The sequence below is a fragment of the Sciurus vulgaris genome, assembly GCF_902686455.1.
Source record: "Sciurus vulgaris genome assembly, chromosome: 16".
Classification (NCBI taxonomy): Eukaryota; Metazoa; Chordata; class Mammalia; order Rodentia; family Sciuridae; genus Sciurus; species Sciurus vulgaris.
In genome coordinates this window covers 74,237,309-74,309,397 of record NC_136477.1, presented here as the reverse complement: position 1 = coordinate 74,309,397, position 72,089 = coordinate 74,237,309, and the positions used below count along the sequence as shown (strand labels likewise).

At 38.2% G+C, this 72,089-nt stretch overlaps 1 long non-coding RNA gene across 1 annotated transcript; it reads left to right on the top strand.

Moving 5' to 3' along the window:
• The first annotated feature begins 19,791 nt into the window (after positions 1-19,791).
• Positions 19,792-34,967, top strand: LOC306646651. The gene is made up of 3 exons (XR_013759926.1): positions 19,792-20,264; positions 24,526-24,635; positions 34,728-34,967. It is a non-coding gene; the product is annotated as an uncharacterized lncRNA (long non-coding RNA).
• The last annotated feature ends 37,122 nt before the right edge of the window (positions 34,968-72,089 follow it).

Genomic DNA, 72,089 nt, shown 5'->3' with positions numbered 1-72,089 from the left:
CTTGTGGGGAATGGCGCTACTTTATCATACTCCTTACTAGGACATGCCCCTGATGGTTGGGCTGGTTACTCCCTCCATACTGGCGTATGTGGAACCTCATGGCAGGAGGACTAGGTGGGCTGGGTTGGGGAATGGAAGCAGAAACAGCTGAGTCCAAGTTGGAGGAGGAGGAGGGGTTAAGAGGGAAAGAAGAAGGAGGCATTCCAGTTTGCAGGAAGAGCATAGAAGTGCAAGAAAGAAGAGACTTGAAGATAAGGAATCCCTTTCCATCTGCCCACTCGCTTTCGGAAGCTGTGTGCCAATATCTTTGGTAGCCACCTTCCCACAGAGCGATTTTTCATCCCTGCACAGGCCAATTTGTGATCGGTAGCCATTCCTTCCCAAACTAACAGTTTAACATTTACCAGGAAGGCCATACAGGGAAGGGGGAGGTTAGAGCCAGTGAGTTCTTGTCCAGTATAATAAAATGGCCACTGGGAATATTTCCCACCATCCAGAGGCAGCAGCTCTTTGGGAGGAAACTTGGAGCCCCCTTTGGAAGGTCTGGAGAGAAGCAGGCCTTAAGGGTGGATAAGGTAGGGCAGAATCCCAATGGGGGACCCTCCCCTAAACTGATTTTCCTCTTCCTAAGAAGTTGTTCTACATGATCCCATGTGGACCAGTCAAACAAGTTTGCTTCAGGCAGCCAAGGGGCTGCCTTAGTGAGGGCCTTCCAGGTCTGAAGTGCCTGCTTATCTGAGAGTTCCAATCCTCTACTTCTAAAGAGAATCCTAAGGGAGTCAAGGGAGGGGTCACATTTGGAATTGGACTGAACCATATTCTATGGGAGTACACTCACCTAGAGTCTGATTGGCCTGTAGGCAACTTTGTGTTCCTCACACAGGGCACCAGTTGTTGCTCCTAGTCGGGCAACAAGGTCCAATGTACCTCCTCAGGGCCTGCCTGAGGAGAATACGGGGCCGAGAAGGATGATGAGTGATGGCGGCAAAGGAAACACACCAGAGCCAGAGGGTCTGTCAGTGCATGAGGCACAGCAGGAATCTCCTATTTATTTATTTTTATGTGGTGCTGAGGATTGAACCCAGGGCCTCACATGCTAGGCAAGTGCTCTACCACAGAGATACAACCCCAGCAACCCCAGCTAATTTTTATAATTTATTTAGAGAAAGGGTCTTGCCAAGTTTCTTAGTACCTCACTAAATTGCTAAGGCTGGCTTTGAACTCCTGCCTCAGCATCCTGAGCTGTATGTGTGAGCCACTGTGCTTGGCTCCTTGACAGTTCTTAATTGAGTTACTTATATTTTTATTGTTGAGTTTTAGAAATCATTTAAATATTGTGGATATTCATTTCTTTTTTAAAATTTACTTGTATTGTAAACTAATGGGATACATACTGTTTTTGTTTGTACATGGAATAACAGCATACCATTTGTGTAAACATACATTCACATAGGGTAATGAGGTTTGATTCATTCAGTTATTTTTTCCTTTCCCCCCACCCTTCCCACTGCTCTTTTTCTTCTATACAGTCCCTCCTTTCTCCATTCTTGCCCCCCACCCACCCACCATTATGTGTCATCACCGCTTATCAGTGAGATCATTCACACTTTAGATTTTTGAGATTGGCTTATCTCACTTAGCATGATATTCTCCAATTTCATCCATTTGCCTGCAAATACCATAATTTTATTATTCTTTATAGCTGAGTAATATTCCATTGTATATATACATATACACCACAGTTACTTTATCCATTAATCAATTGAAGGACATCTAGGTTTGTTCCATAGTCTGGCTATTATGAATTGAGCAGATATGAACATTGATGTGGCTGTATCTCCATAGTACGCTGATTTTAAGTCCTTTGGGTATAGGGCAAGGAGTGGGATAGCTGGGTCAAATGGTGGTTCCATTCCAAGTTTTCTGAGGAATTACCACACTGCTTTCCAGAGTGTCTGCACTAATTTGCAGCCCCACAAGCAATGTATGAGTGTACCTTTTTCCCCACATCCTCTCCAACACCTATTGTTGCTTGTATTCTTGATAATTGCCATTTAATTGGGGTGACATGGAATCTTAGTGTAGTTTTGATTTGCATTTCTCTTATTACTAAAGATGGTGAACTTTTTTTATGTTTGTTGATTGCTTGTAGATCTTCTGAGAAGCGTCTGTTCATATCCTTAGCCTATTTGTTGATTGAGTAATTTGTATTCTTTGTGAAGAGTTTTTGAGTTCTTTATATGTTCTGTAAATTAGTGGTCTAACTGAATTATGAGTGGCAAAGATATTCTCCAACTCTGTAGGCTCTCTCTTCACATTGCTGATAATTTCCTTTGCTGAGAGAAAGCTATTTAGTTTGAATCTATCCCAGTTATTGATTCTTGCTTTTATTTCTTGTGCTATGGGAGTCCTGTTAAGTAAGTCTGATCCTAAGCCAACAAGGTGGAAATTTGGACCTACTTTTTCTTTTGTAAGATGTAGGGTTTCTGGTCTGATTTCAAGGTCCTTGATCTATTGTGAGTTAATTTTTGTGCAGGGTGGGAGATAGCTATTTAGTTTCATTCTCTTTCATATGGATTTCCAGTTTTCCCAGCACCATTTGCTGAAGAGGCTCTTTTCTCCATTGCATATTTTTGGCTCCTTTGTCTAGTATGAGAAAATTGTATTTATTTGGGTTTGTGTTCATGTCCTCTATTCTGTATCATTGATCTACCTGTCTATATTGGTGCCAACACCATGCCATTTTTGTTACTATTGTTTGTAGTATAGTTGAATTTCTGGTATTGTGATATCCCCTTTCTGCTAAGGATTACTTTAGCTATTCTGGGTTTCTTTTTCTTCCAGATGAATTTCATGATTGCTTGCTCTATTTCTGTAAGGTATGTCATTGTAATTTTAATTGGAATTGCATTAAACCTGTATTGCAGTTTTGGTAGTATGGCCATTTTGAAAATATTAATTCTGCCTATCCAAGAACATGGGAGATCTTTCCATCTTCTAAGGTCTTCCTCAATTTCTTTCTTCAATGTTTTATAGTTTTCATTTTAGAGATCTTTTACCTCTTTGGTTAGATTGATTCCCAAGTATTTTATTTTATTTTTTTTGAAGGCTATTGCAAATGGAGTAGATTCCCTCATTTTCCTTTCAGCTATTTTGTTGCTTGCATATAAAAATGCTTTAGATTTATGCGTGTTGATTTTATAGCCTGCTATTTTTCTGTATTCATTGATGAGGTCTAGAAGTTTCTGGGGGAGGTTTTTGGATCCTCTAAATATAGAATCATGTCATCCGCAAATAGTGACAACTTAAGTTCCTCTTTTCCAAGTTGTATCCTTTTAATTTCTTTGGTCTGCCTAATTGCTCTGGCTAGAGTTTCAAGGACAATGTTGAATAGAAGTGGTGAAAGAGGACATCCCTCTTTTGTTCCCGTTTTTAAAGGGAATGTTTTCAGGTTTTCTCCATTAACAATGACGTTCACCATGGGCTTATCATAAATAGCCTTTACAATGTTCAGGTATGTTCCTACGATCCCTATTTTTTCTAGTGTTTTGAGCATGAAGGGGTGTTGTATTTTGTCAAACACTTTTTCTGCGTCAATTGAAATAACCATATGATTCTTATCCTTAAGTCTATTGACATGATGAATTACGTTTATTGATTTACGGATGTTAAAGGATGCTAGCATTCTATGGATGAACCAAACTTGATCGTGGTGCACAATTTTCTTAATATGTTTCTGGATAAGTTTTGCCAATATTTTGTTAAGGATCTCTGCATTTATATTCATCAAGGATATTTATTTAAAACTTTCTTTCCTTGATGTGTCTTTTCCTGGTTTGGGTATGAGGGTGATATTAGCTTCATAGAATGAGTTTGGTAGGGTACCCTCCTTTTCTATTTCCTGGAACACTTTGAGAAGTATTGGAATGAGTTCTTCTTTGAAGGTCTTGTAGAACTCGGCTGAGAATCCATCTGGTCCTGGGCTTTTCTTGGATGGTAGATTTTAAATGGCTTCTTCTATTTCATTTCTTGATATTGATCTGTTTAAATTGTATATGTCCTCCTGGTTCAGTTTGGGAGGAGCATGTGTCTCTAGAAATTTGTCAATGTCTTCAGTAGTTTCTGTCTTGTTGGTATACAGATTTTCAAAGTAGCTTGTCATTATGTTCTGTATCTCAGTGAAGTGTCATTATAATTTTTTTTCATCACGAATTTTAGTAATTGAGTTTTCTCTCTCCTTCTCTTTGTTAGTGTGGCTAAGATTTCATCTATTTTGTTTACTTTTTCAAAGAACCAACTTTTTGTTTTGTCAATTTTCTGAATTGTTTCTTTTATTTCAATTTCACGGATTTCAGCTCTAATTTTAATTATTTTCTAGTTTAATTATTTCCATAGTACTTCACTACTTTTTCTCTTATTCTGTTCTTCTTCCTCCAGGGCTTTCAGCTGTAATGTTAGGTCATTTCATTGTTGACTTTTTATTCTCTTCTGGAATGCACTCCATGCAATGAATTTTCCTCTTAGTACCACTTTCATTGCATCCCAGAAATTTTAATATGTTGTATCATCATTCTCATTGACTTCTAAGAATTTTTTTATCTCCTCCCTGATGTTTTTTGGTATCCATGTTTCATTCAATAGCATATTATTTAGTCTTCAGGTGTTGGAGTAATTTCTGTTTTTTATTTTGTCATTGATTTCTATTCTCAGTCCATTTTGATCTGATAGAACACAAGGCAGTATCTCTATTTTTTTGCATTCACTGAAGGCTGCTTTGTGGCATAACATATGGTCTATATTTGAGAAGGTTCCATGTGCTTCTGAGAGGAAAGTGAATCTGCTCATTGATGGATGGAATATTCTATGTATATCTATTAAATTATAGATTATTGATTATGTTATTGAGTTCTATGGTTTTATTGGTTGGTTTTTGTTTGGAAGATCTATCTAGTGGTGACAGTGATGCATTAAAGTCACCCAGAATTGTGTTGTGGTCTATGTGATTCCTGAAATTGAGAGGTATTTATTTAATATAAAGGGATGCACCAATGGTTGGGTCATAAATATTTACTATCATTATATCTTCCTGATTTATGGTTCCCTTAAGCAGTATAAAATGTCTTTCTTTATCCCTTCTGACTGACTTTGGCTTGAAGTCCACTTTATCTGATATAAGGATGGAAACCCCCGCTTTTTTACTGAGTCCATGTGCATGGTAGGTTTTTTTCCCATCCTTTCACCTTTAGCCTGTGGATTTCTTTTTCTAAGAGATGAGTCTCTTACAGGCAGCATATTATTTGGTCTTCCTTTTTAATCCGTTCTGCCAGTCTATGTCTTTTGATTCATGAGTTTAGGACATTAACATTCAGGGTTATTATTGAGAGAAGATTGTTATTCCCAGTCATTTGGCATATTTTTGGTTTTTAAGTTGGGTTGGTTTCTCCTTTGAGTGGTTTTTCTCTAAGGTATTTCCTCCTTTTGCTAACCTCCATTTTTTTTTTTTCATTTCCTCCTCATGGAATATTTTGTTGAGAACATTCTGTAGTGCAGGATTTATATTTGTAATTTTTTTTAACTTGTTTATCATGGAAGAATTTTATTTCATCTTCATATCTGAAGGTTAGTTTGGCTGGGAATAGGATTCCTTGGTTGGCAACCATGTTCTTTCAGAGCTTGAAATACATTGTTCCAGGCCCTTCTAGCTTTTAGATTCTGGGTTGAGAAGTTGGCTGCTATCTGTATTGGTCTCCCCCTATATGTAATCTGATGCTTTTCTCTCACGGCCTTCAAAATCCTATCTTTATTTTGAATGTTAGGCATTTTTATTATAATGTGACTTGGTGTGGATCTCTTGTGATTTTGTGCATTTGGTGTTCTGTAAGCCTCTTGTATTTGATTTTCATTTCATTTTTCAGGCTTGGGAAATTTTGTGATATTATTTCATTGAATAGGTTGTTCATTCCTTTGGTTTGTATTTCTGTGCATTCCTCAATCCCAATAATTCTTAAATTTGGTCTTTTCATGATGTCCCATGGTTCTTGGAGATTCTGTTCATGATTTCTTTCCACCTTCTCTGTTTGGGCAACTTTATTTTCAAGATTAAATATTTTGTCTTTATTGTCTTTGGTTCTGTCTTCCAAGTGATCTAGTCTTTTGGTGATGCTTTCCATTGAGTTTTTCATTTGGTTTATTGTTTTCTTCATTTCCAGGATTTCCTTTTTTTTTTTTTTTTTGAGAATCTCTATCTCTTTGTTGAAGTGATCTTTTGCTTCCTGCAGTTGCTCTTTCAGCTATTGGTATTATCATTCATTGCCTGCATTTGCTCTCTTAACTCATCCTTTGCTTCATGAATCATCTTAATCATGTGTAATTTGAAGTCCTTTTCTGACATTTCTTCTACCATACTGTCACTGGATTCTATTACTATAGAATCTAGTTATGTTTGGATCATTTTCTTCCCTTGTTTTTTCATTTTGTTCATGTATCTTTCCCTCTAACAGTGCAGATCTGGGGTATTGCAGATTTCCCCCTATAGGCTTATAGTGGCCCTATAGGTTTCCAAAACCCTTTCTTTATGGGGAGATCAATATTAGCAGTGCCCAATTCAGACACTATGCAATCCTAGACCAAATAGCCCCTATAATGTCAATAATAAAATTGTCATAATAAACAGAATGAGTTCAAATATTATCTTCAGTAAAACAAACAGATTTGCAATAAGGTCTGCAGTTTCAAATGAAGGACAAAGAGGATGCAGAGGGATGTAGAATGTGGCTGTTAATGGGATAAGAAAGGAATATACAAAAGTTGTAGATAATAGAAAGGGTGAGAATGTAATCAAAAGAAATTGGAAGTTAGCATGCAAAAAGGGGAGAAAGAGACTCTGAGGGAACAGGTAAATAAAAGGAAAAGAGAGCAAGAAAATAGAGAAATAAAAATTTAAATTTTTTCAATAAGGACAGAAAAGAAAATCTACAGTATAACAGTAATATAGTAATGAAACTTCCCAGAGTTCAGTAGCCTGATGCATGGGAGGTACCTGACAATGAGCTTCAAGCCTCCAGCAGGCATCTCAGGATGGGTTTTACCCCACCTAAAGATTGGAGCTATGTCTTCCAGGATTATCCAAGATGGCCACTCTGGCTTCAAATATTTTGGCAAAAGGGGAGCTGCAGCTCAGGGTGTGGCTGTGGTCAGCAGGAGGTCCTGGAGACAGGATGTGGTTGGTCAGGCAGGGATCCTGGAGGTCGGGTGTGTTTGGTGTGGTTGTGGGATCCTGGAGGCCAGTCGCAATCAGTTGGTATGGTGTCCTGGTGATAGGGCACAGTCAGTTGGTCTGGGGGTCCTGGTGGCATGGAGCAATCAGTTGATGTGAGGGCACCAGAGGCAGGGAGTGATGGTTGGGCTGAGGGATCCTGGAGATTGAGCTCAGTCAGTCTGGCCAGGGGTCCTACGAGCCCTGGCTGTTGTCTCAAAATGGTGGCAGCCACGTGTAATCAAACGTGAAGGTACTGTAACAGTGAACTTCTAGGCAAAAGCAAGCAGCTGGTGCTCCACTGGCAGTTGGCGATCTGTTTGCTGACTGTTGTCAGACAATCAGAAGGTGAACATTGTGCTTTGGGTGATGGATAGGTGTAAGCCAGGCGATGGACAGGCAAGAGGCAGGCAAATGGCGGATGACAGGTGCCTGACAGTGAGCAATCTGCACTCAAAAACTTCATTGATACGCTGGCAGACTGCAGGTGATCACAGCAGATAAGTGGGGTAAAAAGCAGAGGATTGATAAGCAGCAAAAACTGCCTTACCAAGAAACAGATATCCTCTGCTTGAAAACAGAGTTATGGAGCAATAAGAAATGCAGCCTCCCTGTAGTCCGCCATCTTGGATCCCCCTTCTTTACCATTTTTTTTTGCCATGTTGTGATGGTGCCCAGGACATCACACATGCTAGAGAACTGCATTACCTCTGAAATACATCCTCAACTCTAGTACATTTATTTGTCAGTATATTTTATAATTTTTGTGCTTTTATTTCTCTCTTTTCATGCCTTTCTTCTGGGTTCACTTCCTTTTGAGCATAAGCATGTACCAGTAATAAATGTTTTTTGTTTTTTATCTGAAAACATCTTTTATTCTGTTCTGTCTTTACTGCTGAAGAGTATAGTACAGGTGGGAAAAGAATCCCAGAAAAGGTTCTTTTTCCTCCTTCTTGGGACAGCATCTCTTTATGTTCCCCAGGTTGACCTTGAACTCCTGGGCTCAAGTAATCATTCTACCTCAGCTTCCCAAGTAGTTGGGATTTAAGGCACAAGAAAGAAAATTTAAGAAACATTTCTTTTTTGTGCATCCCCCATTTAATAATTAGACCTATTGTGTGGTTATTTGAAAAAATGTTCATCCTCCTCCAGAATGAATTTTGCTTGTTTTGTTCTCTCTTGTATCCTCAGTCCTAGAACAATACCAGACACACAGTTTCTAATTCATTATTATCATACAAAATCATTATCAATGGTTCAATGAACTTAAGATGGTTTTGGTATATCTTTGCTTCACTTTCATCTTCTGCCATTTCCTGTATTACCTAATTCAGTAAACAGCATTCTACTGCATATTTAATTCTGAAATTTAACCAAGAATTTAATTCTCATTTCTTGATTATTCCCGAAACCCAAAAAACAATGTCTTTGTGTACATTGTCATTCATGATAGAATTGCGATGTCAATACTGACAACAGGGGAAGGCCTTGAAGAGATAGCTCTGTGCACAAGTCACCTTATAAGAGAAACTACCACACAGACAGCTCACCACTTATATAAAACTGCTGGCCTGACATGCTGTCTTGCAAGCCCAATTCTATCAAATATTTAGCTTTTCCTCTAAGATTAGATTTAGCTATTTTGGCTTTAATAATTAATGGTTAATAATTATAGCCATTCAACAATCAGCACTCACTATGTCTCAAATAACTCCAAAAGTGCCAATAATTTTTTTTATAAATTTACACTCTCAGTGCATTTTTCCAATTAAACCCCAACTATTCCTTTGTTCCTTGGGTATATCAGAAGCCACCCTGTCCTGGAACTAGATGTTGTAGGTTGAAATCATATTCTTTGTTATTTCCCAAATTAAACCTTCTTATTATTTTTTATTTCCAAAATTAAACCTTGCATAAATATTCATTTCTTTTCCCCACACCTTTGCCATCTTTAAAGATAGCATTCTAATAAAATTAAGTATGCTTTTCTACCTGGTTAACCACTTCACCAAAAGCTAGTGACCATCATTGGTACTGAAGCTTAGAAGATAACTAAAACCACCACAGTTAATGGGGAATGCTGACAATTTGTATTTGGCTACATTTGAAATACATGTATTATGTAGAGACTTAGCAGTCCTGCAGTAGAACAAATTGGTATGGATACTTGTTATGGCCATTGCTTGTGTCAATTGTTGTTCAAAACTACATTTCTGTATTTACTGGATGGTCATGCTTTTGTCTTTGTGGTTTGGATATAATTTTTAAAAATCAACAGTGATAAACTCAGAAAAAGTACATTCTTATTAAAAAAATGAGTTCTGAGATTCTATTGTTTATGAAATTATATTGAAAATTTAATCCCACAAAATGTTGATATACTTTTGCCATCCTTATTGGTGAAACAATTGAAAACAAGAAATCTAAGCATTCAAGTCTGTTTGAGAAGGATTGGTGTAAAACATGAGACGTGTGCAAATACATGGTTTAGCAAGCATAACTGTAGTAATATGTTTAAAGATGTTTGAACTCAACCCAATATAACTTTTCAAGATGTATTTTGCTCTATTTTCATCTTTAAGTTTTTTATGCACTAACAAATGTGAACTAATAAATGATATATGTCAAATAAATAAGTAAATAAAAGGAATATCAATAGAGTAGAGGGAAGAGAATAGAGGGAGAGGGAGAGATAGAGAGGGAGAGAGGGAAAACTGAAGGGCACTATATACCAAAATGGAGTAAATAAAATTTCATTCTTGTTTTATTTTTTTCCAAATGGACCAAATTACTATGTATGACTGTAATTCTCCAAGTAAAAAAGAAAGAAAAAGCAATATATGGCAGTTTTATAAGAACTCTACACATAATAAAACAATTCCAGTTTATATCAATGCCATCACATACTTCAAATAAAAAGTCAATTAATTCCTGCAAAAGGTTGTTTTTAATTTAATTTATGAAATCAAAACAGTCACTAGAATTTCATTTAGTCAAAATTTAACCTGACATCACTTTGAATGCTAAGTTAAGTTTTTTTGGGGGGGGGGGGGTGAAACAAGTCAAATTGCTTCCCAGACCTTGGTCTTAGAGTAAAGGGAACTCAGAAGCCAACTCAGAGTTCAGAAGAAATGTTTGTCTCACATGTATTTGTCATCTGCCTTTTCTATGCCACACACAGAGCCAGACAGTGGTGATACATCAGTGAACTAGACAGACAGGTTGTGTGGCTTAGGTGCTAGTGCTAAGAGCCAGATTCTCCATCCACCCAAAAGAAAAGAAATTCTTCCTATAGCCTGAAAAGAAAGGCAAGTTTGGAAGATTGCCATGCCCATGCAGAGGTGGGAACCAAGAGACAAGAACCCAGGGCCTGCTTCCAAATCAGAGTCCCCACAAAGCAGCAAAACTGGAGCAAGTTAAGAAAAGTGAGGAAAGTGACCACTGCACTCTGCTTCCTGGATTGTAACCCCAGGAAAGGGACAAGAGCCAAATAGGTTATGACTGCACATGTGTCGGGCAGATGGAGCCAAAAATGATCTACCTGCTATTTCCATGCCACCAGTGTACAGAAGCATCAGAACGATTTTCATGCCCTCAAGCATGGGAAAGATGTACAGAGAGGACAGGTGGACATTGTAGGAACAAATACAAAGTAAAAAAAAGAGGCTTAATTTCCCCTGTTGAAAATAAGAGACTTCTCCTTTCCTTTTTTTTAAGCATGTATTTTATTTAAAAATATATATAAATTTTGTATATTTGAGAGGTTTTGTTTTGTTTTGCTTTTTTATTTTTTGGTACTAGGGATGGAACCCAGGGGAGCTTAACCACTGAGCCACATCCCCAGCCCATTTTTTTTTTATATTTTATTTTGAGATGGGGTCTTGCTAATTTGCTGAGGCTGGTTTTAAACTTTTGATCCTCCTGCCTCAGACTGCTAAGCCATTAGGATTATAGACCTGCACCAACCCCACCCGGCTATTTGAGGTTTAAAACATGATGTTGTGGGATACATACAGATAATAAAATGTTACTGTAGTGAAGCAAATTATCTTGTTTATCATCTCACATAGTTACTTCCTTTGGAGACAAGAATGGAGAAAATTAGTTTACTTAACAAAAATCCCAACTATCAACCGAAGTCCTCATGTTGTACATTAGAGCTCTAGACTTTTTTATCCTGCATATCTGCTAATTTGAATCCTTTGACCTCCATCTCTCTAATTCCTTCCCACCACCCCCACCCTCACAGAGATAACCATTATCTTATTCTCTAACTCTGTATGTTTAACATTTTGGGCTCCACATATAAGTGAAATCATGCAATATTTTTTCTTTGTGTCTGGCTTATTTCACTTAGCATAATGTCTTCCAGGTCCATCCATGTTGCAGCAAATGGCAGGGTCTGCTTTTTAAGGCTAAGTAACATTCCATTACATATACATACCACATTTTCTTTAGCCATTCATCTATCGATGGACATGTAGGTTGTTTTCATATTGTTGGCTATTTTCATAACAATACTGCAATGAACATGGGAGTGCAGATATCTTTAAGTGGTGGTGATTCCATCCCTTTTGGGTATATGCACAGAAGAGGGATTGCTGAGTCATATGGCAGTTCTATTTTTAATTTTTATAGGAATTTTTACATTGTATGTGCCAGGCTAAGCTCCCACCAACAGTGTTCCTGGGTTTCCTTTCCTTCAAACCTTGTAGATATTTGTTATTTCTTGTCTTTGTAATTATCATCATCCTAAGAGTGAAAAGTGGTATCTCCTGGTAGTTTTAATTTGCATTTCCCTGATGATTAATAATGTCTGGCACCTTCTTATATATCTGTTGGCCATTTTTATGTCTTCTTTGCAGAAATGTTCTAGTCCTTTTCCCATATCTTAAACGGATTATTTGTCTTTCTGCTACCGAGTTGTAAGAGTTCTTTACAGCCAGGCATAGCAGTGCATACCTGTAATCCCAGCAGCTCAGGAGGCTGAGGCAGAAGATCACAAGTTCAAGGTCAGCCTCAGCAACTTAGTGAGGCCCTAAGTAACTTAGTGAGATTCAGTCTCAAAATAAAAAATAAAAAAAAGACTGGGGAAGTGGCTCAGTGGTTAAGCACCCCTGGATTCATCCCTAATACCTCAACCCCCCAAATAAAAAAAAGAGTTCTTTTACACATTTTGGATCTTTACTCCCATCAGATTTGTGGTTTACCACTATTTTTTCCCAGTCTTCAGGTTGCCTTTTCATTTTTGTTGACTGTTTCTTCTGCAGAATCTTTTTAGTTTAACATAGTAATCCCACTTATTTATTTTTCTTGTGTAAACAAGACTCCTAACCCATTTCCTTTGGAGAAAGAATGAGAGAGAAATAAAAGGAAGGAAACTACCTTCCTTGTGTAACAGTGGTTCCCAAATTTGCTGCATTTTTGACTGACCGGGGGATATGTTTTTTTTTGTTGTTGTTGTTTTGGTTTGGTTTTTGGTTTTTAGTTTTTGTTATTTGTCTGTCTTGTTGTTTACAATTCTGGTTTCCAGGCCACATTCTGAGCTTATTAAGTCAGATATCTGAAAAGGAGATGCACTCATCACTATTTTTTAAAGTAATTTTTCTTCAAGGGATTTCAATGTGCAGACACACAGACATCCTGTGGATGTCCCTAGAACAGAGGTCCTCAACCACAGCATGTTAGCAGTTGTGAGGTATGTTATAACTAACTTGTTATTATCAATAAGGTATATTTCTAACAACTCGGAATAACTTCTTCCTGTTAAGAGAGTACATTTTTTAAAACTAGAGTGAAGTTATGATCATCCCTATGACATCCCTGGCAATTTGCATTCTGATGTGATATCTGAGCAAAAGAGAATAAAGTGCAACCATGGCTTATGCACCAAGAATACCCATGAACCCCACAATTCAGCATGCACCATACTCTTTGATGAACTATTTTTACTATTGTTTTAATAAAAAGTAGAATTTATTTGTTTTGTTGGCAGTACTAGAGATTGGAGCCACGACCTTGAACATGCTAACCAAACACTGTACCACTGAGCTGTATCCACAGCCCTTCTTTTATTTTTTCATTATATATATATATATATATACACATATACATATGTGTGTGTATATATATATATATATATTTAGTTGTTGATGGACCTTTATTTTATTCATGTATTTCTTTTTTTCATTAACTGTTTTTATTTATTTTAATTAAAAATCATAAATTTACATAGGACAATATTGTCTGATTCATTCTGTTATTTTTTCCCTTCTGTCACCCCTCTTTTCCCTCTATATAGTCCTTCCTTCCTCCATTCACACCATCCTCCTTATCCCTAACCCTAAACCTAACCCTAACCCTAACACTACCCCTCATACCCCCCCTTATATGTCCTCATCCACTTATCAATGAGATCATTTGTCCTTTAGTTTTTTGAGATTGACTTATCTCACTTAGCATGATATCCTCCAATTTCATCCATTTGCCTGCAAATGCCATAATTTTATCATTCTTCATGGCAGAGTAATATTCCATTGTATATATATGCCACAGTTTCTTTATCCATTCAACTGAAGGGCATCTATGTTGGTTCCACAATCTGGCTATAGTGAATTGAGCAACTATGAACATTGATGTGGCTGTATCTCTATAGTATGCTGATTTTAAGTCCTTTGGGTATAGGGTGAGGAGTGGGATAGCTGGGTCAAATGGTGGTTCCATTCCAAGCTTTCTGAGGAATCTCCACACTGCTTTCTAGAATGGCTGCACTAATTTGCAACCCCACCAGCAATGTATGAATGTACCTTTTTCCCCACATCCTCACCAACACCTATTGTTGCTTGTGTTCTTGATAATCGCCATTCTAATTGGGGTGAGATAAAATCCTAGGATAGTTTTGATTTGCATTTCTCTTATTACTAGAGATGTTGAACATTTTTTATATATCTGTTAATCGCTTGTACATCTTCTGTGAAGTGTCTGTTCATTTCCTTAGCCCATTTGTTGATTGGATTATTTGTATTCTTGGTGTAGAGTTTCTTGAGTTCTTTATACGTTCTGGAAATTAGCACTCTATCTGAAGTATGGGTGGCAAAGATATTCTCCCACTCTGTAGGCTCTCTCTTCACATTACTGATAGTTTCCTTTGCTGAGAGAAAGCTTTTTAGTTTGAATCAATCCCAGTGGTTGATTCTAGCTTTTATTTCTTGTGCTATGGGTGTCCTGTTAAGGAAGTCTGATCCTAAGCCAACAAGTTGAAGGTTTGGACCTACTTTTTCTTCTATGAGATGCAGGATCTCTGGTCTGATTCTGAGGTCCTAGATCCATTTTGAGTTGAGTTTTGTGCAGGGTGAGAGATAGGGATTTAGTTTCATTCTGTTGCATATGGATTTCCAGTTTTCCCAGCACCATTTGTTGAAGAGGCTATCTTTTCTCCATTGCATATTTCTGGCACCTTTGACTAGTATGAGAAAATTGTATTTACTTGGGTTTGTGTCCATGTCTTCTATTCTGTACCATTGATCTACCTGTCTATTTTGGTACAAATACCATGCTGTTTTTGTTACTATTGCTCTGTAATAGAGTTGATGATCTGGTATTGTGATACCCCCTGCTTCGCTCTTTCTACTGAGGATTATTTTAGCTATTCTGGGTTTCTTATTCTTCCAGATGAATTGCATAATTGCTTGCTCTATTTTTGTAAGGTACATCATTGAGATTTTAATTGGAATTGCATTGAATCTGTATAGTACTTTTGGTGGTATGGCCATTTTGACAATATTAATTCTTCCTATCCATGAACATGGGAGATCTTTCCATCTTGTAAGGTTTTCTTTAATTTCTTTCTTTAGTGTTCTGCAGTTCTCATTGTAGAGGTCTTTCACCTCTTTTGGGAGATTGATTCCCAAGTATTTTATTTGTTTTGATGCTATTGTGAATGGGGTAGTTTTCCTAATTTCTCTTTCTGAAGATTCATCACTTACATATAAAAGTGCATTGGATTTATGAGCATTGATCTTGTAACCTGCTACTTTACTGAATTCACTTATGAGTTCTAAGAGTTTTCTAGTGGAATTTCCAGGTTCCTCTAAATATATAACCATGTCATCAGCGAACAGGGATAGTTTGAGTTTCTCTTTTCCAATTCGTATCCCTATAATTTCTTTGGTTTGTCTAATTGCTCTGGCTAGAATCACAAGAACAATGTTGAAAAGAAGTGGTGAAAGAGGGCATCCCTGCCTTGTTCCAGTTTTTAGGGGGAATGCTTTCAGTTTTTCACCATTTAGAATAATATTGGCCATGGGCTTAGCATAGACGGCCTTCACAATGTTAAGGAATGATCCCACTACCCCAATTTTTTCTAGTGTTTTGAGCATGAAGGGATGCTGTATTTTCTCGAATGCTTTTTCTGCATCTATTGAAATAATCATGTGATTCTTAACTTTTACCCTGTTGATATGGTGAATGATATTTATTGATTTCTGGATGTTGAACCAACCTTGCATCCCTGGGGTAAAACCCACTTGATCGTGGTGCACTATCTTTTTAATATATTTTTGTATGCGATTTGCTAAAATTTTGTTGAGAATTTTTGCATCAATGTTCATTAAGGATATTGGTCTGAAATTTTCTTTCCTTGATGTGCCTCTGTCTGGTTTAGGTATCAGGGTAATATTGGCTTCATAGAATGAGTTTGGGAGGGTTCCCTCCTCTTCTATTTTATGGAATACTTTGAGAAGTATTGGAATGAGCTTTTCTTTAAAGGTTTTGTAGAACTCGGCTGAGAACCCATCTGGTCCTGGGAGTTTTTTTGTTGGTAGGCTTTTTATGACCTCTTCTATTTCATTGCTTGATATTGATTTATTTAAGTTGTGTATGTCCTCGTTCAGTTTAGGTAATTCATATGTCTCTAGAAACTTGTTGATGTCTTTGAGGTTTTCTCTTTGGTTGAAGTATATATTTTCAAAATACCTCCTAATTATATTTTGTATTTCACTCATGTCTGTTGTGATATTTCCTTGTTCATTCCGAATTTTAGTAATTTGAGTTTTCTCCCTCTTTCTCTTTGTTAGTGTGGCTAAGGGTTTATCAATTTTGTTTATTTTTTCAATGAACCAACTATTTATTTTGTTAATTTTTCCGATTGTTTGTTTTGTTTCAATTTTGTTGATTTCGGGTCTGATTTGAACTATTTCCTGTCTTCCAACAAAAGTAGTTGGTCTGCTCTTCTTTTTCTAGGGCTTTGAGCTGTAGTGTTAAGTTGTTTATTTGTTGATTTCTTCTTATTTTGTTAAATGCGCCCCATGAAATAAATCTTCCTCTAAGTATGGCTTTCATAGTGTCCCAGAGATTTTGATATGATGTGTCTTTGTTCTCGTTTACTACTAAATTTTTTTTTAATTTCCCTCCTGATGTCTTCTGTTATCCATTCATCATATAATAGTGTATTATATAATCTCCAGTTATTGGACAATTTTCTGTTTTTTTTTCTGTCATTTATTTCTAATTTCAATCCATTATGATCTGATAGAGTACAAGGTAGTATCTCTATCTTCTTGTATTTGCTAACGGTAGCTTTGTAACATAAGACATGGTCTATTTTTGAGAACGATCCATGTGCGGCTGAGAAGAAAGTGTATTCGGTCTTTGTTGGATGGTATATTCTATATAAGTCGGCTACGTCTAAATTGTTGATTGTGTTATTGAGATCTGTGGTTTCTTTATTCAATTTTTGTTTGGACCATCTATCCAGCAGCGAGAGCAGTATGTTAAAATCGCCTAGTATTAATGTAATTTGATTCTTTTTTTCTCGTGGCCTTTAAAATTCTGTCTTTATTTTGTATGTTAGGTATTTTCATAATAATGTGCCTTGGTGTGGGTCTGTTGTAATTTTGTATATTTGGAGTCCTATAAGCCTCTTGTACTTGGTTTTCCATTTCATTCTTCAGATTTTGGAAATTTTCTGATATTATTTCATTGAATAGATTGTTCATTTCTTTGGTTTGTTTTCCTAAGCCTTCCTCTATCCCAATAATTCTTAAATATGGCCTTTTCATGATATCCCATAATTCTTGTAAATTCTGTTCATGATTTCTTACCATCTTCTCTGTTTGGTCAACTTTGTTTTCAAGGTTAAATATTTTGTCTTTAATATCTGAGGTCTGTCTTCCAGGTGTTCTATCCTATTGGTTATGCTTTCTATGGAGTTTTTAACTTGGTTTATTGTTTCCTTCATTTCAAGGATTTCTGTTTGGTTTTTTTTCAATATCTCTAGCTCTTTATTGAAATGATCTCTTGCTTCCTGTATTTGCTCCTTTAACTGTTATTTGGTGCGATCATTTAATGCCTGCATTTGCTCTTTCATCTCCTCCTTCAATGCCTGCATTTGCTCTTTCATCTCCTCATTTGCTTCCCTGATTGTTTTAATTATGTACATTCTGAACTCCCTTTCTGACATTTCTTCTGCTGTGCTATCATTGGGTTTTATTGATATAGTATCTAAGTTTGTTTGGGACATTTTCTTCCCTTGTTTTATCATATTGGTCAGATGTCAGTGGGACTTTGTGATATTGCAGAATTCTTCTATTGGCTTATAGTGTCTCTGTAGTATTCCAGTGTATCACCTTCCTGCCTTCAGTAGCCTGAAGTCTTGGAATAACTTGATAGTGCAGTGCTTCCAAGGAAAGCTGCCCCTAGCCCGTTAGTCCTTCCAGGACTTGGAGCTGGCTTGTGTGAAAAGGCTCTCACTGGGGGGCCTGCTCTGAGAAGCTAGCCTGGAAAGGTCCTTCCCACCGGAGGGGGCCGGGCTGTGGGCTGCTTACAGAAGTCCCTGGCTGCCCTGTCCTGGTCCCTGAAGCAACCTGTGGGCAGGAACTTGCCACCCTGGTTCAGGGACTTGAAGCTTGGTTCTGTGCAGAAAGGCTCTCACTGCGGGGCCTGCTTTGTGATGCTGGAGAATCTGGCCCCTGGGAGGAACCCACTGCCGGAGTGCACAGGGCTGCCTGGGGAAGACTCTAGCTGCCTTACTGTACTCTAATAAACCACCTGAATCTGGGCCTGCGGCCCGGGCAGCTCTTCACCAGGTGGGGGAGACTCACCCCATGGCTATATTTTAGTCTGAGTCTCTCAATGCCTCCCCTTCTTGAATCCTGGGTTCTGTAGTGACTGGAGATGTAGTTTTCCTCTAGTCCACCATCTTGGATCACCCCGTGGAAAAAGCCTGCAGCCGGGGGTGGCAGGGGGCAGGTCCGCCTAGAGAGGTCTCTGGCTGCCTTGCCCTGGTCCATAGGCTGCTTGTGGGCCATAGGTCACTGCTGGCTTGGGGACTTGTGGCTGGCTCTGTGTGGAAAGGCTCTCACTGGGCGGCCTGCTCTGAGAAGCTAGCCTGGAAAGGCGCTTCCGGCCGGATGGGGCCGGGCTGTGGGCTGCTTGGGGAAGTCCCTGGCTGCCCTGTCCTGGTCCCTGAAGCAACCTGTGGGCAGGAATTCACTGCCCTGTTTCAGGGACTTGAAGCTTGGTTCTGTGCAGAAAGGCTCTCACTGGGGGGCCTGCTCCGAGATGCTGGATAATCTGACCCTGTGAGAGGAGCCGGAGTGCACAGAGCTGACTGGGGGAAACTCTAGCTTCCCTACTCTACTCTAATAATCCACCTGAATCCGGGCCTGCTGCCCGGGCAGTGCTTCACCGGGTGGGGAAGATTCATCCCGTGGCTCTATTTTAGTCCGAGTCTCTCAATGCCTCCCCTTCTTGAATCCTGGGTTCTGCAGACTGAAGATGGAGTCACCCTCTAGTCCGCCATCTTGGATCGCCCCCCTAAGTTAATATTAATTATCATATTCTATCAACTGAAACAGTAGCTGTAACTATCAATGTCTACACATACACAGATGCACCCACACAGAGAGACTACCAACAGACTGAAATAGAACTATGAAATTATAGTTCTGTTGCTCTTGGAAAAAAAAAAAAAACTTTCTGCATGATATTATGACCTTTTGCTCTTTGGAGCTGTTATCAGTAGCATTTAAAAATCTCTGCCCTTTGAAGAACTCTTTTATAACTCAAACTAAAGATCTCAGTGTGGCATTTAACATTTTGAAAAGAACGTCCAATATTTTAGTTGAAATTTACTCAAAGTCTGAAATTTTAGTCAAATAATCAGTTAATGGCAGTTAAAATATAATCCTTTAAGTTTTTAGCCCATTGAGATAATTCAGAACAAAGATTGAAATATGAAAAAACTAGTGAGATGACTTTTTCTTGCATAAATATTCACACACACAAAAAAAGACACTGGAAGGGAGGGTCAGAAAGAGGACCTGCAAACATTTAGGTTTTGTAATATTCTATTCTCCAAGAGCAGACCCAGATGGCACGGACTGCAGTTTCTGCCTCAGGTTTCTAGGGGGCACTGTCGGCACTGAATCCCCAGTGAAATTGCAGGCCGGTGGGAGGGGAGAGTTTGAAAATAGAACAGCGGGAGGGGGCAGGCCCGGGATGGAGCCACCTCTCTCCACCAATCCGCGGCGGATGACGGGCACAGCAGCGACCCAAGCAGCACTTGCTGTGGGTCTGTGCTTGGGCTGTGGCAGCAGTGGTGACTCCTTGAAGATCCTCCGTGGGGTACATGCTCTTTGTTATCAGTGAGAGCGGCCAGCAGTCAGGGCAGAGCAATTGTCCCTGACAGTCTCCCCAGGGCCTATGAGGGCTCCAGTCGCCGCTCCTCAGTTTCACTGCTCCCCTGCAGACCTCATTCCTGCCATGGGGCAGCTGCCGCGGCCTACCCACCTGGGAGCTTGGGGTGCTCGGCTCTCTTTGTTCAGCTGTGGTGCGATGTCCCCTGAACTGGAGGGTCCAAGAGACCCCGGTGCCGACCCTCTGGGGCCCAGTTCAGTGCAGAAGACCCTGAGACCAGCACGTGGCAGTGAGCAGCAAGGTTCAGCCCAGAAGACCATGGATGGTGGGCGCTGCAGGACTCCAGCTGCATTAGCTCCAGGCGTTGAACAAGGTAGGGGTTGCTGGGGGATGGCTGGATTAGCCTGCTGTTGGGACCAGGCACAGTGGCACCTCCTCAGTGGCCTAGAGTGGGCGCAGGCTGGGTGAGCTCCGACTTGTGGGTCTGGACCCAGGGGCACAGCATCAAGAAATTGGTGAGCCTGAGCAGCTGGGTCCCTGCCTTTCTCTAGGAGTCACCCAGTCGGGACTGCAAGTCGCTGGGTCTGGAGACCATGAGTGGGTGACGTGGTGTGCCTATAATCCACAAAGAATTGAGGAGAGGGAAACTGAGGTAGCTAGAGTGCACCATGCTGCTGCTCTTTCTTCCTTAATCAAAGCCATGTGAAACCTACAAAGCCGCCCTCCACTCCTTGAAAGAACATCAGAGTCTAGTCCCTATAATCTGATTAAATATGGGTTGATTAGTGTCCTGTTATCTAAGGTTGAGTGACATCTGTGGTAGACTTCAAATGTCAAGTGCCAGGCATTAATCACACCCTTTCAGTCCTCTGCCCTGGGCTCTGTCCTCCATGTCCCCCAAGGCCTGGTTTCCCACCCCAAGTGGGTGTTGTGCAATCCCTGAAGCAAAACTTTCAGGGTCCACAGATTTGTCATTCTGCTGTTTCTCCTTCTGTTGACTATTTAGAATACAGTAGTGATCTCTAAAATAGGGAAGGAGAATGCTGATTTCAAATGACCTTTTTTAAATGAAGGTGCAATTTCTTTTGCAAGAGCTTTTCCATCTAAATCTGAATTTCCCAACTGAAACTTTATTGAGACTGGTAGTTGTGTCTTTTACAGAAGACCCCTCTTTGATGGGGTCTTTAAAACAGAGTAGTGAACAATTTTTGCTGCTAGCTGCTTTAGAAAAATTAGCTGTACTATTCATTACCTCTATCTGGAAATACTACCAACACTAGGAAACTGTGTACTCTAGGTTTGATGGAAGTTGCCAGCACTGGCTGTGTCCTGTGTCTGGTGAAGTTTATTTAGGTGTTCCAGTGATTTCAATTTGATAACATTTTAAAGGTTTGATCTCTAATTATGGTCAGTTAGCTTGAAAGCATAACTTGTAAATTAATGTTTTTCTAATGTTTTCTGTCTTTTTTTTTTTTTTTTTTTTGTGGTGCTGGGGATCGAACACAGGGCCTTTTGCTTGCTCTACCAACTGAGCTATCTCCCCAGCCCTTTCTAATGCTTTCTGAGTCATCTCCCTCAGGCTTTCATAAATGCCTCCTTTCATGTCTAAGCACATGAAAACAAACTGCTGTATTTCTGGTTAACTCTTCCATTACTTGTAAAAATTTATTTCACTTATCTGTGCTTTTTCTTAACAATTTAGTCTGTGACCAAAGAACTGTCATTTTGTAAAATGGAATATTGGATTGACTATTTCAGTCATCTTGGATTCACCAGAGCTAAGGGAACTCTTTGTTCATTTTTTCCTATATCATTACAAGCTTCATTTAAATATTAAGGCTTAAATATTTTCAAGTTTAATTTTTTTTTCTCCTAAACATCTGAAGGAAGACATGGTTTAAACTTCATTAATATATATAGAAAATAAATTTGCATGTATTTTGCCTGTGAATATTGTGCTCTGTGTAGTAGTATTAAAATGTATCATTGAAGAAAATACTGCAAATTATATGGATGTACAACCAGTTTCATTCCGGGAAGATATTTTCATGAAACATCTAGAAGGTAACATTTGTGATTATTGTTTAGACTTTCCTTCTTAAGTTTTTATGCTTACTTTACCACACTTCTAAGGAAAACTTGGATAGTTTTAGGATGATTATCACTTGGATCTCATTTCAGTGTGGTTCAAGCATTTAAAATTTTATTTATTCGATTAAGGTAATTTTATTTTGAGACAACTATAGATTTATATGTAATTGTGTTAAAAGAGAGAGACATCTTCTGCCCACTTTATGTAGAGATGCCCACATCTTGACATTAAAGATGATATAGATCAGGTATACACCATTTCTGTCACAAGGACCCCTTGTGTTGACCTCTGATAACCACACCCATGTTCTCCTGCTGCCCTCCCCACAACTCCTGGCCATTATTAATTCTTTTCAATTTTTATGAGTTTATCATTTCAAGAATGTGTAAATGAATTGTAGAATTTTGATGACCTGGACTTTTGTCTTGAAAAGTAGAAATATTTCAGTTAATTACTGTAAGTTAGTAAATGTAATTCAGAAGCAGATCCCATATTATTCTTGGTTAGAATGATTGTTTTATTTCCTAATATTTTTCTTGGGTGTGTGGGAAAGTTCAATGAGATGCAATGAGTATTTATCTGTCAAATGAAGATTTGAGAATTAATTATGGTTTTTCTTCAAGTAAGCTCATTAATATAATTTCCACTGAGATTTAAAAACATAGCAGTTGTCACTATCCCATGGTTATTTTTGTTGTTGTTTACTGGGGATGGAACCCAGGGTAACCTCACTGCTGAACTTTGTGTAGTTCTTTTTATTTTTATTTTGAGGCAGATTCTTACTAAGATGCTTAGGCTGATTTCAAACTTGCAGTTCACCTACCTAGGCATGTGCCATCATGCTCACTTGCTACCTACTTTTTAATTAAAAGAGATTGTCCCTTCTAAATCTTACTGTTTGAATAGTTGCTGCAACTAAAATGACTTCAGAATTATGAAAACTCAGTAACTACCCAAGAAAAGGTAACACTGTGATGAGACATATCTGAATCAAAAGTATGTAGGTGTATTTCTGCCAAAAGATGTAATAAAATACAGTAATACTTTGAACACTCTATCTTCCTTTCTACTAACACTTTTAAAATGTGGTAATAAATTGACAAGAGTACAAAGAATTTCTTAAATTTTTCTAAGGATCTCAATTAGAGTTTATTGGCCTTGTTCCCATTTATATTTGATCATATGACACATAGTAACAGTTCAGTTGTGGCATCTTTTATCGCTGAAGTCACACCTGAGAGATGATATGTACAAAACCGGGGGGGGGGTCTGTATCTGCCCTGGGGAAGCTCATAAATAAGGTACAGATGCCCGCTTAATCAGCTAACTATATTAATTAGCTAAAACAACTTCTCTTAGCAACGTTCACATGATATAAGTAACAGGTTGTATGTTACCTTATATAAGGCAAATACAGGTAACTGATTTGGTGTCCTAGCAAGTTAAAATTCCCCATTTGCAGATTTTTTACTCTCTCCATGTTTTAAACAGAAATTTACAAGACTATAACCTAAGATGGGTATGGTGTACAGACAATAAATAGAGTTCTCTCTGCCTCTAGTTTTCTAACATGGAGACAAGACTGTGAGTTTAACTTTTAACATTATATGAAATGCAACAGAGAGACAGAGCTTAGAGAGAGAGAATGGGCGTTTGGTGAATTTTCCAAAACCAACTCACTAAGAATTGGCACAAATTTGTTTACTTCAAGCTTTTTATGACCAAAGACCAAACAAAAATCCTCTTGATCATTTTATAGTCCTCTTCAAGCTTTTTATGACCGAAGACCAAACAGCAAACCTCTTGGTCATTTTATAGTCCTCTTTTGCTACACCAACACTGCAAGTGGTCTGAGTGGAACAGGGTGTCCATGAAAGGATAATATACATGAAAATGTTATTTAATTTACCTCATCAGATATGGGGTCCTCTCAAGTTTCCCAAGACATTGACATCAACTAGAATGCTTTTTGTTGTTGTTGAAATATGTGAGAGCTCTTCTATGGGGGATACAGGGAGAAATATTAAGTACCTTGATGCAAACTGTGTCTCAGTACCAATGGAACATTATGTACTCAGATTAAAGAGACTTTGTTTTAGTACACTTCTTCATCCTAAGTACATCAAACATTGCCTCCCATGTTTGAATAAATACATATGGAAATGATTGAATATTACCAGATTGTGAATCTCACAGATGTCTTGGTTTCTTTCCTTGAACTTACTCTGTGAGGGGGAAGAATACTTAGGATAATTTGTTGCTAGATATGTTGCATCAGTTTGCTATGTTGTATGCAAAAAGGGGTGTGCAGCCCCAAAAGATTGTCCTTTATTTTTCTCATCATAAGCCACATTGAATTATCCCAATTTTTTCTGAAGAAAATAAAACCACATATTCCATTTGCACTAGTCATTGAAGACTTAGCAGAAAGCTGTGTACTTCACAGAACAGAGGAATTAACTTTTCAACAGATTTTTTTAAATGCTCCAGCACATAATTTCAATTAGAATGATTAATTAACATATTCTGTTATCTGTTTTAGGATTTTTTATACCATATTCCTATAAGTATTTTTACATCCGATCTCTATTATCAATTTGTCAGTGTTATGAATCAAGTGAACAATGAAGATAAAATTAATGCAAACCAAAGGTAAATACTTTAACTGAGGATTCTCCAAAATAGTTCTAATACACATTTCATATGTATTTTGTATTTAATTGCATATTTATGTTTGTTTCATAGAATAAAATATAAGTATACAAATGACAAATATTCAAATCATCCTCATGGACCTGTGTAAAAACAGATTTTTTTCATATTTATGAAAATATTTATTTTTCAGAATACAAAATAGACTAACATCATATTGAATATTTTTCCAGAATATGAACAGCTTATTCTAGAAGAGCTAGACAATTGTATATTGATAGAAGCTTAGGCCTTCATAGCGCCCATTTCATCTAAGCTCAAATGGCTATCCATAGAACAAAAAGGTCTATTGAAATTAGAACCCAAAGGGCAAATTTACTCCTTCTGTCATTGGTGTTACTTTCTCCCTCTTCTTATTAATGGAATTCTTGAAAACTGTACACCTTCTATGTAATCAGAATGTGATGGGCTGACAAATCTGACTCCATGAGAATATTATAGACCAGACTCTAAAGGAAACGACTAAACAGACTCCATTTTACTCTGAGACTCCATATTATGTAGGAAATAAGCTTCTTCTGTGGGAACACCCTTTCTCTGTTCCCAAAATCAGTTACATGGTGTGACAGGTTTAATATTAATTGTATATTAATGATATACATTGTATATTAATAATATACAATGGCAACTTCTATGTAGTAAAGAATTGCTCTCTTTTGATTCCTATTGCTCCTAAACAATGTACCATGTGAACAGCGATTTTGCGGATATTAGCAAACATTCTTTAGTTTGTACCTAGGTAAGAGTCAGTTTGACTCACTTCCACCCCTGTTGATGATCTCATGATGTTAGTTTGTAATTTTGAATCATAGCAACAGACACTTATGATTGATGTGATTTTTGGTATAAAAACCCGTACAACACTTTGGTCAGGGCTGTTCTCCCAATAGCCACTTTTTTGGGCATTGTGTGAGACAGTCAGCTGACCATCTTAATAAACACTCACAATTCGGACTTCTCAGTGGTGATCGGTCTGTTCTTAAGTTGCGCCCTATAACATTTGGAGGCCCCAGTGAGATCCTCGCTGCCTGGTGGGTAACCACCACTCACCAGTGACCTGGATACTCCTGCAGAGGGGAGAGCCCACAAAGTTACTCCTAGGGGAAGGCCTCTGAGAGACATTCCTCAGCCCCAGGCTGCATGGTCTGTGGAGCTCCGCCCCAGGACTGAACTAAATTCTCCAAGAGAGTCACCCGTTCCTGCATCCCTGGGGAACTGGTAAGTCTGTTTCTGGTGGATCCACATCTGGGGACTCTGAGGAAGGCTTTCCGAGTCAGGGACTGGCATGACGTTGCTCTGTTCCTCTGGTCTGGAATCTGGAGTGGCCCCTTGTCTGTGTCTTTGGTGTTTTATCTGTTCTGTGTTTGTTTTTCCTTTTCCGTTTTTTATTGACTTTAAGTGTAAGTCTGGGTCAGTCTCTCTCACATCAGTCATGTACTCCCCTCCAGTGCATGTAAACTAATTTCCAGGAATTCCAGAAGAGAGCCAGTCTATGGATCCTGCTGTGATGTATTTTCTCTCTCTAAATTGTGTGAGAGTGAATGACCAACTTTCAAGGTTAGATGGCCACCAAATTCTCTTTGGGTAACCTGAACATCCTGATCAAATGTTTTATAGTCAAATTTGGGTAAAAAAAAATGATGAAAAATGCTTTCAGCCATGTTCGCTGAAGCTTATATTAAAATGTAAACAGCTGCCAATAGGAACTTCCAACTATTGGACTTGGTCCACCAAAATGCCAGGCTAAAATTTTGGTGGCTGCTATCCAAGAGACCAGGAAAACTGGTTTATAACAAGACCCCAACCTGAGGGGGCTCTCCAAAAGAGACCAATGGAAGCAGTTCCCTTGGTGTCTCTTCAGGAAACTTCTTCAGGAAAGGATAGGACATAACCTTGTCTATATTCTCTTAATTCTTTTTCATCTCAGGATGAAGGCCAAAAAGACTTTTAAAATTCTATTGTTTTTGAGTTCATAATTTTGATTTGGTGCACCTAGTTTAATTTTTAATCAGATCTATTTTATCCAAATATAAAGTTTTCTTAATGCTCTGTTTCATTCAGAGTCCAGTTTACAAGGGTTAACTCTCAATCTAATGGGTTTAAAAATAAGCTATAAGGCCTTTGTCCTTCTGTTTATTTTATGTATATGTACACTGGTGTTTTGTCATGTCTACAAATATTTGGTACCAAAGTTGAACCATGTGAGCTCATAAATTAAAATTTAAAAAAATCCAAATATTTTTGATTCACATGATTTAAAGATTTTTAAATTGGGTAAACAAAAGTGTGGCTTTCAAGTTACTAACACAGTTTTGTTTCCAGGTGGCCAAAAATAAATAAAATGTTAATTTTATCAAATGTCAATATCCATTGTTTCTAGGTTTTTCTTCAAAAGGAAAGAAATGACTGATATGGCTCAATACAATTTTATGATATCTTGGTTTTTAAAAAATAACTAAATTAGATTTAACATATGGGATTAATCATGGATGTGTTTGTTAGAGACATCTGATTGGTTTAGAGAGTTAAAATGCTGTTAAATATAACATCAAGTACTCTTAACTCCTTAAATACCACAGGGTAACATACTTAAAACATTTTTGGTGTTTTCATAAATCGGTAAACAAAAATAGGATTTAAATTTACTTTGTGTTATCACTGAAAACATGGTTACTAAAAATCTTAACAGGTATTATTCTATATAAAGGCTCCAAAAGTTTCAACTGTGTTTAAATAGAGTTCTATAAGTAACAAAGTATTTCATCAGATTAAAATGGAGTAATTTATCTGAATTCAGAAATTTATAAGGGTTGTTTCAGAATATAAATTTTAAAAAAAGGGATCAACAGATTAATACATTACAAGGTTTTAGATATAAAATATATTTAATAAAAATATTTCTAGATAAAAAGTCTTTATGTGATAAAATAAAGCTGTAATCTAAGTTAATAACAAGAGTGTCTAAGTGATTAAAAATGTTAATTAAGAGTAAATTTTAAAAGGTTTACATGTATATGTAAGTAGCACAATAGTTTTAAAACTCTTTAAGGTTTTTCCTAAGGTCAAATATTAATGTATTTATATAAACCAAATTCCAGTCTATATGCTAAAATGCTCAATAATTCTCAAAACATTAATTTACTCTTAACATTGTATCTGTTACATTTTATTCTCTAGAGAAACTAGTCTTAAATTTGGAGTTTTGTACAACTCTGGTTAAACAGCAACTGTTAGAGTGTTGTACTACATTACAAAGTCTAAATTTTCTTTAAAAGTTAAACATGGTTAATATAAAAACATCGATGTAATTCATATATTAAATGTGTTCATATCTTCCAGGTATACAAGTCTTTAAAAGGTTTAAATTACATTGTATCAAGGTGGTGTTCTCCACCTAAAGTTGTAATGGTAATTTTAAACTTATCAGAATAAGAAATTTTATTGGGGACTTATTTATATCATTTTGTGTTCTGTAACTGGACCTGAACCTTATGTTACCTTCTGCACTGGGATAAAAAAGTAAATGTATTTCTCAAAGATAATGAGAGTCTGATCTGTTTAAAAGTTAATATCATGGAACAGGAAAACATTTTTTCACTTTACTACACAAAAGGAAAGCTAAAAGGTCTCTCAGCTTTCTTTAAATTCCATTTTGTATTTTCCTTGTAAACTCTGTAACTGTTGACTGATTAATGTTTTACAGAGGTACTGCTTCAAGAACAATCTATATTAATTTGTGATAATAAGCCACCACCTGTAGGACAGATAATATATACCACAGTTTAATAAAAGTGGGTAAATGATTATAAAGTCATAGACATTAAATTTAAACTCAGTACTCTTACTGTATGACTGGTGAAACTGACTTGCTGGATGTTTAAGATCAAAACCTAAATATTGAGATTAAAATAAAGGTGTCAAAAGAATCAATATTTAGCTCTTGCCCTCAGAGTCAGCCTAAACCCTGGGAACAAGAGAACTTCTTTAAGGAGTTTTTCAACTCTGGGCCACACAACCTTCCCATCAGGGAGATTGATGAGACCACTAAGGAAGAGAAGCTAATCAGCATACCTGCTGCAGAGGAGGGTCCTTGGGAAAGGGAGACATCCCTAATGCTTCCAAAGGAAGCCACCTCATCAAGGAGACCCTACCAGGTGAATGGCACTAAAGGAGCTAAGAAGCTGCTCTCAAGTTCCCCAAGAGTGATGCCTGTGGGAACTCAGCTGACTCTTAACAGCAGATAGGAACAAGGTCAATTTGACCAGCTTGATCATAAATACCTAGCAAAAGCAATTAAAACTAAAACACAGTCATTCCTGGACATTTTAAAAACTGAACAATAGTTGTTTTTTTTTTTTAATGTAACTTAAGGTGTACACTTGTGTTAGTCTCCTCCCCCCAAAATGAGTAAAACTAAAGGTGACAAAAAATATTCTTAGACAAAAATGCCTGATAACTATCAAGAGAAACAGAGTTATAAGTTTTTAGTCAGTTTAAGGCCTACAGATCATCCTAACCTCTGGTACAGGTAGACTTAATCAATGTTTGCTAGTATGATTCTCTAACCCTAGGTAACACAAATAAAGGGATTTCTACTAACAAAGAGATCATGCCAATAAAAAGATATTTTACAAAAATCAAATTACAGTGAGTAACTTAACTAAATGTTATGTTTACATTCCTGATAACTCCAACAGTGTTAAGATTTACAATTAAGGCCTTATCCTCTTTAGCCTTGTTAGACTTTGTTAGGCTTTTTATGTGAACAACATCTCAGCTCTTCCACCTCCTGGTAAAAGATTATTAATTTCTATCAGCTTCATGATATTCATTGACATGTTCCAGATGCTATTTATTTTGTACTCATGGTTTTTGATTTTTTCATAGAACAAGACTTTTACCCCTAGAAAGATCCAAATTCTAAAAGGGAACTTTTTACTGCTTGCTCCACCCCACATTGCCCCCTCTCAGCTCAAAGCAGTAAGATCGGTCACTGCCCTTTTTGCTTACAGCAGTAAAAATCCCTAAAATTAGAGGGGTAATAATAAAAATTTTAAAAAGACAGTCAATATAGATAGGCAAATTGGGTTAAATCCAAAAAAAAAGGGGCCAGTTTGAATCCAGAAATGTGGAGGCAAACGACCTTGGAGATTACATTGTTAATTCTTTCAGAGTCCTTCCTCCACCCTTACCAACAACCTGCTTCTGTTCTAACCTGTTGTTAAGTCTCTCCAACAGGTTCAACTTATGAGAGAACCAGCCCCAAGAGACTACTGATTTCCAACACCCATTTCAGTCTGAAGACTGTGTCTACATCAAATTGTTTCAGAAAGGACTAACACCCAGCTAAAATGGAAGGGACCTTACAACATGTACTCATCACATCTGAGTTAAGACAACAGAAAAATGGACAGCCCTCAGAGACCCTAACCACCATCTAAGATAAGACTGAAAAAATGTTAAACATGTTTTTTCTCTTGCTTGAACTATGTCAGAAATAACTCCATGCTTAGCCCTTCAACTTTTAGAGATTACCAAATGGGATGATTTCTGTGTTACTGTTCACATCTTTCCCCAGGTGTATAATGGAGAGGGAAGAAAAAAAAATCATATGGGACTAATATCTAAACAAGTGACCTCTGTCTTAGTTCCACTCCTAATGGGAATAGGTATAGTGGGCTCCACAGCTGCAGGAACCACTGCCATGATTCCTGAAAACCAGAATTTCAAAACTTTAGGTAGACAAATAGATTTGGACTTAAATATGTTAGAGATAGAATCCAGTCTGTTAAGCTAAAGGTGTTGCACACTCAGTATAATCACCTTTACACTATTAATAAATCAATGATTAGATTATGTACAAAAAACCAGTGGAGAATGTGATGGGCTGACAGATCTGACTCCATGAGAAAGTTATAGTCCATACTCTAAGGGAAATGACTAAACGAACTCCATTTTGTTCTGAGACTCCATGTTATGTAGGAAATAAGCTTCTCCCATGGGAACACCCTGCCTCTGTGCCCATCATCAGTTACTTGGTGTGACATGTTTAATAATATACAATGGCAAATCCTATATAGTAAAGAATTGCTCTCTTTTGATTCCTATTGCTCCCAAACAATGTACCATGTGAACAGTGATTGTGTGGATATTAGCAACCATTCTTTAGTTTGTACGTAGGTAAGGGTCATTTTGACCCACTTTCCCCTCAGTTGATGATCTCATAATGTTAATGTGTAATATCGAATCATAGCAACAGACACTTATGATTTATGTGATTTTTGGTATAAGAACCCCTACAACTCTGTGGTCAGGGCTGTTCTCCCAATAGCCATTTTTTTGGGCATTGTGTGAGACAGTCAGCTGACTCGCTTAATAAAGACTCTTAAATTTGGACTTCTCAGTAGTGATCAGTCTGTTCTTAAGTTGCACCCTATAACAAGAACTGACACTCATCAGTACAATAGCTCATATTCTAGGCCAATATCAAGCTTATCATGTTAATATAATTGAATGTTATCTAAAAAGAGGAATTTGCACATTTCATTCAATAACTGAAGTAGTGGAGACAAAATGAATCATTCCCTCATCTGTAGGTCACAGTATTTTTTTTTTCAAAAGACAAAATCAAACTACTTTGTAATAAAAGTAAACAAAAAAACCCATGTAATTAAATGCTATTTGGGTGAAAGTGCATTATAGGGCATATACTATTTATTTGCTTTACATAAGTTTGCGTGTATTTAATGTAAATTCTCATATTTGGATTTTAATTAAACCATACATGTAATACTTGAATCCAAATGGAATGGAATGAAGATTTTAAAAGGCCCCAAGAATCATATTGTTTTATTTCATCATTGTCATTTTAACACATTAATGTTTCTTTTTATTCATTTGACTAAGCCAATTTTAGAGGTAAAATCCACAACCAAAGCATATATAGTATAGCTGAAAATACTAAATAGTATAGTCTTCAGTTTGTCAGAAGTAGTGATTGTGATTAAACAAAAAATACTTCAATTCATGTATGATGATCTTACAGAATATTTTAGAAGTTTTATATGTTGTTTGCACTGTAATAGAATTCATCTGGATAATATGAGTAAAGTGTGCTCAACTATGAATAAATGCAATTTATATTTAACACTAGATTGTTTTGGAGTACTACTTTTTTCTTCATGTTTTATATCAGGAATAAATGTTCACAATCTACTAGCTGTATTTTGATTTGCTAAGAAATTATCATACTTTAATCCTAGTTCACGAACTCCTTACTCTCCCCCTTTTTTGTGGGATACTGGGGATTGAACTTAGGGACAATTTATGACGGAGCACACTGATTTTCCTTTTCAACATGTAAGTTCTCCCTGGAGAGAATATGTAGTGCCATATCACAAGAGAGAGAATGTGCTGGGTATCTTTAAGAGGTAAATTGGGTTTTGTAATAAATAGACTTCTTTGAAGATGCTGGGGATGTGATTGTTCTAGTGTCCCCAGGTGAAGAGATTCTCATACATAGGTCAGTGTTTGTCTTTGGTTGTTATTCCTTCATTGGAAGGCCTGCTAAAAGATCAGAGCTTGTTAAAAACAGTTGGGTTAATAATTGGATTTCATGAAGTTGCAATCTTTAAGAAGCATTTTGTATGGTATGCTAAGGTGATTTGAACATATCTTTTAAATAAAACTTTACAAAAACTTTATAAATATTATAGAACTCTAGTGGTTGAAAATACAGTAGAAAATATTGAGAAAACCTGTATAATTTATTCCACTTCTTCTTCCTAGTGGATCCCAAGATGCAACAGAATTCTAGTGTGCTATGAAAGTGTTTGAACACAATGAACATTATTTGGGTGATAATTAATCTAAAGGCATACAACAACCAAAATATGAATTTTGTACTATCAATTACTATTTTGTGATATCTTTGGTCAATGATTCTTTGCCATCAAACATGAATATCTTCATGCATGCCAATTATTGTAGCAGTATAATTCAGAATAACCAAGTTATAGAACCATCAATGTGCCTGCAAAAAGATAAATGGATAAAGAATGTGAGGTATATATATATGTATATATGCACAATGGAGTTTTGTGTAGTCATAAAGAAGCATGGAATTTTAATGTTTTTTTTTTATTTTTTGGTAAATGACTGGAATTGGAGAATATCATGCTAAGTTAAATAAGCCTAACTCAGAAAGTCAGGGGTTAAATGCTTTCTCTCATATGCTGATGTTGGACAGGAAAGAAAAAATGGTGGTGACTCTTAAAAATTTGAGGGAGATCAATAAAGTAGAGAAAAGGGATAGAGAGGAACAGGGCATGGGGGGATGTCAGGAAGTACTAGGCAATGAAACCTAACAAATTATGCTATGTTCACACATGAATATGTGAGATTAATGTTGCTTATATACACATAACAAATGTTCTTATAAATAATTTTATTTAGTGTACTGAACAGAAATATATCAAATACAATAAGTGACAGTGTCTTTTAGAGCTCTTGAAATGATGACAAAAGTAATGGTTACAATGTGTTAGCAATTTAAAATGCTTACTATCTGCTGGACATTGTGTGAAGAATATCATATGCATCATCTCATATAATCATTTCCTTACTGGCAATGTCACTCTTGAATCATCCAGTGTATATAGTGATCTGTGTAATGTAAAGCCAAATGTTCCTCTGAAGTATTACCATGCATTCCCATGCTAAGACTTAGAATATAGAAAGCTATCCTACATAGATCATAACACAAAATGATGGAATTTCATGTTATTATTTTGATCTTATTTATTGAAAATGAATATTTGACTATGAAAGATATGTTTAAAATAAAAAATAAATTCAGTACTAAAACATCACAATGAAGTGTGAATTTAAAATAATTATTTTAGTAAACTCAAAGTAGGTAGACAGCAACTAATTACAGCATTTTCAAACTTCATTACAAGCTCTTATTGAATACCCTGGGACACATCTTAGCTACCTTGATATATAAGTTTTTGATATATAAGTTTTGATATATAACTATATTGCTCTTATAGAAGCAATTTTTGTTTTTACCCCTAAAAATTACAGTAATGTGTAAATATTTAGAACACTTTGCTTTACATACCTACACCATGTGGTAAGGAAAAGTAAAGATTTATGAAGTAACACTCAGAGTTAAGAATTGAAGGTGACTCAACCTGTATACCTAAAAACTTGCCAGGATTAAAATACATGAGGACTACATGAGGAGGACACATTTACTTGGAGAACAGGAGAGTGAAAGTCACACTGTGGCAGATCTCTGGAGCTTATTATTTCTAGTTAGCAAATTCATCTTTGCATTTATTTCTGTGTTTCTAATTCTGTTCATTCTTCCTTCTGACTATTGCCTATGCATTCCAGCCTCACGGAGGGAGGTATAAATCAAGCATACCACTCCAAGTGCTCTTCAATCACACTTATTATATAATTAGTAAAGCCATATATTATCTCTTTCAGATGGGCAAGCTAAATGATTGTGAGAGTGATGCTACACATATATAGTGCTTTCTTCCAAATGTGTAAACAATATTTGCCATTAAGTTTTATGTATTTGATCCTTAAAATTCCTTTGTATAGGTTGGGTGAATTCTTCAAATCATGGAGTTGAGGCCAACAAAGAACAAGGATTTCCTAATGTTAAATAAATATTGTTGGAATTGTGTAAAGTTAGAACACCTTTAAATGTTTTTAGATGAATATTAGAGTCAACTATGAAGCAAATTTATCTGAAAATTTATTCCAAAAAAATTCTTTAAAGATTTCTTTATCTTCTCTACTTTCCCCACTCCCCATGAAAATTTTTAGAAAGGGTTACCACATTATTTAGTTGTCTCCAACTGTAAGAGTAAACCAGGGGTTAATTCAGACATCAAAAAATTCTTTAGAGCAAAAAATCCCAGTAATAAACTGCAGTCCATTTCAGTTTGTAGCAAAAATGGTCGTGGAAATTTGCAGCCTGAAGTCTGCAATAAGATTTTTCTCTTTGTAAAGCATGAATATCCCTATGGAATACAGATGAGCATGTTCAAGACACTGCACTCCTGACTCAAGGATAAAAGAACTGTGCCACCACTTCCAACCTCCTAGAGCATTCTTCATGGAAGAAGTATCCCAAAAGATGCAGCAGCAGGACCAAGCCTTCTGGCTGTGTCCCAGAAACCAAGTGTGAGTTTGCTTTTCCTCTTTAATAGAACCTTCTTTTAGCAAAAATGTTCATTTCATGAGCATAAATTTTGTACAAAGGCAAAGACCCAAAACTTCCATCAAGAACATTTTTTCTTCAAATTTTCCAGGGTTTTTTTTTTTTAAAGGACAGAGTTCTAGTGGAATTTTTATAAATCAGCATAGGTATGACTTTGCTATAACCAGCAGCAATTAGAAATACAGTAGCAATATTGTTCCTCCTTGCTTCAGCTTTTTTCCCCCTTATATGTCTTGCCTAGAGCAGGTCAAAGGCAAAGACAAGGCTGTAGGTGATTCAGGACTTTCCTGGTTCTCTAATACACTCCACTGTGTGTTCCCTCACATGGTTCCATTAGACAAAGGAGGTTGTCAGTGATGAGTGTCAGAAGACTGTAATGTGCTTGTGCAATTATGTCAAAATAGAACATACTTTTATTTATAATTATAATGCATTAATAAAAATTTTTAAAAAGTAACTGTAAATGGGAGATTATCTTGATAAACATAAAATTCAAGTTGGATGTGGAGGAGAAAAGAAAGACAGGAGGAAATTAAAGAATGGAAAGAATGGGAGAGCTTAAAGGAATCTGGGGTTCTACAAAGAAGAACTTAATGAGAAAATGTTGATAGTTGTCATTGAATTTTACCATAAAGAGTGGCTGGAGAGAGAGGGGAGAGGACAGTTACAAAACTTTTCCCAATAAAATTAAAAGACTATATCAATGTGGACAATATTTTAATAAAATGCACACCAATATTATAGTTATTTCAGAAAAAAGATGTTTGATATGGAAATACAGACATGAATACAACAATTATGTATGCATTGTGGGAGGTTTTATTTAAAGGAAATTTTTGAATACTAACACTTAAAATCATGAAAAACCTTAAGAAAATCAGTGTCAATAATTGCACAAGCACAGAATATAATTTGCTCTAATTCAAGCACCAGATTTCCCCCATTAGATTTTCTCCTCGTTCCCCTGTTGCCTTTCCTTTGTTCTATTGATCTTTCTTCTATTTATTATTTGTCATTTAGTATTTATTTATTTTTGTTCATTTATTTATTGATTCTTTTTGGCTATGCCAGTAAAATACATTTTGATATAATTTTACAAGCATGCAATATATTCTATTCTAATTAGGACCCCATTCTGTGGATGTATCTGGTGATGGGGTTCAGTGTGTTGTTTTCATATATATACATAGGAAAATTATGTCAGCTTCATTCCACTTTCCTTTCTTTTCCTATCTCTCTTCTTTCCACCCATTCCACATTGTCTAATATACTGAAATTCCATTATTCCCCTTATGTCCTCCTTAATGTGGTTTAGCTTCCACATATCAGAGAAAACATTCAACCTTTGGATTTGGAACTGGGTTATTTCACTTAGCATGATAGTCTACAGATCTATCTATTCCCTGACAAATGTCATAACATCAATTTTTTTACCATTCTTTTTTATGCCCAATATTCCAAGGTGTGTGTGTGTATATATATATATATATATATATATATATATATATATATATATATATATAAAATCACATTTTCTTTATTCATTCCTCTGTTGAAGGGCAACCCAGTTGGTTCCATAGCTTAGATATTGCAAAGTGAGCTGCTTTAAACATTAATGTGGGCACATCATTTTAGTATGCTGATTTTAATTACTTTGTGTACCAAGGAGTAGGATAACTTGGTCAAATGGTGGCTCCATTCCTAGTTTTTGAGGATATCCATATTGCTTTTCAGGGTGGTAGCAACAATTTTTAGTTCCACCATCAATTTAAGAGTGAACCTTGTTCCCCATATGCTCATGAGCTTATGAACTTTATTGTTACTTGTATTCTTAAAAATTGCCATTCTAAGTGATGTGAAATCTCAGTGTGGTTTTAATTTGCATTATTCTAATAGCAAGAGAGGTTGAATATTTTTTCACATATTTGTTTCCCATTTGTATTTCCTCTTCTATAAAGTGTCTCTTAAATTCCTTTTCCCATTTATTGTTTTTTTTTTTATATTAAGCTTTAAATTATTGTTTGTCCTGGAAATTAACACTGCTGAGGAGCAGATAGCAAAGGTTTTTTTTTTTTTTTTTTTTTTTTTTTTTTTTTTTTTTTTTTTTTTTCCCACTGTATAGGTTTTCTATCCATGTTCTTGATTGTGTCTTTTGCTATGAAGAGGCTTCTTAGTTTGATGCCATCACATTAATTTTTTTATTTTATTTATTTTTTATTTTTGCTGTACAGGGGATTGAATCCAGAACGCTGTGCTTACTAGGCAAGCACTCTACCAACTGAGTTATATCCCTAGCCCTTGTTTTTTGATTTTAATTTTTGTGTTTTAACTATCTTTTTGAGGAGTCAGTTTCTGTACCAATATGTTGCACTGTTGGTCTAACAATTTTTTTCCAGTTTTGCAGCATTGCTGATCCAGTACTAAGCCCTTGATCCACATTCAGTTGAGTTTTGTGTAGGGTAAGAGATAGGGTTAACTTTCAATATATTACATTTGGATTTCCAATTTTTCCAGCACCATTTGTTAAAGAGGCTCTCTTTTCTCCAATGCATGTTTTTGGTGCCTTTGTTTAGTATGAGATAACTATATTCATGTGCGTTTGTCTCTGTGCTTTCTATTCTACTCCACTGTTCTTCTTGTCTCTTTTGGTGCCAATACCATGCTGTTTTGTTACTATTGCTCTAAATATAAAGTCTGGTAACATGATACCTCCTGCTTCACTTTTCTGCTAAGGATTGCTTAACTATTCTGGGCTTCTTATTTTTATGATTGAATTTTCTGACTACATTTTTTTATTTCCATGAAGAAGGTCATTGAAATTTTGATGGAATTTTTACTTTGTCTGTATAGTGCTTTTGGTACTATGGTCATTTTGGCAAAAATAATTCTGCTTATCCAATAACATGAGAGGTTCTCCCATCTTCTGAGGTCTTTCTCAATATCTTTATTTAGTGTTTTTTTTTTTTTTTTCACTATAAGGTCTTTCACTTCTTTTGATATATTGATTCCCAAGTATTGTATTTATTTCTATTTGAGGGGTTATTGTGAATGGGTTGATTTTCTTAATTTATCTTGCAGCTGATTTTTCTTGGAGTATAGGTATACATTGATTTATGAGTTTAAATTTTGAATCCTGCTAATTTTCTGATTTAATTTATGAGGTCTACATGTTATCTGGTTGATTTTTGGCATCTTGTAAATCTAAGACCATGCTGTTAGCAAACAGGGATAGAGATAGCACCTCTTTTCCTAATTATGTTCCTTCAATTTCTTTCTTTTGCCTAATTGTTTTCAGTAGGTATTCTAGGACTATGATAAATAGATTGTAAAAGTGGGTATATCTTTCTTATTCCTTTTTTTAGAGCTAATGGTTTCAGTTATTCTCTGTTTAGATTGCTGTTGGCTATGGGTTGGTGTATATACTTTTAAAATGTTGAGTTATGTTCCTTTTATTCCTATTTTTCAAGTGTTTTGATCACAACTGTATTATGCATTTGGCCAAAAGATTTTCATCAGCTATTGAGGTAATCATGTGATTCCCATCTTTAAGTCTATTGATATGATAGATTATGTTTATTGATTTCCAGATGTTAAAAGAAATTTGCAGCCCTGGGAAGAACTCCATTTGATCATGGTGCATACCTTTTAAATTTTTTAATGTAATTTGCCAGTATTTTATTGAAAATTCTTTTTCTATGTTCATCTAGAATATTGGTGTAAAATTTTCTTTCCTTAATATGTCTTTATCTGATTTTCATATCAGGGTGATATAAGCTACATAGAATATGTTTCAAGGAGTCTCCTTCTATTCTTTTTTTGTAGAATAATTAAAGTAGGTTTGGTATGAATTCTGAAAAGTCTGGTGTTACCTGAGAATTCATCAGGTCCTGGGATTTTCTTAGTTGGTAGTCTTTTGATGGCATATTAAATTTCATTACTTGAAATTGATCTGTTCACATTTTTATGTAATCCTGGCTCAATTAGTGTATGTCATATATCTTTAGCAATTTGTCAAAGTCTTTAATATTTATTTTCTATCTCATTGGAATATAAATTCTCAAAATAGCTTTTGATTATCCTCTGTATTTCAGTAGTACCTGTAGTGATATTTCCCTTTTCATCATAGATTTTAATAAATAATTTTCTCTCTCTTTTGGCTAGCTTGGTTAAGTGTTAGTCAATTTTACTTATTCTTTTCAGAGAACCAACTTTTTGATTCCTTGATTTAAAAAAAAATTAAATCTCAATTTCATTGATTTTGTCTCTGATTTTAAGTATTTATTGTGGTATAATGATTTCTGTGTTGATTTGTTGTTTTTGTATTGGGGTAATAAGATATAATGTTAGATTATTTATTTGGTGTTTTTCAGTTTGTTTTTCTAATATATGAAGTTTTTTTGATGTATTGATAGTTAAATGTTTTGAACTTTCTTCTTAAAATTGCCTTCTTAGTGTCCTGGAGATTATGGTGTTTTGCATCATTATTCTCTTTTGCCTCAGTGTAATTTTTATTTCACCCCTAATTTCCTTTGCTCTCCATTTATCATTCACTAGTGAGTTTTTCAAACTCCAGGTATGTGGGTAAGTTTTATTTATCTTAGCCCTTATTTCTAATAATTTTTTTTATTATGATCTAGGTATAAAATGCTAGGTATTATTTATTTTTTAAAATTGCCTAAAGTTTCTTTCTGTCCTAAAATACGGTCTATTTTATAAAAGTTTACATTTACTGCTGAGAAGAAATTGTATTCAGTCACTGATGGATGAAATGTTAAACATATATTAATATGATATAAATATAAATATATAGACTAAATTGTACTTTTTTAGTTCTGTACACTGTTTATTTAGTTTTTGTTTGTATAATCTGTCTAATGATGAGAAATGGTTATTAAAATCACTGAGTATTATTGTCTTGTGGTCTTTTTAATTCTTAATATTGAGAAGGGTTTGTTTGATATATGTAGATGCTCCATTTTGGGGGATAAATAGTTACAACTGTTAATTCTTATTATATTATAACTCCCTTAAGCTTTACGGAATGATCATCTTTGTCTCTTTTGATTAACTTTGGCTTGTATCCCACTTTATCAGATATGAGAGTAGTAACACCTGCTTTCTTATTGATCCATGTGAGAAATAAGTTTTTTACCATCTATTTATCTTCAGTCTGTGTATGTCTTCGCCTATGAGCTGATTCTCTTGGAAAAAGCATATTGTTGGGTCTAGTTTTTTAATCCAATCTATGTCTTTTGATTGGTGAATTCAGTCCATTAAAGCACAGAATTATTATTTTATTTCCTGTCATTTTGATTTATTTTTAGTTTTAAAGTTGAATTTGATTTTCCTTTGATTTTCCTGGTACAGTTTCACCCTCTGATAGTTTTCATGTTTTCTCCATGTCTCCTTCATAAAATATTTTATTGAATATGTTTTGTAGTTCTAACTTTCAAGCTGTGTATTCTTTTTACTTTTGTTTATCATGGAAGGTTTTTATTTTATCCCCATATATGAACCTTAATTTTTCTGGTTACAGTATTCTTGGATAGTATACATTATCCTTTAGAGTTTTGTGTAAATATTTCAAGCTCTCCTAGCTTTTAGCATTTGGGTTGAAAAATCAGCTGAAATCTATAATGGTTTACTTCTAAATGTGACCAGTCATTTCTGTCTAGTTGCTTTTTCGAATTCTGTCCTTTTTCTGTAAGTTTGGCATTTTTATAATAATGTCCTGTAATGCTTAACTTGAATTGTCAACTTGACTGGATTAAGATATGCTGATGATTAAGAGCCCTCTGCATTTATCATCGAGGGTGTGTCTAGGAATGATTGGAATGTGGGACAATGAACTGAATTGGAGACCCTCCCTAAACATAGGTGGCACTGCCCAATAGGATTGTGTAAAAGCGAGAAGAAAAAGGAAGCAGGTGCAGATCCAAGCTTGGATCTTCTTGAAGGGGGTCTTGATCAGTGCTTGGATTGTCTGAGGATATCAGACTCTTGCTTCTTCACTCTTCCAAAGTGGATTCTGCCAGTTATTTTCCATATAGTTTCCAGAAGCCTTGTTCTCAAACTAGGGTAGCACTGTTTATCCTTCTTATTCTGGGGTTTCTGTGTCTTGGACTGTGTAGCTTCTGTTTCTTTCAACTCTCCTGCTACAGACAGCCATTGTGGACTATCCAGCTTCTGGTCATGTAAGCCAACCTAATAAATCATACTTCCTGTTGATTCTGCTCCTCTAGAGAACCCTGACTAATACTTATCCCTTGGAATGAGTTTGTTGTAATTTTGTATATTTGGAGTCCTGTATGACTCCTGTATTTGATTTCCCATTTCATATTTAAGATTTAGGAATTTTTCCATTATTATTTTGTTGAAAATATTGTGCGTTTCTTTAATTTGTACCTCAGAGCCCCTGTAAATCCTAGATTTGACCTTGTAATATCTCATATTTCTTGAAAATAATATTCATGGTCTCTTAACATCTCTTATCCATGATCAAGTTAAGTTTTAAGATTATTTATATTGCCTTTGTTGCCTGAAGATCTTCAAATGATCTAGTCTATTGTTAATGCTTTCCATTGAATTTTAAATTTGTTTTATTAATTCTTCATTTCAAGAATTACCACTTGGGGCTGGGGTTGTGACTCAGTTGTAGAGCACTTGCCTAGCATGCATGAGGCCCTGGGTATGATCTGAAGCACCACATTTAAAAAAAAAAAGAATTACCAGTTGATTTTTCTTCAAAATCTCTGACTTCGTAATGAAGTGATCTTTCATTTCTTTTATTTTCTTTGTGATTTTACTCCTTTCATCATATTTTACCTCTTAGATTATCTTATCTGTGTACTTCCTAAATTCTTCACCTGACATTTTCTGCACTGCAGTGTCAGTGGAGTCTACTGTTGTATCATACTGTTTTGTTTTGGATGTTTTCTCCCATTGCTCTCACATATTGTTTATTTGTCTACCCATCTGTTCAAACGGATCTGAAGAAGAATGACTTCTACTCTACAAGCTTTGAGGAATACTTGAGGTAGGCTTAGGGTACCTCACAGATTGTGGAAGTTAAATAACAAACAAAACTTATACATATGATATATAGGATTAAATTATGTACTTATTGCCTATTGTGACATCTACAATGTTGGTTGACATAATAAACAGAAATGGTAGGATAGCAGTTTATATCAGTATAGTCCATAGGTAATCATGAATCTTCTCTGTCATACAATCAAACAGCAGGTATTATCTTTGACTTGCTGTGTACTAATTTTTGCTATAGCATTAGTGGTGCAGTCTGACATTTTATAAACTAACCAATACTAAGAGAAGTTAAAAATAGAGTTAATTAAGAGGAAAAAAGAAGAGTATGTATAAAGAGTTTTGCAATTTAAAAAGTTGAATAGGGCTGATGCAGAGGCAAAATATTGTGTGTTGTTTCTGAGGGGGAGGAGAAAATAAAGGAAAAAAATAAAGGAAGTGTAAAGAGAATGATGAGTTTGGCTTCTATTGATTCATCTTTTATTTATTTATAAATGTTTAAATTAGTGACTATAGGTATGCATAAAATTGAAATTCACTGTGCTTTTTTCATATATGTACACGAGAGAGTTTGGTTTGTTTTATTCTACTATTTATCCCACTTTTGTCCTCCCTCCTTTGCTATAACCCCTTCCTCTACTCCACAGATGACACTTTTATTTTTAATGAATTAACCCTTTTTTTATTATTTCATCTAGCATTCACATATGAGGGAAATATTTGACTTTTGACTTTCTGAATCTGGCTTATTTCATATAAAATCAAGTTCTCAAGTTTCATCAATTTTCCACCAAATGTTATCATTTCATTCTTCTGTATGACTAAGTAAAATGCCATTGTGAATGTACACCATATATTTTTTACCCATTGTGTCTGTTAATGGGTATGTGAACTGGTTCTGTAATTTGGTTATTGTGAATTGTGTTGCTACAAAAACTGAAGTGGCTGTTCCTCTATGGTATGCGGATTTTAGATATTTTGATATATATCAGGAAGTAGGACAACTGGGTCATGTGGTGGTTCCATTCCAACTTTTGAAAGGGATATCCATAGGGTTTTCCAGAATTATTAAACTAATTTGCTGTCCTACCAATACCAAATAAGTGTACATTTTCCCCCACATTATTCCTTTTGATCTTCTTAAAAATTCTTTTTAGATATACATGACAGTAGATTATATTTTTCATATTATACATATATGGAATATAACTTCCCATTTTTGTGCTATACATTATGTGGAGTTACCCTGGTCTTGTATATATAATCTTCCCCCGAAATATTCTCTCTAACACGTGGATACCCCACATTAATCTTGAAAATTGCTATTATGAGTGAAGTGAGATAAAATCTCTATTTAGTTCTTTTTAAATGTAATAATATTATTGAGGTATAGGAAAAGAGCAAGGACACAATAATAGACTCTCCTCCATGTAGTTTTGACTTGCACTTCTCTGATTTCTAGACATTTTGAACATGTTTTCATATATATGTTGGCCATTCATGTTTATTATTTTAAGCAATGTCTTTTTAAAATTTATGCCCATTTAGTAATTGGGGTGGTTCATATTTTTTAGTTGCTTTATATTCTGTATAATAATTTCCTGTCATTAAGAGCAGGTGTAAAAGATTTTATCACATTCATAGGCACTCTATTTACATTCTTGTTTCCTTTGCTGGGCAAAAGTTTTGAAATTTGATTTCATCCCACTTATTGATTCTTGGTTTTGTTTCTTATGCTTTAGAAGTCTTAAGACAGTTGATGCTTTGTTGGACTTACATTTTATTTAAGCACTTCTAGAGTTTCTGGATTAATTCCTAAGTCTTTGATCCACTCAATTGGCTTTGGTGCATGGTGAGAGATAGGAATCAAATTTAACTTTTTCTAAATATGGATATCTAATTTTCATACCATCATTTGTTTAAAAAGTCTCTCCTTCCTCCAACATACATTTTTAGCACATTTGTCACATCAGGTCACTGTATCTACATCAATTTTTCTATATTTTCTATTCCATTGGTCTTAAGGTCTGTTTTGGTAATACAGTTTGTATACAAAAGCTCTACAAAATAATTGGTTATCTGGTACTGTGATGCTTTCAGCATTCTTTTTTTCATTCAGTGTGCTTGGATATTCTGTCTCTTAATTATCCAAATGAATTTTAGAACTGCTTTTTTGTCAGTATATCTTGTAAAGAATGCCACTGATATTTTGTTTGAGATTGTATTGAGTCTATTTACTGCTGTAAATATTATGGCAATTTTGATAATATTAATCCTGCTTATTCAAGGACATGGGAAGTATTACCACCTCCTAAGATCTGCTTCCATTTTTTTTTTTTAATTTAGTGTTCTGTTGTTTTCATTGTTGATGTCTTTCATCTCATAAGTTAGTTTTTTTTCCCCAAATATTTTTAGGTATTGTGTTTGAGATTTTTTTTTCCCAAATTCTTTTTTTACAGGTAAATCTTACAATATAGGAATGTTATTGATTTACGTATGTTGTTCTTATATCCAGCTCCTTTAGTGAATTTATCATCTCTATAAATTTGCTAATGCAGCATTTTAAATCTTCTAAGTTAAGGTTCATGTCATCATCAAACAGAGACAAGTGAATTTTGTTTCCTATGTGCATGCCATTAGATTTCTTCTCTTGCCTGATTGCTCTAGCTTAATTTGAAGTTGAATAGGAGTGGTGAGAGTTTATGTCTTTGTTTTCTTCTTGTTTCTTAGAGAAAATGCTTTAATTTTTCTCCATTCACTATAATGTTAGCACTGGGTTTCTCCTATTCAGCTTTTATAATGTTGAAGAAATTTCTTTCTGTCACTAATTCCTCTAGAGTTTTAAAGATGAATGGTTACTGGATGTTGTCAGAAGATTTTTCTGCTTCTATTGAGATAATCATGTTACTTTGTACTTAAATCTGTTTATGCAGTGAATTATACACACACACACACACACACACACACACACACACACACATTGTAAGTTAGAATGTTCTAATGTACCACATAAAAGAGTATGTTTAAATAACGAAAAAAAACTAAAATTTATTTATATTCATGCAAAATATTTAAAACTTTCAATTAAGAAATTTTGTAGTACCATATTTATTGAATCACATTTGTGCAATATTATGACATTGATCAATTTCTTTAAGAACTTTCAGAAAGTTGTTAAAATGTCTTCTGCACTATATATTGCTCAGTGATACCCCTTTCCATGTATCAATACTTAACTTATTTATGTACTACAAAAATTCTCGTGCTATATCAATGCCTAAATGTTTACATATTGTAAATAAAATATATTTATTAATTTGTTTTTCATTTTGTAGCCACTCTGGCATAAAAAATAAGGATATTTCATACATTAAAAACAGAAATCACTCAGTGGTTATTTTGGACCACTCTACCCCCTCCATTATTCATTTTTCTCCCCAAACATTCCCACATCCCCACAGTGGAGCCATATAATTGAAAACTTTAAGTCCCTAGGATGTATGGTTCACATCAAGACATCATTTGAGTACTTTGAAATAATATACAGATCTTCACTTTTTTTTTTTTTTTTTTTTTTTTTTTTGCAGTGCTTATGAGGCAAGCACTCTACCAATGGAGCTATATCCCCAGCCCCAGATCTTCATTTAAGAAAAATATTTTGTGGTCACAGTTACCTTAAAAAGTCATTATATTCAGGGGCTAGCCTATTTGCTTTGGATGCTATGTGCTGGGCTATAAGTTGTTCCTTTCGTTATCTGTATACAACTGTTTCCTTTAAATTAGTAGATCTAGAAATAGCTTTTCTTGCATGTCTAAATAAAATTATTTTATGTAAAATAAAATAATAGCAACTATCAAACTTATTTCCACATGGACTAGTATAAATGAAGGTTTTCCTGTTTTTGTCATTATTTTTCTCCCTCCTTCTTTTTACATGGAGTACTCAAACACTTTTGCTACATCTGAATCTGATATCTGAAACTCATTATTTTACTACCCAACTCTGTAGCCTAAATCTAACATTATTGATCTGATTCTTGGGAAATATTGAGCTAAGCAGACAGCCCTTATATTTTTCACTCAGAAATGAACTCATACTTGGGAAGGACTTTTTCTGTACTCTCTTGGAAGCTGTTGAACATGTATTTTTAAAAGATTTTCTTAAAGATGGATTTAATTTAGTAATGCATTTCACTTAAATATATCCAAAGTATCTTTTCTACATTATCAGTAGAACAATTAAAATTTAATTAAAGTTAAAATTTTGTGAGATAATAAATGCTTATCACTATCCTAGGCAATTAAGTGTGTTTAGTTTTTAAAAAATACATTTAATATGTACTGAATTAACCAATATTGTGTTTGTTATTATGAAAATACTTCATGTTGTTGACAACCATCACCATTATCTGTCTCTGAGAATTCTTTTTAACTTGTAAAACTGAAGATCTGTACCAGGTAATCAGTAATTCTCATTTCACTTCTTCCCCCAGCAGCTACCATTTCTATTTTCTTTTTCTATGGTATTCATTACAATTATTGAATTATTTTATATTCTTTTTTCCTATTAAGTCTTTGAAATTTAATGGATATTTCACATTTATGGCACAACTCAATTTGTACTTACTTCTTTCAGGTAACTCATTAACCACATTTGGCTGTTGACTGCTGTTTCAAATACCCAGACTCTATGCTATACTGTATACTGAATCCATATATAATAGATATATTAGTACATGATATAAATCATTTCTGTTATACTTTAATTTTATTCTTATTTAATATTATGAACAATGGCAAGCTCCCAGCCACCTGGCAGAAGAGTGGACTCTGATCCTGGCAGGTAATAAAATCAAGTGCACTTTAGTGCCAAGTTCAGACAGGAAAGCAGGAGTAGGCTCAGCTTCTGGTCACCTGAAGGAGACCTGATACCTTAATCCAACTTCATCTACTCCTCCTCCAGCATGACCCTGACTCCTGTCCCTGAGGCTGAGATGAGGCTCACCGCATCTTCTCAGGTGCTGTGTTATGTCATGACATCAGTGTAGCATGGCTTCAGATGCTAAGTCTGCTTGTGATCACTGTGGGAACCAGAGTGCAGCAGAGCATTCTTTCCTGGGCTCTGCCTGGAAACCAGAGCAAGACACAGCCCAGGACAGGCACACCCAGGACCATTCACAGCTTGAGTATGAAGAACTGGCTCTTGCAGGACTGCCACTACTTCGGCATGGCCCCTCAGCTCACCCCTGTTCTGAGGAGCACACTGATCACATCTGAGAAAAAGGTCAACAAGGCGCTGATGATGTGGCATTAATTGATGGCATTGCTGTGCACAGCAGATGTGGGAAGACAATGTAGGCATGCAAAGAAGGGCTTGGGTAGCTTTTAAAAACATGCTGATGGGCCCATGGCACATCATCCTGGCATGCGAAGTGACATATTCAGCACGCAAAGAGGGAAGTAGATGGCCAGCCCTCCATGATGGTGGTCTGCTTCTCAATGGCCCATTTCATGAGGAGATGTTAGATAAAGATTACTGGGCATTAAGACTAGTTTCCAGAGGTTTATGAGTGCTCAGCTCTGATGCCATTTATCTAAATTGTGATGACCACCCAAGAAGCAGAGAGGACAGGAGAACTCAGGGGTCTGCCTTAATTCTAGAGTGCATTTGCCTGGAGCTGGGGAAGTGAAAAAGCACCTTATGCTCTCTTCTTGCCTCCTGGAGGGCCACATCCCAAACTCTCCCCATTGGAGTGTTTGCTGCTTATTTCAGTCCCCAACAGGGGGAGAGGGTTGAGTCTGGGTCACACTGAGGATGCCCATGCAGCTGGTCAGAAGGGCTCTGTGACAGGGACCCACACAGGCACTTCCCATGGTCTACCTGATGACAGGCTGCTTTTCAGGAAATCTAACTGTGGAGCCAGAATAGGGTCAGCAGTCCAGCAGCCCAGAAAGCAGCTCCAGTTCAAGTGAAATTAGCCAATATTTTTTTTCTTTCTTGTGGTGCTGTGGATCGAACCCAGGGCCTTGTGCTTGCAAGGCAAGCATTCTACGGACTGAGCTATCTCCCCAGCCCAGCCAAATTTATGAATATTTCTCTGGCATAGCTTGGACTGCAAGTGACTCTTCTCCTGGGTGAAGGAATAACCTCACATCTTGCTGTTCTTTCCTACCCTGGAGGAATTCCTTGTCATCTGGATAGGGTTGCAGCTGCACAGGGCCCATGGTGCCCACACTGTGTGTGAGTCACTGGTTGAGGGGTTTACTGATGGTCGGGCTTAACTGAGCTGCAGGAAAGAGGACCCCACCCCCAGAGCCCTCCAGAGATTATTGGTTTGGGTTTGTTTTGGTTTGGTTTTGATGCAATGACAGACTCAAGAAATCTAAGGCAAGCCTTGCTGCCTCCTGGGAGGCATGCAGGAGGCTGGAAAGCCTGGGGCCAGGGTGGCCTTCGCAGGCACGCAGTACCTCTTTCTTCATGGGGCTTCCTCTCTCTGCATAGGGGCCTGCTTCCCTCCCCACATTCACCTTCCTGGTTCTTCAGCTAACTCACAGCCTGTGCTGCCTCACTGGCTTTATTGAATCACATTTTAAATGTCCTCATTCCCAACTCTACCATACTTCTTTCAATGTCTCCATTCATCTTCTGGCCCCAGCACTAACTACCTTCTACTTCTGTTTCTGATTGCAAATGCTTGAGAGAAAGTTTACTGGCTGCACTTCTTGAGAGCTGGTCACACAGAAATGCACAACTTGGCAATTGGGGCAGAAGTGCCCAGGGCAGAGTGCCCTCTCCACAGGACTCAGCTCCACCAAGTTCCAAAGGTATCTTCTGCCTGTGGGAACAACAGTGCGTGAGGTCCCCCAGGCTGGATGCAGGCTGCATGTGTGTGACATTCACCTGTGAGCCCTGTCTGCATGCCCCAGCCCAGAAGTGTGCAGAAGGGACCTTTCTGAGTGAGAGATCTGTGGTCAGAAGCCAGTGCTGGTGTGCTTGCCTGTCCTCCATGTGCACTGCTCATGTGTTACCGTATTCAGCACTCATTGGATGTTTGCGAACTCTCAGGCCCACACATTAAGAGGCTGGAACAACCTGCCATCTAAAGTCACTTCTGGGACCCCTCTAGTGGTCAGCTAATGTGGGGGCAGCACGGGGTCCACAGCCTCTGCCACCAGTCAGTTGACATTTCTCTTATCTGGAAATGTGCCTTGATATCCCACCTCTGAGGATCACTCAGGACAACTAGCAAGAGACCCTAAATCCACTTAGTGAACACTGCTGCATACCAGAGAAGCATCTTCTCATCAATACTACAAGCCACACTTCCTTCAAGCCTCTCAGACCTCTTTATTTTTCTATGTCCAAGGAGGCTTCTTTGAGAAACTGACACCCACTTTCTGAGAAGTGTTATCTTCTTACACCACACCAGTGTTTTCACAAATCCTCAGCTTCAGCTCTGTTATTCCTTTACACCATCAACACCCACATCATTCCTATGTTATTATAAAGTCCAAGAAGCCACACTGTACAGTTTAAGATGTGGACTCTGATACCCTCACTTCCAGTCATCAGGACTTCAAGTATTTTAAGAAAGTCATCAGAGCACAGAGCAGAGATAATTCAGGCTTGTTGTTTATTTTTTCCTAGAATAGGAAGAGGACATGTTTGCAGAAAGTCTGTAAAAAGACCACAAAGTCCAAGGAAGAGGGTGTGAATTAACCCTGCAAATCCTTCCCAATACTGCCTGTTGAAGATGTTAAAATTCAAAGTCCAGGTGTGTTTTGTAAGATAATGCTAAGGAAATAATTAAAAATTTCCAAGGTAACTAAGAAAAACCTTAAGGTATTTTCTTCCCAAATACCTTGAGTGGTAAAATCTTTCAGACAGCTCAGCAGACTGCTGGAGAAGAGACTGAGCCTCAGCTCTGTGAGACAGGAGCCCAGGGAGGCAGCAGGCCTCAGGAGCAGCCTTGGACATTTGGAGCCAGGCAGGTCCAGGCAGGTCCAGGCAGGGTGCCCTGTATGCTCTGCTCCTGCTTGTCTGTTGTGTTTTGTCTTGTGTAGCATGAAGCATTTACAGCAAAAGCTGAACAACTAAAATGAGACACATGATATCATGTTACCACTTTAGAATATGAAAGAAAAAAATGGCCATTGCAAGGCTAGCAGTTCTGTCTTTAAAAATGCCAAACTCCAGGGATTCAAGATGGCGGACTAGAGGGTGGCTGCGTTTCGTGTTGCTCCAGGACTCAGGACTCAAGAAGAGGAGATATAGAGAGACTTGGGACCAACTCAAAGCAGCCGGGTGAGTGCCTCCCACTGGGCAGGCGTCCCGGACGGGGCAGGAGTCCCAGACAGGGCGGTAGCCCCAAAAGTAGGGATCTTTGCGAAGTAGAACTGCCGGCGAGGCGCCCCTCCCCCCGCCGGAGCAGTGATCGCAGACAGCTGGGAGCATTGGAGAGGTGGCTGTTCACCACAGCGTTTGGACTCGGCGCAACCCACCCAGGCTCTGGGAGGCTGCCCAAAGGAATAGGTGCTTGGTGAGCTGTTTGGACTGAAAGCGACCACCCCTGAACACAGGGGGCTGCCCAGAGGAGAAGGAGAAATACGGGCTCGGCACGTCGCTTGGAATTGGAGCAGCTGTGCTAGGGCTCCGGGCGGCTATCCGGAGGAGCAGCGTGGACTCAGGACACAAGAAGAGGAGATATTGAGAGACTTGGGACCAACTCAAAGCAGCTGGGTGAGTGTTTCCCACTGGGCAGGCGTCCCGGAAGGGGCGGTAGCCCCGAAAGCAGGGAACTTTCTGAAGTAGAGCTGCCGGTGAGACGCCCCTCCCCCCGCCGGAGCAGTGATCGCAGACAACTGAGAGCATTGGAGAGGTGGCTGTTCACCACAGCGCTTGGACTCGGCGCAACCCACCCGGGCTCTGGGAGGCTGCCCAAAGGAGAAGGTGCTCGGTGAGCTGTTTGGACTGAAAGCGACCATCCCTGAACACAGGGGGCTGCCCAGAGAAGGAGAAATACGGGCTCGGCACGTCACTTGGAATTGGAGCAGCTGCGCCAGGGCTCTGGGCAGCTATCCAGTGGAACAGCGTGGTGAGTGGTTTGGTCCCAGAGCATCCACTCCTGAACACAGGGGGGTTGTCTGGAGAAGGAGGAGGAGCGCGGCAGGGTGCTTGGGCTCGAAGTGACTGCACCAGGGCTATGGGAGGCAGTCGGGACAAGAAGGTGCACAGTGAGTTCTTGGGACTCGTGACGCACCAGATCTCTGGGTGACTGCCTGGTGGAGAAAGAGGTGCATGGTGGGTCACTTGGACTTAGAGCGACCGCACGGAACAACAGGTTGCTGCCGGAGGAAAAGGCGTGTGGCGGGTCACTGGGACTCGGAGCGATTGTAAGGGGCTCCAAGTGGCTGCTCAGAGGAGGGGCCGCATAGCCAGGCGAAAAGTGCAGAGCAGTGTCCTAGACGGCTTCTTGGTGGAAGAGCCCCACAGACAAACTGAGGGGCGGAGCGAAGGCTCCAGGACTGCAGGCAGCTTCTCTGAGGAGAGGCAGCCTAAGGAGATTCATTTGCGAAGGATGAGGCTTCCAGGCCCAGGAGGTAGGTCCGGGTCCCTGGGAACATTGCAGAAGAAGGCTGCCCAGCCCAGGCGGTAGTTGTGAATTGAACGGAACCCCTGGGAGGAAAACCGACCAGCGAGACCTCCCCACTGGGTGACTCCTCCCTGTCGGGTGAGGTTCTCCCAAAAGGACTGTAAAATCAGAGACACAGGCCCAAACTGGTCTTGCATCAGCCCACATCCTACTTCCCTTTTGGATGACCATTCATCAGCAAGTGAAGGTACCTCTGCCCACTAGCAGGGAATATACCCCACCGGAAGGCCACCACCCCTAGGAAGTCAGCTCCCTTGTGGAGCACTGCATTATCAACTTCCTCCAAGACTTCAGGCTACTGAAGACTAAGAGGGGATCTAATAGAAATCTTCAGGGATATTATAAGACAATAAAGGAAATCTGCAATATCACAGTGGTCAACTGATACCTGAACAATATGAGAAAACAAGGAAAGAAAATGCTGCAAACAAATCTAGATGTTACATCAATGAAACCCAACAACAGCATGGCAGAAGAAATGACAGAAAGGGAGTTCAGAATGTACATAATTAAAATGCTCAGGGAAGCAAATGACGAGATGCAAGAGCAAATGCAGGCACTGAGTGATCGCACCAATCGACAGTTAAAAGAGCAAATGCAGGAAGCAAAAGATCATTTCAATAAAGAGTTAGAGATATTGAAAAAAAACCAAACAGAAATTCTTGAAATGAAGAAAACAATAAACCAAATTAATAACTCCATAGAAAGCATAACCAATAGAATAGAACACCTGGAAGACAGAACATCAGATATTGAAGATAAAATATTTAACCTTGAAAACAAAGTTGAACAAACAGAGAAGATGGTAAGAAATCATGAACTGAATCTCCAAGAACTATGGGATATCATGAAGAGGCCAAATTTAAGAATTATTGGAATTGAGGAAGGCTTAGAGACACAGACCAAAGGAATGAACAATCTATTCAATGAAATACTATCAGAAAATTTCCCAAATCTGAAGAATGAAATGGAAGATCAAGTACAAGAGGCTTATAAGACTCCAAAAATACAAAATTGCAACAGACCCACACCAAGGCACATTATAATGAAAATGCCCAACATACAAAATAAAGACAGAATTTTAAAGGCCGCAAGAGAGAGGAATCAAATTACATTCAGGGGGAAACCAATACGGATATCAGCAGATTTTTCAATCCAGACCCTAAAAGCTAGAAGGGCCTGGAACAACATTTTTCAAGCCCTGAAAGAAAATGGATGCCAACCAAGAATCTTATACCCAGCAAAACTTACCTTCAAATTTGATGATGAAATAAAATCCTTCCATGATAAACAAAAGCTAAAAGAATTTACAAAAAGAAAGCCAGCATTACAGAACATTCTCAGCAAAATATTCCACGAGGAAGAGATGAAGAACAAAGAAACAAATCAGCAATAGGAGGAACTATCCTAAAGGAATTGTCAAATAAAGGAAGAACCAAGTCGTCTCAAAATAAATAAATAAATAAATAAAATGAACCAAATGACCCGGAATACTAATCATACCTCAATAATAACCCTGAATGTTAATGGCCTGAACTCATCAATCAAAAGACATAGACTGGCAGATTGGATCAAAAAGAAAGATCCAACAATATGTTGCCTGCAAGAGACTCACCTCGTAGAAAGAGATACCCATAGACTAAAGGTGAAAGGATGGGGGAAAACATACCATGCACATGGACTCAGCAAAAAAGCTGGGGTATCCATCCTCATTTCAGATAATGTGGACTTCAAGTCAAAACTAGTCAGAAGGGATAGAGAAGGACATTACATACTGCTTAAGGGAACCATAAATCAGCAAGACATAACAATCATAAACATCTATGCCCCAAACAGTGGCTCATCCATGTATGTCAAACAAATCCTTCTCAATTTCAGAAAACAAATAGACCATAACACAATAATACTAGGTGATTTTAACACGCCTCTCTCACCACTGGACAGATCTTCCAGACAAAAATTGAACAAAGAAACCATAGATCTCAATAACACAATCAATAATTTAGACTTAAAGGACATTTATAGAATATACCATCCAACCAAGTGCGAATACACTTTCTTCTCAGCAGCACATGGATCTTTCTCTAAAATAGACCATATATTATGCCACAAAGCTAATGTAAGCAAATACAAGAAGACAGAAACACTACCTTGTATTCTATCAGATCATAATGGATTGAAGTTAGAAATAAATGAAAGAGTAAAAAACAGAAGCTACTCCAACACCTGGAGATTAAACAATATGCTATTACATGATGAATGGATAACAGAAGATATTAGAAAGGAAATTAAAAAAATTCTTAGAGGTAAATGAGAAAAAAGAAACATCATATCAAAATCTTTGGGACACTATGAAAGCAGTACTTAGAGGAAAATTTATTTCATGGAGCGCATTCAATAAAAGAAGTAAAAATCAACAAATAAACAACCTAACACTACAGCTCAAAGCACTAGAAAAAGAAAAACAGACCAACACCAAAAGTAGGAAAAGACAGGAAATAGTTAAACAGAGAGCTGAAATCAACGAAATTGAAACAAAAGAAACTATACAAAAAATTGACAAAATAAATAGTTGGTTCTTTGAAAAAATAAACAAAATTGATAAACCCTTAGCCACTCTAACAAAGAGAAGACGAGAGAAAACCCAAATCACCAAAATTCGGAATGAACAAGGAAATATCACAACAGACACGATTGAAATTCAAAACATAATTAGATGCTATTTTGAAAATCTATATTCTAAACAAATAGAAAATTTTGAAGACATCAACAGGTTTCTAGAGACATATGAATTGCCTAAATTGAACGAGGAGGACATACACAATTTAAATAGAACAATTTCAAGTAATGAAGTAGAAGAGGTCATCAAAAGCCTACCAACAAAGAAAAGTCCAGGACCAGATGGGTTCTCAGCCGAATTCTACAAAATCTTTAAAGAAGAGCTCATTCCAATACTTCTCAAAGTATTACATGAAATAGAAGAGGAGGGTACCCTCCCAAACTCATTCTATGAAACCAATATTACCCTGATACCCAAGCCAGACAGAGACAAATCGAGGAAAGAAAATTTCAGACCGATATCATTAATGAACATTGACGCAAAAATTCTCAATAAAGTTTTAGCAAATCGCATACAAAAATATATTAAAAAGATAGTGCACCACGATCAAGTGGGTTTTATCCCAGGGATGCAAGGTTGGTTCAACATCTGGAAATCAATAAATGTAATTCACCATATCAATAGACTTAAAGTCAAGAATCACATGATTATTTCAATAGATGCAGAAAAAGGATTTGATAAAATACAACACCGCTTCATGCACAAAACACTAGAAAAAATAGGGATAGTGGGAACATTCCTTAACATTGTAAAGGCCATCTATGCTAAGTCCATGGCTAATATCATTCAAAATGGTGAAAAACTGAAAGCATTCCCCCTAAAAACTGGAACAAGGCAGGGATGCCCTCTTTCACCACTCCTGTTCAATATTGTTCTTGAGACTCTAGCCAGAGCAATTAGATAGACCAAGGAAATTAAAGGAATACGAACAGGAAAAGAAGAACTCAAACTATCCCTATTTGCGGATGATATGATTATATACTTAGAGGAACCAGGAAATTCCACCAGAAAACTGTTAGAACTCATAAGTGAATTCAGTAAAGTAGAAGGTTACAAGATCAATGTTCATAAATCCAATGCATTTTTATACATAAGTGATGAATCCTCAGAAAGAGAAATTATGAAAACTACCCCATTCACCATAGCATTGAAAAAAATAAAATACTTGGGAATCAATCTCACAAAGAGGTGAAAGACCTCTACAATGAGAACTACAGAACACTAAAGAAAGATATTAAAGAAAACCTTAGAAGATGGAAAGATCTCCCATGTTCTTGGATAGGCCGAATTAATATTGTCAAAATGGCCATACTACCAAAAGTGCTATACAGATTCAATGCAATCCCAATTAAAATCCCAATGACGTACCTTACAGAAATAGAGCAAGCAATCATGAAATTCATCTGGAAGAATAAGAAACCCAGAATAGCTAAAACAATCCTCAGTAGAAAGAGCAAAGCAGGAGATATCGCAATACCAGATCTTCAACTGTATTACAAAGCAATAGTAAGAAAAACGGCATGGTATTTGTACCAAAATAGACAGGTAGATCAATGGTACAGAATAGAGGACACGGATACAAACCCAAATAAATACAACTTTCTAATACTAGACAAAGGTGCCAAAAATATACAATGGAGAAAAGATAGCCTCTTCAACAAATGGTGCTGGGAGAATTGGAAATCCATATGCAACAGAATGAAACTAAACCCATATCTTTCACCCTGCACAAAACTCAACTCAAAATGGATTAAGGACCTTGGAATCGGACCAGAGACTCTGCAGATTATAGAAGAAAAAGTAGGTCCCAATCTTCAACATGTCGGGCTAGGACCAGACTTCCTTAATAGGACTCCCATAGCACAAGAAATAAAAGCAAGAATCAATAACTGGGATAGATTCAAACTAAAAAGCTTTCTCTCAGCAAAGGAAACTATCAGTAATGTGAAGAAAGAGCCTACAGAGTGGGAGAATATCTTTGCCAATCATACTTCAGATAGAGCACTAATCTCCAAAATCTATAAAGAACTCAAAAAACTCTACTCCAAGAATTCAAATAATCCAGTCGACAAATGGACTAAGGAAATGAACAGACACTTCACAGAAGAAGATGTACAAGCAATCAATAAACATATGAAAAAATGTTCAACATCTCTAGTAATAAGAGAAATGCAAATCAAAACCACCCTAAGATTCCATCTCACCCCAATTAGAATGGCGATTATCAAAAATACAAGCAACAGGTGTTGGTGAGGATGTGGGGAGATAGGTACACTCATACATTGCTGGTGGGGCTGCAAATTAGTGCAGCCACTCTGGAAAGCAGTGTGGAGATTTCTTAGAAAACTTGGAATGGACCCTCCATTTGACCCAACTATCCCACTCGTTGGCCTATACCCAAAGGACTTAAAATCAGCATACTACAGAGATACAGCCACATCAATGTTCATAGCTGCTCAATTCACAATAGCCAGACTATGGAACCAACCTAGATGCCCTTCAATTGATGAGTGGATAAAGAAACTGTGGTATATATACACAATGGAATATTACTCAGCCATAAAGAATGACAAAATTATGGCATTTGCAGGCAAATGGATGAAATTGGAGAATATCATGCTAAGTGAAATAAGCCAATCTCAAAAAGCCAAAGGACGAATGAGATCGCTAATAAGTGGAGGATGACACATAAAGGGGGGGAGGGAAGGGTTAATGTTAGGGTTAGAGTTAGGGTTAGGGAGGGGGCAAGTATGGAGGAAGAAAGTACTGTATGGAGGGTAAAGAGGGGTGGGAGGGGTGGGGGTAAGGGAAAAAATAACAGAATGAATCAAACAACATTACTCTATGTAAATTTATGAATACACAAATGGTATGCCTTTACGCCATGTACAAACAGAGAAACAACATGTATCCCATTTGATTACAATTAAAAAAAATGCCAAACTCCCAGGAACACCAGAATCTGCTACATGTCCCCAGTCTTCTGGAACTTCCCTGCATCTACTTGCTCAGCATCTGCCTCCCAGAAATGCTCCCATCCTCAGGGATCCAGGGAGGCAAACTGTCTGGCAGCATTGTCTGTCTCCAAGGGCTTCCCATCTCAGAGGCCAAGATCCAGCTGCCAACAGCACAGGGGAGCATCCAATGCCAATTCAGTCAGCTTGTGGACTCAACTCATCTTCCTTTTAGTAAGGAGAAATTTTACATATTCATTTGTGATCTATGGAAACAGACACTGTATGTGCTTATTCATGTGAATTCATGTCTGCATATGTGATATAAAGAAATGCACATGCCACATAGTACCTGTGCAGTGGGCATGTGTCACATGCAGATCCGTGTGCACCACACACACCCACGTGGACTAGCATAGTGGCACATGCCTTGAGTGAAGCATCATTCAGCCACAAAAAGGAAAGGAGCCTGGCCAGTTCTGTGCCGTGGGTAAATCCTGAAGTGTGAGGCTGGGGGACTGTGCCAGGAATGGGAGGACAAGAGTCCTGTGACTCCACTCACTGGACATCTGGGCTGTGGTCCCCAGAAGTGGACCACAGTGAGCAGTGCCCAGGAGCAGGGGCAGGGAGATGAGGAACTGCAGCTTCCGAGTTGCAGAGTTTATGTCTGGGCAGAGGAACCATCTTGGTGGCTGTGGGAATGACACCACCCTGGTGAGCACGATCATCACCACTGACTTGTACACAGGAATGGTCACTGGCCAGGACCTGGTGTTGTATGTCCCACCACAACAACCACCATGGAGGCTCAGGGAAAGTTCTGGGCTGGTCACTTGACCTCCATGGTGGTCCTGAGTGTGGGTGTGGCATCTACAGCCATGACTAGTACCCTCACTGAGGAATTGAGAAAGGTGTGACTCTGTGACCTTCACGCTCCATCTGTCCCCCTCCTGAGCCACCAGACGATGCAGAAAGAGCCAACCACGGGTAAAGCAGGTCCCCTGTCCCTGAGATCCTGTGACTCCCTGCAGTCATGACGATTCTCTGTTCCACATGGGGCCTCGAAGCCCTGGTTCCAGCTAGAGGTCCTGGGGGTGAAGTGGCCCTGCTGGCCAGCAGCCTAGCCATGTGAGCACTCCTCCCTCACAAGGGACACTGCTTTCCCACAGCCTACAGGCAAAAGCAGCTCTGCTTTGTAAACAGTGGGCAAAGTCCAAGCCTAACACAACAAGCGTAGCAAGGATACATAAAGGGCTTTCACTTTCCTCATCATACCAGAGATGCTCAGTATTAAAATGGAAGATACCAGAAAGTGTAAAGAAAAAGTAAGGCTCTCAAAAACCTCACCACTCATAAGACTTCTAGAACACTATGATGTATTTATTGACAATTTGCTTCTGTGTTGAGCCTGCACATGCACACACACATAATTCAGATTGTAAATACTTTTATCTCACAAATGCCATGTACTTATTGTAGAAAACTTGGAAGGTACAGTAAAATTAAAGGATGATAAAATTATCTTATCATTTCAATGCAATAGTTTTTTATGTATGCTTCCTGAAATTCTGTCTGTTAACATTGTTTTCTGATTATAGAAAACATAAGCATTAACTGTATAAAACTGAAAGAACAACTTGTTAAAAATCCTAATGGTCACTGTCCTTCCTGATATATAAACTTAGCTGCAGTGACAGAGAAATATTCTAAAGCAAATTTACACATGTCACTTATGAAGAGGACAAAACCTTCCAACAAAAAGAAATCTGTGATGAACTGTCTTCATGGGTAAATCTATTGCATATTTAAGAGAAAATGAGCATTAATTCCACCTGAGCACTTCCAAGGAAGAGAAGGAGAGGGAACATGTTTTATCTACTCCAGGAGGTCCTTACCCTGACACCCAGGCCAAAGGTAATGCAGGAGAACTATAGACCCAAATCCTATAAAAACACTAACATAAATTGTCAAACCACAGGCTTGCCAAGTCCAATGGCACACTGAAAGATTTATACAGTGACCAAATAGCATCTATCCCAGGAATATAAGGATAATGCAATTAAATATAATAAATCTATGTGATCAAATGCAGTTCAAGGAACTTGGCACAAGCAAGCTTCTCAGTAAGATGAAAAGTAGACTCTCCTAAGAAACAGTTTAGTCCAAAACCCTGGGAAAAAAACACTTGAGTGACCCCAAATAAAACATGACCAATCAGGTGTTCCAAATCCATCAGAACTGTCCTTCAGAAATAGACACTTGAACACAGAACCAGAAAAGCCATCACTGACATGCTCTCTGTACCAAAAGTTGTTGAGAAGAAAGAGCCTTTCAGGCAGAAATGAAAAGACACTAGTCAGTAAATCAAATGAACACAAAGAAATAAAAAGCACTGCTAAAGGTAACTAAATAGTTAATCATAAATGAAGAGATACGTATATTTCTGTTTGTTGCTCTTTTCTTCCCTTGTCAGATTAAAAGACAACTGAATAAAGCAATGGTTACAGAGCTGTGTTGATATGCTATTAAAGATGTAATTTGTTTTGTTTTTTACTTTTTTAAATTATTTTTTAATAGTAAACAAATGGGATACATGCTGTTTCTCTGAACATGGCGTAAAGGCATACCATTTGTGTAATCATAAATTTACATAGGGTAATGTTGCTTGATTCATTCTGTTTTTCCCCTTTCCCCCACCCCTCCCACCCTTATTTTCCCTCTATACAGTCCTTTCTTCCTCCATTCTTGCCACCCTCCCTAACCCTAACTCTAACCCTAACATTAACCTCTCCCTCCCCCTATTATATGTCATCATCATCCACTTATTAGCGATATCATTCATCCTTTGGTTTTTTGAGATTGGCTTATCTCACTTAGCATGATATTCTCCAATTTCATCCATTTGTCTGCAAATGCCATAATTGTATCGTTCTTTATGGCTGAATAATATTCCATTGTATATATATATATATGGAATATATATATATATGTATATATATCACAGTTTCTTTATCCATTCATCAATTGAAGGACATCTAGGTTGGTTCCACAATCTGGCTCTTGTGAATTGAGCAGCTATGAACATTGATGTGGCTGTATCTCTGTAGTATGCTGATTTTAAGTCCTTTGGTTATAGGCCAAGAAGTGGGATAGCTGGGTCAAATAGTGGGACCATTCCAAGTTTTCTAAGGAAACTACGCACTGCTTTCCAGAGTAGCTGCACTAATTTGCAGCCCCACCAGCAATGTATGAGTGTACCTTTCTCCCCACATCCTCGCCAACACCTGTTGTTGCTTGTATTCTTGATAATCGCCATTCTAATTGGGGTGAGATGGAATCTTAGGGTGGTTTTAATTTGCATTTCTCTTATTACGAGAGATGTTGAACATTTTTCCATATGTTTGTTGATTGCTTGTAGATCTTCTGTGAAGTGTCTATTCATTTCCTTAGTCCATTTGTTGATTGGATTATTTGTATTCTTGGTGTAGAATTTTTTGAGTTCTTTATAGATTCTAGAGATTAGTGCTCTATCTGAAGTATGATTGGCAAAGATATTCTCCCACTCTGTAGGCTCTTTCTTCGCATTGCTGATAGTTTCCTTTGCTGAGAGGAAGATTTTTAGTTTGAATCTACCCGAGTTATTGATTCTTGCTTTTATTTCTTGTGCTAAAGATGTAATTTGTATGATGCTAGAGAAAAAGAGAAAAGAGAAAATGGAGCTATATTAAAGCCAAGTTCCACATGCTATTGAAATCACATTGGCATTAATCTGAACTATCTTGTTTTAAAATTAAAAGATTAATTGCAATTCCGAGGAAAACCCAAAGAAAATAACTCAAAATATGTAGCAAAAGAAGCAGCAAGAGAATGAAAATAATGTACCAGAAGATACACATTGAACACAAATTGAGACAGAAGGAAAGATGCAGGGGCAAAAGACCCAATAGATGCAGAAAATAAAACCAAATCATGTCAAGCCATGATGGTATTGAGTCCAGATGCCCAAAGCTCTCAGTGAAAGACAGAGTCTGGCAAATGGATCTTAAAAATAAATGCTTATTTAGTTTCTGGTCCAACCTGCAAAGTGCTGGAAGCCACGGCTCACCCCGACATCAAGTGCACCCTGAAACCTTCAATATTCTTCTCTACCTGCCAGAGGGGGGCCCAGAGTAAACTCTTTCCCAAATTTAAGGGAGCAACAAACAGAAGCACAGACACAGAAGGAACACAGCTACAAATCCAAAGCCTGAGTAAAAGCCTGAGAGGTTCCTCGGGGTCCAGCAAGGACAAGACTGAGACTAAGGAAGCCATTAGACCAGTTGCTGGCAGGTCCAAATCCCTGTGAGCTCTTTCAGCAGGAGCCCAGCAGAAGCCCATCAGGGTCCTCAGTGGCCTATCACCTTCCAGCAGGGACGGAGACAAGAGAACTATGATTCAGCATGCAGGAGCAACCCAATCTTGAAAGACCTTGCCCTCAGTGGACACTACAGACCAGACACTGGTCTGCTGAGGCTTCTCCAGAGCCCAGCTGACCTGGGGGCAAGAGAACATGTAGCTCCAACCAGAACAGCCTTGCATGGGACAGGATGTAAATGACCCATCCAGCAGGCCAAGCTCCTCAAGGACAGAGCTGAACTCAACAGTGCCACCAGCCAGCTGGACAGGATGGACATCAACAGATCGAACCACCAAACAGCAGCAAAGCACTGAAGTTTCTCAGACTGAAGTGGGATATCCACCCAGATGGACCTCATCCTGGGCAGAAGAATGCACCCCAGCAAGCTTGCAAGAACAGGAAGCATAGGTCATCTGAACTCTCACAAGAGAGCTCAGTCAGAAAGCAATTTAAAAGTAGAGCTGGGGACTGACAAAATGCTTGGAGATTAAACAACAGATTTCTAATTTTCCAGGTACAACAGCACATGCCTATGATCCCAGCATCTTGGCAAGTTCAAAGTCAGCCCCAGCAACTTAGTGAGACCCTGTCTCCAAATAAACAAATAAAAAGGCCTGGGGATGTGGCTCGGGTTTTATACTGAGTTCAATCCCCAGTATAAAAAAAAAATAGATTAATTGAAAATAAAAACAAAGGTTTGAAAATTACATGGGAGCAATGAAACCATATCCAAGAAATTCATAGCATTGAGTGTATGTATTAGAAAAGAAAAAGACCTGAATAACCACCTAAACTGATGCCATGGACACTTATGAAAATCAGAATAATAAAAATTAGAGAAGAAATCAATTCAATGAGAATAAAATCAATGAATGAAAAGTTAATTCTAAAAAATATTAATAAAATTAATAGAACCCTATCCAGTCTAAGTAAGAGAAGAAGGGGAATCACAAATTATTAAGTTAAACAATGAAAGAAGAACCCTTTCTTACAGGTCCCTAGACCTGGGGGGTGACAAAGACACAGGATGAACAGCTGCTGGACACCAACTGAGCACCTGGGAGAAGGGGACGCTTCCTCAGAGATGCAGCCTGCTAGAGAGCAATGTGAGTGAAAGGGATGCTTTCTTGGAGATGCAGGCCCTGCCTCCCATCTCCCATTGAGTTGGTAGAAGGCTGCCCATTCCCAGGGGGTTTATCTATCAGGAAATGAGGCTCCCTGGGAAGTGGCAGCAGTTCCTCCAAGGCCTGGGCATGAGCTGTGGGGCTGCAATTCTCTATCCTTTCAGTGATGGCAGCCAGGAGCTGGGCTGGCTGGGGCTCCACAAGCTGTGGCTGAACAGGGAGCCTGGGATTCCACAGCAGCCATGCAGAAGTTCAACAAGGAGCCTGCCACCTGAGGGCAAAGGGGTCCACCCTCAGGATACGTGAATGTCCTGCAGGTACGAAGGGACAACTTTGGCCTCCAAAAGGAGTTCTAGGATTGCTCCCTCCTAGACCAGCCTGAGTAGGCCATCCAGAAGCCAACCTGCGTGAGATGGCTGGGCCCCTTGAGGGATGGTATTGTGGCCACCGTGTGCAGAACATGCAGGCCCTGGAGGGAGCAGACCCCAATCTATGTCCCTCCCTGGGCACTTGCTGGCTAGGCTGTGCTAAGGCAGATAGAGAAGTAGTGTCTATGAGTGGATGTGTGCCAAAGCCATATCTGTGGTCCCTGGAAGAGGCCACCAGGCAGGGCTGGGCTGAGGAGCAGGACACAGACATGGACTGGGTCCAACCTTAGAGCAACACATCTGACTGAATACCTTGCTCCAGTATCCGAGTTCTCCATGATTTTACCCATGGTGTTTGTGCCAAAGGGAAAACCTCAAGACTGGGTAACTAGAGCATCATATCAAAATGCTGGAGAGTGGAGAGATGACTCTGGTAGCCAGGGGGCCCGGCCATGGCCCTGCCTCTATACCAGCAGCTCTGAGCTAAATTTCGCTTTTGAAAAAAGGTTGCCCTGAGGGCCGAGATGCACACTCACTGGCTTCGATTATTTTTTTTTCCCCGCAGTACGGGGGATCAAACCCAGAGCCTTATGCTTGCAAGGCAAGCACTCTACCAACTGAGCTATTTCCCCAGCCCTTGGCTTCAATGTTTGTTGGCTTGTTTCAAGAGATCATTGAAGCTTTTTAAGAGAAGAAATATGGGAGGAGATTATATAAAGCCTGTTCTTTGCTTATCAAACCAATAGGAAAACAGGCAGAGATGACCCTTGTGTGCACATTCAGCCTGGGCCCATTTGGAGGGCTCTGCCATCCAGCCTCAGCACCCCTGAGTCTCATGCTCCTTGCACAGGGCAAGCAGTGAGTAACCAGGCATCCTGTGCCATGCTGAGCCCCATCCCCCCCAGGCAGCTTTTGTAAATCTCCAGTCTTGAAAGTAAAATGATGGGTTTGAACTATTAACCCTTCCCCAGAAAGGCCACTGACAAAATATTCACATGGGAATCTGTAAAATAACAAGATAAACATGTGCTCAGCAGTCACAGACTCGCCAGAAGAAAAACAGGAAGTGAAACTGAGGGCCGACTATGGTCAGGTGGGAGAGAATGTGATTCAAGGTTGAGATCTGTCAAGAAAGAATCACAAGAACTGGGGATCACACTGGCCTTGGGAGCAGAACTATGGCATGGTGTAAATGTGAGATCTCAGGGAGAGAATGGAAGGTGAAGAAGCTGATTCTCTGATGGAATCCCAGCAGAAGAGGAGACAGAACTAGGGTGTGCAGCACACAGGTGCCATCCAGCAGCAGGGCCAGCAGCAGAGCCTGCAGTGTCCAGACCAGGACTCAGGTTGGCCCCATGCCTACTGGACGACCTGGGGGATGGCACCTTCTTCCCTTGGTGTTCAAGTGGGTTAAGGATACCTCTCCTTCTACCTCAGTGTCTTTAAAAGTTGAATCCAATCCTATGAATAAAATGTGCTGTACAGCTCTGGGTTCTACACAAATATAAGCTATTTTAGGTACAAGGCTCTTCACGGAAAATGTGTCTAAAACTAGGACATGTGGGGCAGAAGGCTATCCTTCCCTGAACCCAGTGACCTCCTACACCACAGGCAGGTCTGTAGTGGCACTGGTAAGATTCAATCAGTAAAAAAAATGCTCGGCACACAGCAAAAACATGTCACAAAAACAAACCCGAACAATGACAGCTACATCCCCAGACACTGCCAAGTGGCCTCTGTGGGTGGAAATCATCACTGACTGCAGCTGCTACTCGGTGCACCAGCTGGCATTGCTGATGCCTTCTCAGAGAGCAGGTTTGTGGAAGCAAGTGCTAGCCCTGGGATGCCACAGTGATCTGGCAGCTTGTGAAGTGCCTGCTGAGGGGTATGCCGTCATGCAGGATGGCTCAAATGCACCAGGCCATTTTGTTGGATCTAAGCCTGGATTTCCATGTCACCATGAGACCCAAATGCTCTTGAGGTTGACCTTTCTGCATAGCAAATATTTCAGGGGCTACTTCAGCTGTTGAAGAGATTTGATTTATTAATTCATTAAAATTCAAAACTGTGTGCCAACAAAATAAAACAAAACCTATCCAACCTCTCCACTTTGCCTGCCCTTTATGACTCACTAACAGTAGAGCTGGACCAAAGCAGCTGACTTCCTTACTAGAAAAATACTATTTCCATTTTTCTAATGTGCTCAAGGTACCATGTTGGACTCCACCAAATCCCAAAACTCCTGACCATAGGAGCTGGGTGTTGCTGTTCCCTAGAATGCATTTCTCCTAGGGAGCCCAAGGAGATGTCCCTCTGTCATTCCTTACTTATAAGCCCATTTGCAAGGATAGATCTAATTATGTGTCCCCTGGAGCCTTTCATACAACGGATGACTGACAGTAAAAATGATGATGCTTATCACAGTAGCCATCAATAAGTACAACTAAATCTTCATAGTCACAAATAAGGCATCCTGATGGTGGTCTCCCTGTCAGAGGATGCAGGGCCACAGATGACGTCAAGCTGGGTAATACCCAGACATACCCAGGGCAGGTAGCATGCCAAAGTGGGGATTAACAAAGGACTCATCCTGTATTTTGAAGGAGGTTCCCACCTCACAATTGAGCCAGGCTTGTCCTCCATTTGGGCTGATTTGTCTCAGCCCCGGGCGCACCGCTTGTGCCATCCTCCGCTGCTGTATTGCTGGCTCACCAGCTGGGCTGGGCACCACCATCAGCAGTGTTTCGCATGCTGGCCAGTGTCCAGGAAAGGACAGGAGAGCCAGAGTCAGTGCTTCGCTCTCTCAGGATCTCCTCCCAGCGGCGCCTCCCGTCCCCAAAACAGATCTCTCGTGGTTTGGGACTCAGACACATGCATGCCCACCTTTCAGGCAGCTGAGACAGGCGGAGCTAGACAGGTGGATGCACAGCACAGGTCCAGACCAGCGCATTCCAAGTGTGTCGGCGCTCTGGAGGCCACAACTTTGTGTCTGGTGTTGGCGTCTGGCTGCATCAGTGCCTGGACCACATACCACCGTGGTCGCAGGACCGCCACCCTGCCCTCAGGGAAGGTTGCCCGCGGGAAAGGCAGCCACCCTCCAGTAAGGCCGATGCCCCTGGGTAATGCCGCCTACCACCGCCCTCAGGTAAGGCCGCCTGAGTAACACCGCTGCCATCCAGGAAGACCCCCTCCCTCAGGTCAGGCTGCATTGGGAAGAGCCTGCACCCCCCATGGGGTCTCAGGCTGGTGTGTCCTGGGGCAGAGGGAGTGCAATCTGAGACTGAACTCAGGGGTCTGGACCTGGAGGTTGGGGATCTGGGACAGGAAGGCCTCGGGACAGGGCATGGACAGACAGGAGGCCAGGAACTCTGCATGCTGGACCCATCCTGTGGCAGCAACTGCCATGGGTAATGCACCTCTCATGTTACGGTCACCGCCCTTGGGTCTGGCAACCCTTGGGTCTGGCCACCCTCGGTACACGGCAAGGCAAGGCGGGGTGGGGAGGGGCAAGGCAGTGCAAGGCTGGCAGGGAGTAGTGGGCAGGGCAGAATGGGTTGGGGGGTTGGGGTATGCGGGGAGGGGTGGGGCCACTTGGGGCATTGCCGGAAGGCAGCTCAGGGTGAGTCAACTGTGTGCACATTCCTGTGGCAGAACACTTACTTAGCATGTGAGAAACCCTGGCTTGGTTCTCAGCAGCATGGGCGCACATGCACGTGCGTGCACACGCGCACACACACACACACACACAGACACACACACACACCCCACACACCACAATAAATCTTCCTAATTCAGATGACTTTAAGAAAAATTTTCAAATCATTTTTAGAAGATAGAAGCATGATGGTGATATGTTTAATGTCAGTTGTTATATGGCATAATATTTCAAACCACTCTATGAAATTTCCTCTGGACTTAAATTATTATAGTACTTAAGAGACTAGAGAGCTGTTGCTTTTTGCATTTCTGATATATTTATAAAAACAATTTTTTGAAAATCATTTCTTTTCCAATTTTCAAATTTAGAAAATGTATCCATTTGTCTTCTAAAGTGTACATTCATCAGAAAGTTTTTCTCTTATTTCTTGCCATCAAGGGGATGGACCTATTGTCAAAGGAAGTACTATGACTAGGTTTTATCATAATACTAGTGCCCCTATGGCTTTCAGATCAAAGTCATGTATACCTCTCATATTTGTTGAATTTATTAACAAAGACATACACTTTTTATTATATTTGAAAGGCCATCAATTTGAATTAGTAGAAGCAGGGGTTTACACATTACATTATGAGCTGAACATAGTGCCAATTTAATTTGATCATTTTGGAGGTTGGCATAATCACTTCTGCCCTGTTCTGTAATCAAATGTCTGGCCTGCACCATTTTTTGGCAGTGAGAATTGAACCAAGTGACCATTGTAGCATGTGCTAGGCAAGCACTGATCTACATACATCCCCAGCCATTTAAATGTTTATTTTTGAGACAGGGTTTTGCCTAATTTCCTGGGTGAAGTCCCAAATATGTCATCCCCTTCCTTAGCCTGCCAAGTTCTGGGGGTAATAGACATATCAAAGTGCCTGGTTTGTCCTGAAGGATTTGATGTCAGTATTATATGCTCCTAAGGTGTCCTTTCTAAGCTAGACCATGTCCATTTTTCCTTGTTAACAGTCAGTAAAGGCTTTTTTGTTGTTTTGATATATGCTTAATATGAACATGCTTTATGATGAGGCACTACTGTTCATGATAGTCTAGGTATGTAATCCACTTTGAGGGAATATTTTTATTTTGACAGTGTTCACACTTTCATGTCTAACACATTTTGCTAGAAGTGATTATTTATTTTGTATTTGTTTAGGTAAATAAGACACAGTTCTTTTTTTTTTTTTTTCTATTATGGTGCTGGAGTTGAACCCAGGGCCTCCTGCATGCTAGACAAGTGCCCTTCTGTTGAGCTGCATTCCCAGCAACTAGATCTTTATTTATCATAAATTTTATGACCAGATAGAGTGATAATAAAATTACTTAGAAGTTCAATTAATTTGGGACCATTCAAGAGTTTGGGCCCCCAATAATGGCTTGTGATTCTTCTAAAGAAAAAGTAATTTCCAAAGCAGCAGCATCTAAGATCATTCATGGACTATGTTTCCCCAGTTTCTTCACTCCCTGCAGAGCATTGTGGAGGTGATGGAATCTGGTATCCTTCTAACCTCTTCTGGTCACAAGAAGGTGACCTCCATGTGGTTGCCAATCCTGTTTAACTTTTTCTTATCTTTGACTATTAATCAAATGAACAATTTGAATCTATTACTGCTGAAGAGTATGAATAGAAATAAAAATAGGACAGGGATTCTTTGAGATAGTCACAGTAAAAGTCCCTCTGTGGATGAAGTTCAGTCATGAGTTGAAATAGTCTCTAAAGTGTTATTTTAGTGCAAAATTGTCAAGTTTTTAGGAGCCACACCTAGTACCTAGTGACTGCATAAAAATATAACCTACATGTGTTCTTATTTGAACATAAAACCTGTAAAAGTGGTGCTATCTTGAATCATATATTAGATGAAATAGTTTAATTTTCTGTTAAAATACTTTGTGAATTCATAGTAAAATACAGAACTAGTTAGAATGTCAGTTATCAGCAATAATAATTGTATAAACAACCAAGTGTTTGAAAACATATAACCATGTCTTAAGGATTTTTTTTTAGTAGTTTTTAATCCTTATAAGAAAAATGCAAAGAAAATACAGAGATTCCCCAGGTAGCCTCATGCCTCATCCTCATTTTTCTTTCTTTCCTTTTTTTTTTTTTTTTTTTTTTTTTTTTTTGTAGTACTAGGGATCAAACTCAGGGCCTTGTGCTTGTGAGACAAGCATTCTACCAGCTGAGCTATCTCCCCAGCCCTTGTTTTTCTTTTGATATGATTTATGTGCACTGTCTTAAATGGGTTAACATCCTAGAAAATGTCATGAAGAACAAACACTAGTGTGCTATCACTAAGTGCAGTTGCATTTCCTTTGGATTCTCAGTTCTGCCTCTTAACTGTTCCAGGACCACAATCCAGGATCCCAAAGGACATTAATTTCCCTGTCCCTATAGATTTCTTTTTTCCAGTGAACAGTTTCTCAAGACCTTCCTTGTTCTGATGACCTTAACAACGTTGAGGAAGGTCTTTCAGGTACTTGTTACATTGTTTTCTATTGGTGTTTACTTTTTATCTTCATATTTATCCTGGGGCTGTGGGTCTTGGGGAGGCAGGTCATGAGGTGGACAGCATCTCTGTGATCTCAGGCTCCAAAGGGGAATATCCCTGTTAGTATTGACTTTGCTTACCTGGCTGAGGCAGGGCCTTTCAGGTTTCTCATTGGAAGTTCTGTCTCTGTGTGTCCACATTGTGTTCTTCTGGAGGAAATCACCCTGCATGGCCTGCACATAAGAAACAGGGAGTTAGCACCATCTCCTTGATGGCTGACTGTGTGCCCCAATTATCTGAAATTCTGCACAAGTGGTTTCCAGTCAATCCATTTATTTTTCTATTCAGTTACTTATTCGTATTACTGTGGACATTAGATAGCTACCTTATGCTGTTATTTATTAACCAATTCTATAGTTCCTCATTCCTCAATTCATTCTTGGTTTAACATTTGGGGTTTTTCCACTGGGATCTTTTTTCCATTATCTCCTGTTGTCCTTTAGCATATTTTTTTTTGCTTTGTCCCAAAGTTCTTTCTGATACTTAAATGTTACCCTGGCTTTATACTTACTCTCTTGGTTCTAGTATCTGCCATTTCTTCAAAGATCCCTGACTCCTTGGATTAGAGAATGATATCAAATCTTATTTCTGAATGGGTATGGTGGTGCACACCTGTAATACCAGTGGCTTGGGAGGCTGAGACAGAAGGCTTACAAGTTCAAAGTGAGGCCCTAAGCAACTGAAACCCTATCTCTAAATAAAGTATCAAAAAGGGTTGGGGTGTGGCTTAGTGGTTAAGTACTCCTGGGTTCAAACCCTGGTAGCAAAATAAATAAGTAAATGAAATAATTAATAATACACAAATTTTTATTAAAAAACTTGCATCTGGCAATTAAATGTGCCCATTGCATTTTTTAGAATGTTGTTTTATATACATATATATATATATATATGCTGTCTTATACATTTTTTATTTTTAGCTGCAGATGAACATGATACACTTATTTTCACTTATTTATTTTCATATTGTGGTGAGGATCAAACTCAGTGCATCACAGGATCTAGGTGAGTTCTTTGCCTCTGAGCTACACCCCCAGCTCCTGCCCATTGCATCTGTTTTTTTTTTTTTTTTCTGTTTCATTTCCTGGTTTTATTAACTAGTATGAAGCCACAAAGATGAGGGAGGTAATCTCATTCCTCTGATATTTTAGCTTAAAAAGTGTGATTGCCATAACGTAGCTGAAGTACCAACTAGATATTCAAATTTATTCCTTTCCAAAGATCTCTTGTTTTGGGGTACATGATGTATAACATCAACAGGATTACAATTAGCTACAGATTTTGAGATCAGGACCTGATTTTTCTTCCAAGCCACGTCCAATCACTATCAATATACATATGGTAAAACCAGTTTGCTTTTACAAGAGCATTTTCCTTTCATAACCAGTCACAGCACTGTCAATATCCTGGTTTAGTATTAGGTATGTAAAACAATGCCATTTAAGAAAACTGGGTGAAGTGTATACAAAATGTATTATTTTACCAACTTCCTGGAAGACTGTAATTATTTTAAAATAGCATTTCACTTTATTTTGTGGTGATGGGGTTTGACACCATGGCCTCCCTCACACTGCCAGTGCTCCACCACTGAGGAAAATTCCCAGCCCTCTTTACTTTGAGACTTCTCATTAAGCTGCCCAGGTGGGTTTTCCAAACATGTGACCCTTCTGCCTTACCCTCCCAGAGTAGCTCATATTAGAGGTGTGTACCACCACACCTGGCTCAAAATGTTTTAAAAATCTAAACAAAAATGTTACCTGTAGAAACGAACAAGAGGAGAAAAATACAGAAGTTAAAAAGACAATAGGAATGGATTTAGAAGAGAGTTTGGGAGTCACCTGACCAATGGAGGACATCTGTCAAGGAAATTGTGTCACCCTGTGAAAAGGATGAAGGGTTTGATATAATAGCTACTCTGTGGCCTTTAAGATTAAGGTAATATCCATACTCTAGCATCTAAAGCTAATTTGTAGCATCTCTGTTGCCCTTAACATCAATGAAATATCAATGTTCTTGCATGTTAAACTAGTATAATAGCTGTCCCATGGCCTTTAATATTGAAGTAATCTCCACACTATAGCATCTTATACATATATATATGTTGTCCTGTGACCTTTTATATAAATATATCTGTTATGTGGCATCTAAAACTAATATAATAGCTGCCTGTGCATTTCATACTGATATAATATTCATACTATAACAGCTAATGCTAATGAAATATTTGTCTGATGGACTTTAGTACTAATATAATCTCCATAGTAGAGCATTTATACTTGATAAAACAGTTGCCCCAAGGACTTTCAGAGTAACATAATATCTATAATATATAATCTAAAACTAATATAATAGCATCTTAAACTATTCTAACAGCTGTTCTGTGGACTTTAATAATAATGTGCTGTCCATACTACAGCATCTAAATTCAATATAATATCTGACTTTTGGTTTAGTGCTAATATAATATCCATAGTATAGCATCTAAAACTAATAAAATAACTTCCATGTGGCCTATGATAAGCATATGATATCCATACCATAGCATCTAAAACTAGTATAATAACTTCCCTGAGGCCTTTAACTTTAATATCACTACTGTGTTCCCAGAAACTAATTTAATAGTTGTCCTGTGGCCTTTAATGGTAATATAATATTCATACTACAGCATCAAAAACTGCTGTTATAGCTGCACTGTGGCCTTTCATACTAATATAGTATGCATATTGTGGCCTCTAAAACTAGT